Genomic DNA, 71,635 nt, shown 5'->3' with positions numbered 1-71,635 from the left:
CTCTTCAGGGCTTTCCCCCCCCCGAAAGGTTTGGTGGGAGATAGCCCGCACAGCGGACACCAGTTGAGGGATTTCTGGGCTGTTCAGATGGTCTGGGGAAAAGCCCAAAGATGGCCTTGGGCCCCCGGGTTCGAAAGGACGAGAGGAAGCTTCAGATTTGTTCTTGGTCTTGGTGTTTATTAATTGCTTATCTAAAAGATTTTCTCTTGGCCTGACAGAGTTCTGCTCAGCAGTCAGCCATGGGCACACACTGAAAGCCCCTGGGGCGGTCACCTATCTTTATACCCGGAGTTACGTATACAATATTTATCATTTTTCTCCAATACCCTCTACCCTTCTTAACCAGTGTTCCCCTAGTAAGGTCCAATCCCGGAGTGCCAACATCACCACAGAAGATGGAGGTCTAGAGGAAGAAGAAGAAGGAGAAGGGCACGCCCCAATTCCTCCATCTTACTTCTCTAGACCCCCCTGTACAGAAATCTTAAGCCCTGTATCTCACACTCCAATTAACTTGTCCCTTCACCATTCACCCCAGTGAAATCCTCCCGTCCTCATACTGATGTCATCTCCCATGTGGGATCAAAGTCCAGCCACCAGACATCTCTGGCAGCATTCCAGGACTCCCGAGCCCCCCAGGGGGGGTCTTGTTCACCCTGCACCCCAGTTCTGAGAGACTGAGATCCCACACTCAAACACACATGATGTTCAAGGCTGTGGAATGGCCGTGCACTGCAAACACAGACTCCTGACCCCGTCACTTAATATCCCTCCATGGAGGGAAGAACAACCTCTGTGACCTGGAGTGAGAGGCCACTGCTGTAGCAGTGCTGGCTTTGCAAGGGCAATGCTGGCACAGCCCCCACCCTGATCACTGCCACACTTCTGCTGATCACTGCTGGTTTCCTCTCCAGGACCCTGTGTTGGGCACATCCCTGAGAGCAAACTGAGAAGAGGATTGAACCTTTCAGGCCCTGCACTGGGGAGATGCCCTTGCACAATGGAAATGCTGCTGCAGAGCCCAGCTCTGTCCCAGCAGTGCCTGTCGCAGACATTTTTTCACAGAAATCCTTTCTTTCAGATTTCTGCATTTTCTGGGAGGCCAGAGGCCCCAGAAGATGAATGTAAACAGTTGTTATCAGCTGCTGTGGAATGTAACAGGGACACCTTGATTGGCTCATGTTTGTATGTTTATAATTGAGGGCCAATCACAAGAGCAAGCCAGGGAACCGAGTCCCTGAGCACAACTTTGTTTTAGATTTCTTTCTTTTCTATTCTTAGCTTAGCAAGCATCTGCAACTTCTCTCTTTATTCTATTTAGTACAGTTATAATGCATTTTATATCATATATCAATAAATCCAGCCTTCTGATCAAGAAACAAGATTCATCGTCTCTCTCACCAGCAGTGACCCACTCAGGCGCAGTAACATCTGGTGACCCCTCGTGTCAGAGCAAAAATTAATTTGATAAGACCAGAGGAGCAAAATTGCTGCACTGGGTAAAAATCCTGTATGTGTAGCATTTGATGGTTGCTTTGAAGTGACCACAAAAGTGGACTCAAGCCAGGAGCTGAAGAACTGAAGATCCTGATTTGGACAGAGTTCACAGCCAAGGCTGACCACAAAGAGAACCTTCTTCTGGAAAACCTTCAGGAAAGATGATGGAAAAGAGCAGCAGACCTGTGGAGCTGGCCAGAGCAAGCTGGACTCTTTCAAAAGGTACTGTGGGCTTTTCTATCCCTGATGAACCAGCCCTTCGTAGCTTGTGGCTGTTTGTATGGCAGACACATGCCTTGCCAGAAGAGATTCAATTCTCCCCTTCAGAGGAGAAACTTATAGCCCTCTGGAACCATTGGTCTAGAGAAGATGGTTGCTTTTTGTCAGAAACAGATCTCTATAAATTCTTTAGATGGGCAAAGCTTTTTGGGTTCTTTACTGATGTCCTGTACGCTTTAGATGCTTTTGTCTGGGAGTGCATGGACTCCATTTTCCAGTTCGTCTGGAGCCAGGGACGTGTCCTGCCTTCTATCTACCCAGCATTTATACAGCTTTTCCCACTTCTGAAACGCAGAGCAGCTTGTTTCCAATGGATTTCTAATTGTTATGGCCAGGCACCGTTTCCCCCCTCCTTGGCAGAAGACCCGGTGGGTGATGAATTTGGGCTTTTCCCCCCGCCCTGCTTCGCGGCGGGGGGGGCTGAAACTTCGCTGGGCGAAGAAGTTTTTTTCACTCTTGCTCCGGAGCATGCTCAGATGGAGTTTTCTCCTTCCCCCCCTTCTCTCTCTCCGGGGGGATGGGAGTGGCCGCTCAAGCCAGCGCCGGCCTCTCAGACTCCGCCTTCAGACATGGGGGCGGCACCGGTCTCTGAGGTTTCTCCGGTCCTGCCAGAGCCGTCACTCCAGGAGATCCCGTCTCCGCCTCTCCAGGCTGTCCCGCCCGCGGTTTCACCGGCCTCCCCGCCCCCTGAGCTGTTGCTAGGCAACGACGAGGATGCGTCTCTAGCTCCCGGCTCAGCGTCGGAGAAGGCAGAAGAGACAGCACTTCCTGTGATTGAGCTGTTGCTAAGCAACAGCGATGCTCCGCCGCTTCTCCCGGCTCCGCTGCTGCCTGTGCCGTGCCTGCCGCCGCTTTCAGAGCCAAGGGACGCAGCAACAGCGTGTTCCCGCGCATCCCCGCCGCCTCAAGGCGAGACAGTTCCTGTTCAGGATGGGGCTGAAAACGGCGCTGAAACTGCGGGACCCTCGGAGCAGCCCGCGGCTGATCCCACTCTCAGTGCGGTTCCCTCCCCAGTTCCGGCCCCCCCCTCGCCGCTCGGACTGGCCGCTCCAGCGGCTCTGGCGTTGTCGGAGGCTCTGTCCTCCGTGTCGGCGTCAGAGACTGCCATGGCACCGGCGGCTTGTTCGAGTCCGGACCGTCCCGGACCGGCTGCCCCAGCAGCTGCCCCGGCCGGGGGTCTCTCCTTCGGTGGAGCGGGGGCTGCCCGCCAGCTGACTCTTGCGGCAGCCCGGCTGCCGGCTTTCAAGCTCGGTGGTTTGGGGGGTGGTGTTTCGGTTGCTGTCCCATGGAGGCTGCCGCCTCTCCTGCGTCCTAGTGGCATGGGGGGGCAGGTGCATCCCGAGAGCCCTGCCTCTGATCCCCAGCCCGAAGGGGATGGGGATGGTGATGCCACGGGGCGGATGAGAGACAAACCCGATGCAGTGCAGGGGAAGATGGCACAGGTGGAGGAGACCATAGCTGGTTTGCTGTGGGAAACAAACATCTCCAGACCCCAGATGGGATTGCTGGGGAAGGCTTCTATTTCCTCACTGCTGGCATGCCTCAGTGGTTTTGGGGAAAGGAAGCATCTCACTACCCGTGCTGCCCTTGTACTGGCAGCGGGGTTCAGGCCTGCAGGAATGCAGAGCCTGCCTTATGGGTTTGGCCTGGGTCCTTGGGCTCAGGAGGTTGCTGGGCCAGGGCCAGCATTTGGCCTCTTGATGTTTCTGGGGGTTGTGGTCTATCCAACAGGCCCTGGTCCCCCTTTGTGGGCCAGTTTTGGGGTTCCTGGTCCAGCATGGGCCAGGGCCCCCAGGGCCTTTCCTTCTCTGGCACTGCTCTGCTCGGCTTCTGCTCTTTTGCTCTTCAATCAAAAAAAAAAAAAAAAAAAAAAAAAAAAAAAAAAAAAAAAATTTAAATTAAATAAAAAAGATTGAAAATAGCGGGCAGCGGCTCTGAAGCACTGAAGCACTGAAGGGCCAGAAAAGGACATTCCAAAGTTGTTCAAATTGTTTGAAATTGTGTTATGACTGTCAATGGTTTTTTGATAACTATTGATGGAACTCTTTTGCAGCAAGTTTGTTTTCAGGACCAAAAAGGACTCTCAGATGTCCAAAAGAAACAACTTCAGCTGATGGACTGTTCCTGAAACTCAGCTGCATGGACTTGAATTCTCTTTGCATTGTTTTTTGCATTTTCTTAGATTATAGGATTGTTTTAGTGATTTGTTAGTATTGTATATTTTACAGGTGAAGAAATTTCCTGTTCATTCCACATCAGCATTTTTTTTATTTTATACAATTTGGAAAGGTGAGATGTCGCAGACATTTTTTCACAGAAATCCTTTCTTTCAGATTTCTGCATTTTCTGGGAGGCCAGAGGCCCCAGAAGATGAATGTAAACAGTTGTTATCAGCTGCTGTGGAATGTAACAGGGACACCTTGATTGGCTCATGTTTGTATGTTTATAATTGAGGGCCAATCACAAGAGCAAGCCAGGGAACCGAGTCCCTGAGCACAACTTTGTTTTAGATTTCTTTCTTTTCTATTCTTAGCTTAGCAAGCATCTGCAACTTCTCTCTTTATTCTATTTAGTACAGTTATAATGCATTTTATATCATATATCAATAAATCCAGCCTTCTGATCAAGAAACAAGATTCATCGTCTCTCTCACCAGCAGTGACCCACTCAGGCGCAGTAACAAGTGCCCACGGTCTGTCCCTGCCTGCAGTCCCTGGACAGTCACACAGCAGGACAGGGACTGACCTGGAAGAGCCCTGAGGCCTAAAACCAGCACAGGGGCTCTGAAGGGGATTGTGGGAGTGAAGGAAGGGGAGGTTATGGAGGAGAAGCCTGGGGGCTCCCTGGCAGGGAGGAGAACTGGGGTTCCCTTTTCTGCTCGAGCTCTGCCCAGAGGCAGTGACCCTACAGATCCAGAGAAGCCAGGGAGGAAAGATGTCAGGCACACAGGGCAATACAGAGTTATTTATTTTGTGTAAGCACATAGGGAGTACAGAGGTAGTACAGATCCTGGTTTATACAGTCTCTTGGTGCAATACTAAAGAAAAATACTAAAATAAAAACAGTAGCTTCAAAAATTGTTGTGTGAACAAATTCACAAAAGTGTAACAGCAGTGTAAATAGCAAAAAATGCAGGACACAGAGTGAGAATTAATGAGTAAGACCATAAGAGCTATGTAGAAGAATGAGTGTTTATTGCTTCTGAAAATCATTTGTTATAATTTTCCTCAGACCATTCTAGAACTCCTGGTTCCTCAGGCTGTAGATGAGGAGATTCAGGGCTGGAGGCACCACCGAGTACAGAACTGACAGGGCCAGATCAAGGGATGGGGAGGAGATAGAGGGGGGCTTCAGGTAGGCAAAAAAGCCAGTGCTGATAAACAGGGAGACCACAACGAGATGAGGGAGGCAGGTGGAAAAGGCTTTGTGCCATCCCTGCTCAGAGGGGATCCTCAGCACAGCCCTGAAGATCTGCACATAGGAGAAAACAATGAACACAAAACAACCAAAACCTAAACAGACACCAAGCAATGAAATACAAATTTTTCTGAGTTTGGAGTGGGAGCAGGAGAGCTTGAGAATCTGGGGCACCTCACAGACGAACTGGCCAAAGACATTGCCATGGCACAGGGGCAGGGAAAATGTATTGGCTGTGTTCAGCAGAGCATTGAGAAAGCCACTGGCCCAGGCAGCTGCTGCCGTGTGGGCACAAGCTCTGCTGCCCAGGAAGGTCCTGTAGTGCAGGGGTTTGCAGATGGACACATAGCGGTCATAGCACATGATGGTCAGGAGGGAAAATTCTGCTGTGATAAAGAAAAGAAAGGAGAAAATCGGAGCAGCACATCCTGAGTAGGAGATGTCCCTGGTGTCCCAGAGGGAATTGTGCATGGCTTTGGGGACAGTGGTGCAGATGGAGCCCAGGTCAGTGAGGGCCAGGTTGAGCAGGAAGAAGAACATGGGCGTGTGCAGGTGGTGGCCGCAGGCTACGGTGCTGATGATGAGGCCGTTGCCCAGGAGAGCAGCCAGGGAGATGCCCAGCAAGAGGCAGAAGTGCAGGAGCTGCAGCTGCCGTGTGTCTGCCAATGCCAGCAGGAGGAAGTGCCTGATGGAGCTGCTGTTGGACATTTCCTGCGTCTGCACATTTCAAACTGCAGAAGGAGGAAAGACAGGGCAGTGGAGGGGAAATTTCTCACAGAATAGTCAAAGGCCTTTCTCATTTATTCTTTCCTTCCACTAAATACCTCCCCCGTCCATGTCTCAGAGACCTTCCTTCACCTTTGTTGCTGGAGCCCTGATTGCTGCTGGCCAATGCTGTGTGAGCAGCTGGACCTTGGCCTGCAGAACACCTGGGAGTCAGCCCTGACCCCCAGTCAGTGCAGGGCAACAATGAGGGAGAAGTGCAGGAGCTGCAGCTGCCACGTTTCTGCCAATGCCAGCAGGAGGAAGTGGCTGATGAGCTGCTGTTGGACATTCCTTCACTCTGGGCATTGTGAGCTGTTCAAAGACAACATTGACAATTTGGACAAAGTACCTTGACTCAATCCTATGCTAATTTTTTACACAATCTCTAAAAATTGCTTCTCTTTCTTTAAGGAAATTTCATTTCTCTTTTTTTTTTTTAATTTTTTTTTATTTGAGTGTAGGTTTGGACTGCTAAATAACTGTGTGTTTTCTGGAAGGGACAGAAGTCCTGTTCTTAGCATTGCTCTCAGGCTGAACACTGGGGAGCCGAGAGGGAAAACAGGACTCCCTGTGCCCCAGTGCAGTCAGACCTGCTGTTCCCAAACAGGTGCCATTTGCTAATTTCACCTCCCTCGAGTACAGGTAGTACAAATTTATAATTGTATTTTAAAACGACATGGCCTTTTTAAAGACTCCAGTATCAAAATCAATCTCTCCAACTCTTCTCTCTTTCCCTGTGCATCTGGACAGGATGAGATACCAAGGGTTGGTCTGTCTCTCTGCTGACTGGAGTTGTGCCTACTGGGAACTGTTTCTCTCTAACCAAGCCTTGTCCCTGCCTGTGCTGCCAGGGCCCAGCCCAGCCCTGGGGGCTCAGCTCTGCCCTGCAGACCCCTCCCAGCACAGGGCACTGCCCAGGGGCATCTCCCTGGCAGCAGGGCCTTAAGGGCAGGCCAGACAAACAGAGATGCTGCAAGCCAAGGTGCTGCTGCTGCTGGCTGTAGGGAGAGGAGGCTGAGGAGGCACTTTCTGAGGGAGATCTGAGGCCCATCTGCTGATGCCCAGGCTGACAGTGCAGGAGTCTCAGTGACACAGCCAAAGCTGACAGCCCCTTTCCCTTCCCTTGAGGAGAAAGCTGAGAGCAGCCCTGGCCATGCAGCACCATCTCCACAGCAGGAGGAATCTGCCCTGATGGGGTGGCTCCTTCCACCTCCAACTTCTCCCCTGCAGCGTCCATGGGGAGCTGCCAGGCAGGCTGAGAGCTGCCCCTGGCCTGTGGCACATGCCCTGGGCTGGCCAAGAGCCCTGAGGGCTGCAGGAGCTGCTCTGCAGGACAACCCTGGCTGCAGCCCCAGCTTCAGCCCCTGCAGCCGTCCCTGGCAGCAGGAGTCGTCCTGCCCTGTCACTCTGACAGTGCCCAGGGCAGCCCCACTCTGCAGCACATCCTCCTCCTGCTCCTGTGCCACAGAGAAACTGGGAGAGTCCTCCTGACACATCCCCCAGGCTGTGGGGTGTGCTGGCTTCAGGAGATCCCTCCAGGGGCGCAGGGGACATTGCCCTGCACCCACAGACTCACCATACACAGGGCTGTGAAGATCTCTCCTCAAGTTAAGTCTTAGCTCAATCTCTTCCCAATCCTGATTGCCTTCAGCCTGTCTCTGCCTGACTCTTGTCCTCTCAGTGCCTGCAGGCAGAGCCCTCTGCCCTGCTGGGCTGGGAGAGGAGCTGGTCCTGGGAAGAGCTGTTCCTTTAAAGCTCAGAAGCACAGACACAGCACAAGGACTTAAATAAGCCTCCTTGGGGATTTAGTGTGGTTTACATCAGACTCATTCCATAAGAGGGTCTTCAAAAAACTTCTCAACAACTCAAAATTAAATTGAAACTCCAAAGTTTCTTGAAGTTTTATTGGGTCCCACTGAGGGACACGACTGAGAAAATGTCCCCAGGTTCCAGTTAGAGCAGAACACTGGAGGCAGTGATGACAGCTGGGGACAAGCAAGGCCAAGGTGTCTGTGGTGCTGAGCAAAGCTGGATGTGTTTGAGGAATGCAAAGGGCCAAGGCCTGAGCCCCAGCCCCTGGCCAGGCAGATCCTGTCCCTCCCTCCTTGCTCAGGGCTCTTGCTGGGATGGGAACTGGCATGTGGGGATGTGCAATGCCAAGGGCAGGAGCGTGGGGCGGCCCCTGCCAGGCAGCTGAGCAGGGACAAGGAGGCAATGAGGCCCCAGCCCTGCAAGGGTCACTTGTCCCCTCGTGTCCTCAGGCCCAGGCCCAGCAGCCATGGCCAAAGTGCTGCCCAAGTTGGCTCTGGCAGGGCTGTCTTGCAGCTGCTGCCCATCCCTGTGCCCTGTGCAGCCCAGGCTGTCCCACGGTGTCCCTGCCCTGCGCCTCTGTCCCTGCAGGCTGTTGAGAACTGACCCCTCTGTACTTTTTGGACACATACGTTGGCATATTGGAATGTTGTCCACATGGATGGCAACAGAACACCAAAACAAATTCTCATCCTTTTTTTCTGAATATATAGCATCATAAGTCCCTATACTATCCTTTGGTGGCCTTTATTATAATGAAACTGTCCTTTCTCAATAGAAGGTTGTCCTTCTTTGTGTGTAATATCTAAAACAAAGGTAAAAAAAATTAGAAATTATTTTAGGCATTGGAATTCATGACTGTAGCACTCCAGGAAGGGGAAAGTTAGAATCCATGTGTTTTTTAATACAACTATTGTTCTGGAAGCTTGAAACATAACTGAAGAGGACAACAGGGAAGTGACTTTGTCCTGCAGCCTTATGGTGCTTCTTTTTTAAGAAATTAATGTGTAAAATTATAACTAACCTGATGTCACTTGTATTTTTAGAGGGAAAAATGGGGTGATTAAGGGTAACTAAGGCCTATCCATAAGATATTCTATAAATCTTTAGATTACTGAGCCCCAAAGGATGTTATCATGGTATACCATGATAAAGGTGTCAACTTTATCAACACCATATGGATCAGCCCTTATCTGGCCTTTGGACACTCAACTTTTCTGCTACCTCATACAGACATGTTCATACACACAGACAAGTGTGCAAAAAGGTTTCTCATCTGATTCCACCAGGTCCCACTGGCTCTGCAGAGCAGTCAGAAAATACATATCTTGTCAAATGAGGAAACAGGGTACTGTGGAACAGTGCAGGGACCAGGTTCAAGGCAGGGCCTTACAAGCACACTGATCAGCATTTGTCAGAATCTCTCAGCATGACTGACCCCACCTATTGTGTTATTCCTCTATTTTCCTATGTTTATTTCTCTCCAAACCACCTTGATCCCTCCCTTTTCCTTCTTTGATTTTTCCCCTAACATTCCATATTAAGCCTAGTGAAATTCAAATAAGCTACTTCCTTGCACCCCAGTATTAACCCTGTGGCACTAGGCAGTAATACCAGCCATTCTGCAAAGCCATCTGGAGTGCCATTCTGCTGACTCATGGTGATAAGTTTTCTTCCCAGACCATGAGGCTGAGGCTCTCCTGAACATCTAGGAGTGTTTTTATTTATGTATTTATAAATATATTTTATTTCATGTACTTTATTTATTTATTTTTTTAGCATCTTTTACCATGGTCCACATGTTCAATATGGTATACCACGTCCCCTGCTACAGAAGACTCCAGTATCACTGCTCTTACTTTCAAAATGAAGACAATACTGAATAAACTTCTGTCCTTCAGTGTAACCAAACTACTGACAGAGATCTGATGTAAATCTCTCCTTGTTACAGTGATTGACAAGGGTGTTGGCTAAATATCTCCCAAGGCTGCAGCCATCTTTTGGTAATGTGGAACCGGTCTTGGACCACATAAGCCGTGTTGTAAAACTCATCCCCTGGCTGCCCCACCTGGCTGGCCCCTTCCTTTGCTGACAGCTCTGCCTCCTGCCTGCCTCTGCCTGCCCACACAGAGCCTTGGGCTGGACCAGACTCCATCTGGGGAACATGTTGCACCACAGCCCTTCCCAGGGAGGAAAATTCCTTTCTCTTTGTTCCCAATCTGGGCTTCCCCAGCTGCCTTTGGCATTGATGTTTTCCTTTTTCAGGCTGTTGTCTACTGTGTCAAAAGAATCCACCATCTCTGAAACCACCCTTCAGTCCCTCCCAGGGCTCTTCTCTGCTGTCCTCAGTCTCCACCCCACTGAGCACGGAGCTCCTCTGTCCCTGTACAGTGCTCCTGTGCTTGAGGCCATGGGTGCCTGGGGAAGAAGGACAGTTCTTTTCTACAGGAAGGAAATCACAGAGCCCCAGGGTTTTGAAGGCAGATCAGAGGCAGTAACCAGAGGGCAAGGCCAGCCAGACCTGTCTGTCCTTGCAGCTTTTGTCTGAAAGCAACCCTTGGATATTTTTGGAGTTTTGGAGGTGGAATTCCATTTCAGCCATGAGTGCCTAGGCCAGAATGACAGTTCTTCTCCACAGGAAGGAAAGGGCAGAGCCCCAGTGTTTCATAGGGTGATTAGAGGCAGCCCCAAGGAGGCCAAGGCCAGCCAGACCTGTTTGTCTTGGCAGCTTTTGTCTGGGAGCAATCCTTGGATATACAGAATTTGGGAGACCAAATCCCAGTTTTGTCCATGGGCACTTGGACACGAAAGATAGTTCTTTTCCATAGGAAGGAAAGTACAGAGCCCGAGTGTTTCACAGGGAGATGAGACCTGGCCCTAAGAAAGGCAAGGGAACCTAGACAGTCCTGGCAGCTTTTGTCTGGGAGCTGTCCTTGGATATAAGGAATTTTGGAGGCAGATTCCCAATTTTGGCTATGGACATCTGGGTTTGAAAGATGTCCATGGAAAGAAAAGCTCGGCTCCCCATTGTTTTGAAGGCAGCTGAGAGGTGGCCCCCAAGATGCCAAGGCCATCCAGAGCTTTCTGTTTTTGCAGAAATGGGACAATCTTTGGATTTATTTAAATATGGAGGTAGAATCCAATGTCAGCCATGAACCCCTGAAGGAGGACAGCTCTTTCCCACAGGAAGGAAAGCACAGAACTCCAGGGCTAGATGAGAAGCAACCCCCAACATGCCAAGGTCAGTTGGACCAGTTAAGCCAAGCCAACCAGAACTTTTCCGTGTTCTTGGATCCCTGGGGCCCTGCAGCATCACAATTGCCCCTTGGTTCCACGAGGCTCCGTAGTATCGCAAGAGATCTTTGTTTCCATGAGGCCCAGCAATACCACAATGGTCTCCTTGGCTCTGCAGTGGCACAGTGGCCCCTTGCTTCCATGAGGCCTTGCAGTATTAAAATGGTTTCGTTGGTTTCATGGAACTGTGCAATGGCACAATGTCTCCTTGGTTTGATTGACTTTGGCTGTGGCACCTACCTGCAAGAGACAGCCTACACTCACGAGCTAGAGAGCAGACCTCTGAGTATTTTAGATGATGCCATTGCTTTTTCTTCTCTTCTACATAGAGAGGAAGGGTGAGTTTGGCTCACATCTCCACTGCATGGCTCACAAGGCCACAAGACCTGTAGTTACAAGAGCTTTGAAGGATTTCTTGGCCAAGAAGACACTGCCAACAAGGATATTTATGTTTTGCAGCCAATCCTTCAAAATTTCAACTTAGGGACTCATGCTACAGTGTAAGCTTCCTTAGCCAATCATGTTATGACACACAAACCTACAGCACTGCATCCTAAGCTTCTTGCTTACCATTGTAACTACTTTTATTTTTCTAGATCTTCAGCACTACAACTCTAAACTTTCTTCCACTTCAACCTTCCTCCCCGTGTCTCTGCTATAATAAACTAGAAATGCACATTCTCGCTTCTACCACCTAAGTTTGGAAGCCCTTTCCAAGGTCTTCGATCAAATCCTGTGTTTAATTCTAAGCTTTGCTGACAAGACCAACGGTCTGAGATTTCCCTGCATTTGGGTTTCCCACAACACTGATGCTGTTAGTTCCAGAGTGCCCAGGGTCCCTCTTGCAAGTCAACTCTGGCAGGAACAAGGTGGCTGCTGGGGGGCTGCTTGTGGCCTCTGACAGCCCATTGCTCAGGGCTTGCCAGCACCCCAGCCCCTCAGGGGCTGCCCCAGCCCAGCCAAGCTGCCCGGCAGCAGCGCCGCAGCCCCACAGCAGCTCCAGAGCAGCCCCATCCAGAGGCACCTGGGAGCCCTCAGCAATCCAGCCAGCAGCACACGGGCAGGAATACATGGATGGTTCTTCCTGCCTGGCACAGGGCTTGTGGCCATCTCCAGGCTCTGCTCTCACAGGGATCCCCGTAGCCCTGGCCCCTGCCCAGCCGCTCTGTCACCAGCACAAAGGCTTCAGCAGAATCACTACAGGCCAAGGGGCTTCTGGCCAGTTTTCCTTGCCCACTGTACGTCTGGGCAGGTTGCTGAGCACAAGCACCCTTTTCCCCCTTCAGGGACTCAGGACCTCTCAGCCTGCTCTGCTGCTGAGCACAAGCTGCCTTTTCACCCTTTCCTGCCTCTTGCCCTGCAGACCCTGTGCAGCAAAGAAAAGCTCCTGGCAGTCTGTGTATCATAACACATTCTATAATTTATTTATTTACAATAATCTATATTATATAATAATATATATAATTATATATGCTCTATGATTGATTTATTTACAATAAAGATAAACAATGAAAAAGAAGAAAAGAAAAATCTTAGAGAAAATTAAAATTCCCCCTGGCTCAGGTTTTCCCAGCAAAGAGAGCCTCCAGGATCAGCTCTCCTCAGAGCTCCTACAGTGTAGCCAGCGGTGCCCTGACAGACGAGGCCAAGTCCTCCATTCCCTGTGCAGCTGATCTTGCAGCCTCATGCAGTGTTTCATGTGCCAGCTGTTACACGTATGAAATACAAAGCTGTGTTTCGTGTCAGGTACATACAGGAAATGTGTGTATTTGTGATTGCAATATGTGTGGAGACCAACAGTGGGACATTTGCAAATTCTAATAATAACTGAGGAAAGTAAAGCATGGAAGAAGGCCTTTGAACTTATCCTTTGTACCTTTATAGATCTTAAGTTGATTAAGGAACATTTGAATTAAAGCGTTAAGGATATTGCTTTTTAACAGGAACTTTCTGCTTGTAGTTAAGCCTTAAAGAGTTTTGCAATATAACCTATTGAAGTATAATTTTAGAATATTGCTTGTAGTAAGGATCTTTGAAACTATAGCTCCAGAATATATAAAAAGGAAATATGCTTATCTCATGCCTTAACAAAACAGTGAAAAGCATCTTGAGAAAGGAAGATGAACGTCAATTCAATGATTAATAGTTTCAACCAAGGGAAGCTGGACATCACTGTTATGAGATTTATAGTCCTTGCAATCAAAATGTGGACCCACATCTGGAGAACTGGACCTCACCAGATGGATACTTCTTCCTACTTTCAGAAACCAGACCACCACCATCTGGGGATACTCCTTTTTCTGGGATACATCCTGAGAAAAACTAAATCACAATGGGTATAGAATTGTGACGTAAAAATTTGGAATAGAAACTACTGATGAGTAAAAATTGGAATAGAAACTGCTGAGAAAGCTTATGAGTACCCCTATAAATACCTGTAAGCCTCAACTATCGGTGTGCAGTTGGAAGGAAAACTTCCCCCACTGTACCCAGCGCTGTGTTGCTCATACTTTACCATATTAATTAATAAATTGATTGCTTCTTGAATGAAATAAACAGGGCCAGGAGACTTTCTCTCCTTTTAACGCCCTTATTAAAAGTGATCAGCTCAGGATTGGGCAGCTCGGATGGGTCTGCAGCTTCCTGTTGTCTCTCCCAAGGCGACAAGGAAAAGGAGGATATGCGCAGCTTTGTCCACTAGGGGCAGAACTGGGAGTCCAGTCTTTGTGGGAACCTTTAGGGCATGGTGACCCCTTCCGATGTTACTTTTCCCCGCTCCTTCCCGTCTGCTCCCAGCGTCGGGACGACTCCTGTGCTCAGGGTGAGAGGGGCTCCGAAGGTGTTCCACATCTCTGCAGGCTCAGCATTCCATTCCTGACTTCCAGACATCACTCCAATCTCTCAACTATTAGGTGGCTCATTGTTTTGGGGTCTTTTTAAGCAAGCTAGAAGCAGTAGCTTCTCATGGCATGCTGGTCCTTGAGTCACTTTGCATCGCCCCCCTCACCCTCTCAGGTCTCTTCACCATTCTGGGGAAAAGTACAACTTAGCCTCGAGCAAGGCTCTGCTAATACAAAAGGAGCAATTAGCCACAATGACCCGTGATTACAATAACAAAACAAGCAGAACTTTGGCAGCAACAGTGATCTGGCTGATTTTTGTAACCTTTTCTCACCAAAAAAATTAACAAAATTTTTGTTCATAACATTGAACATTGGCCTAGTCAAGTTTCTCATTTATTACACCCCGGGCTGCAAACAAACCCCGCTCGGGGCGAGCACAAGAGCCAGGCCCAGTGCTGAGCACCAGCTTGAGCCCAGCAGGGCCTTGGAGGAGGCGGGGGCGAGCCCCGGGCTGGAGAAGGGCTCGGGGCTGGGGATGATGGCGCCGAGCACCCTGCCTGTGTCCCCCTCGGCCCTGCGGTGCCACGGGACCAGAGCCCGGTTCCAGGGCTCAGTCCCTGCTGCCGCAAGGGCGCTGCCCAGGGCTCCCCGCCCAACGGGGCCGGGCCTGCGGGCTGAGGGGCGGCCGCCGCCCGCTGTGGCACCTTGTCCAGGCCAGAGAAGGGCTCGGGGCAGGGGCAGCAGCAGTGGCGGGGTCGCTCCTCCGCCCAGGGCATTTGCGCTTCAGCCGCAGCAGTGCTGGCGGCTTCCCGGAGCTGGGCGAGTGCCCGGCTTGGCAGGGGCGGCCATGGCCGAGCGGGGCCCGGGGAAACCACGGTCCCGTCTGGGCCCAAAGGGCACCCGCTCGGCCCCGGGCAGTGCTGAGGGAGCCACACCGCCATCGCTGTCGCCCTCAGGGGAGCCACCCGAGCATTCACATGCTTCAGACACTTGTGTACACAGCGGCATGAAAGCATTGCTCCTTTGCAAGGCTGCATTACAACACACGAGTAACAAAATCAGATTTAGTCCAGATTTACTCCTTCCCATGCATCATTTATCAAGAATCTACTCAAAGTGGAGTGAGTGATAGGAGACACATCAGGTGTAGTTCTTGAGAATTTATTCTTACTCCAATTTTCCAAGTCCTGACACTGGTTTGAAGTGCCCATGTCCACTGTTGGAGCCATTCACAGCGAAAAGGAGCAGCACAGCTGAACAGAAAAAGCTGGCTTTGCCCTCAGACCAGTAGGAGGGCACATGACTCTAACACACAGGAAGATCTGTTGATCTTTTCCAAGATCAACAGTATCTCAGTCATTTGTCCCTCAATCAACCAGTCCTCAAATTGTTCCAGCTCATTACTCTCAAGTACAAAGTTTGAATTAGCCTCCTCAAAACTAATTCATCTATTAAACGATTTATGCTAGGTGAACATTCCTACTAGAGTTGTCAATCCTTGTCAACAAAGACAACAAATTCCTCACAACCATGTCTTTGTGCCAGTAAAAGAAAATCAATTGCTACTCTGTTTTGAAGGGTAGCATGTCTAACACTATCAACATTGGCTAACATATCCCTAATTGCACAGGATGTGGCATTAGCTTGTTTGCTTAGCTAACATCTAACTTGATCTAATTGTTTCAATGCCACTGCTGAAGCTAAATATAATAACAATATAATAAATATACTTGCGGAAAACCTTCTTGCAGCTTTCCAAGGCATGAAATCACTCTGACAGTTCTCCTCCTAATTAGGAACAGCTCTCCTTCTCTTTTGTTTCTTTTTCATGACCGCTTTAGCCGTGGGTGCAATTGTTGTATGAATTTGTCCGATCATTCTGAATCCATTCACAAAAGCATACAAAAACTGAAAGATTTGGCAGCTCAAATTAAAGTAGATGATGGTTCCTAGTTGGATGATTTGTTCCAAGATGGAGCTTTGCGCCTTGGCTAAGGCAACTTTGCAAGATAGGTCTTTATGTATTGGGTGTTCTGATAGTGATATTAATAGTAATTTCCTGCATACTTCAGTGTGTGCGGCGAATGATGAACAAAACGGTCCGAGAAGTTTTTGTCATACAAGAGAGAGAATTAGGAAGTAGAAGCACAGAGAGTGTTGAAAATCTCACAGAAATGCCAGATAAAAGTATAAAAATGGAGGAGAGATTAGATTTAAGACCCTGGAATCGACAGGAGTTTTTTGAACAATGACTTGTAACTATTGTCAGATGTGATTCATACTTTTTCCACTGACTGGGCCTTCACAGCATTAAGTTGCTGTGCTGTAACATAGCAATGCTTAAGGTCAGCAAGAATAGGCCTCCAGCACTTAATAAGCACAAATATTATAACAGGGCTATGGAACACAAGTAGTAAATTACATGAGTATGAAGGTTTCTTTTTGGGTCAACAGAGAGGGGGAATTGTTGGAATCCATAAAATTAGAGGGTTTTGAGAAAGTTGTGGAAAAGACAGGCCCCAAACACAGCAAGGACAGTGAAATGCCAAGGCAGCAGAAAAAGTTTTCTAAGCTGTAGTGCACACGTGAGAAATAGAACAATAGGCCTGTGTGATTTGTCTTTCTAAGTTGCAAAAAAGTATATTTTAAGTATACATTTAGAAGGTTAAATATGAATGGGGCTCTGTGCTTTGTCTTTTATAAATGAGGCATTGTATTAGAGAAAAAAACTGCGATTGTTTTAACCACAGCTACATGTACTTCAGGTGATTGGATAGAACTATTGTCAATATGCTTTTGCTCTGTGTGACTGGATGAAACTTGGATTGAAACTGTCTTATGTTATGCTGTAATGTTAAGTTTCCTTGGCATTCTGTTTTATCAGTGAGCTGTTAGCATCTTTCCTCTCCATTGCCATAACAATGTAATGAGACTGATGCCAGAAAAATAAAAGCTCTAGATGCTGATTTCAAGTGTCCCGTCCTGTATGTAGGTGTATATAAACTGCCAGTGAGGCACTTCCCACACGTGTTCCTGTGGGGGCCAGGGCTTGACTCAGATGCTGTGGAGGTTCCTGTAATCCCAGTTCTCCTGCGGCAGCTCTTTGTCACTGTCACCTCCCCGAGGGGGCTGCACTGAGGCTCTGTCAGCATCCCCTTTGGACATGTCTTGGCCAGTGAAGTCATTCTCTTGGGCAAGCAATGGTAGGTTTGCAAAAGAGTTTTGTAGTGGCAGTAATGAAGGACATTTCAAAGCAAAGAAAATGAACCCAATTCCCATTATGATGGCTTGAACAAACCTACATATTTTGCTATGTCAAAATTAATACCCAAAGTAGGGAGTGTTTCTGTGTCTGCCATTGGGTGTGAGCCCCACAGGCACAACTCTGTGAGTGAAGACTTTGTGTCAGTGGCCATGGAGCAGCACCCAGAGCTGAAATCACACATAACCCTGAGCTTGCACGGCCTCTCTGTGTGGGCATCCAGACCCCTCACCAGAGGCTGGAAGGGGTTAAATGGTTCAACCATTCACATACCTGGGGGAAGCTGATCTGCACAGGAACCCTCTTGTTGCCTGTGACGAAGTGGTCAAGACATTCCAGCTGTAGGGAGCAGCACAGGTGTTCCAAGATGTGCCACAGCTGCTGCAGGAAATCCCAGCTTTGCCACCGTGACAGGGGTGTGGTGTGGAGGAGGTGCATCCCAACCCTCTTCCAAGCAGAGCTGGAGAAGCCTGTGCCCATCAGGATGCAGGGGAAGAGCTGCAGCATTCCCAGTGTGAGCTGTCAGGGGGCACTGCCTGGGATGAGTCTAGAGAATTTCTCCTCTGCCATGGGCAGGTCCCAGGCCATGCTGGTCTTGGGTGTAGTGGGGTTCTGCAGGCTGGCTGCTCACAAAGGTGTTGGAGTCACCTTGACACACCCCAAACATCACCTCAGCCATGAGGCTTTTCTTGCCTTTGCTCAGCTGGGATTTGCAGGACTGGCTGCAGGGCTGAAACACCAAATGCTAAAGGTGGGACTGAGGCAAAAGGAATCATGCTGATCTCACCAGTTGGTAGAACCAGCAGGCAGTTTTCTCCATGTCTGGGTAGGAGCCAGTGCAGAGGGTCTGTGAGACGCTGGGCTTCTGATTCCACCCCAGCTCCTCCTCAGAGTGCTGGAGGAAGGACAAGATGCTCTCACCCAGCTGCTCCCTCGTGCAGATTGTTTTGCGGAGAAAAGAAGAAACTTCACAACTTTATAAAAGTTGTAAAGTTTCTTCTTTTCTCCGCAAAACATTTTGGCGAGCCAGCCAGCCAGGAGACAGAGAAAGAAAAACAGAAAAGACCACGAGGCCAATTTGCCCCCGACCTAGGAATTCCTTTGATAAAGAAGAACTGGCGACAAATGTCACGTGGAATGAATATGTAAGAACCTATTGTGAAACTGTATGCATATGCATTTGGAAGGGGGATAAAAGGAGACTTGAGATCTTCAGGTCTTCTTCTTTTCTCTTCTTTTTCTTCTTTTCTCTGCAAAACAAGATGCTCCCCAGATCCACAGGGATGCAGAAGTTCCTTGGTAGCCTCTGCCCTGCAGTGTCCAGCTCTCGGTGCAGGGTGTGCCCGGGGGGATTCAGGGGTATCAGCACAGGCTGGAGCACACCCTGCTTGTGGGGACTCCAACCTTCAAAGGCATTGCCCACCCTGATGATGCCTCCTTGTGGTGGCACCAGGTGGGAGCTCTTGGACAGGCTGTGTCCAAGGACACGTGGAGCTGTTCCTCAGCTCAGCTGTCACTAAGCAGCCTCTGTCCAGCTCCTGAACAGCCCACTGGATGTGCTCTGCTGAAAGCATTCCTTGGTTATTTCCAGCCTGTAGCTGCTTGTTCCAGTGCCCACAGAGGGGTTCCCTCTCTGATCTGGGACAGAGAAGCATCCTTCCCATGCTCTTGACAGGGACAGGAGAACAGAACAGCACAGCCCGGGTGAAATGGATAAAGGATGTAACTCAGGCAAAGAGGAGTCATACAAAACACAAGCAGGATGCCAGCTCAGCTCTGCAAGGCTGACAAAGCAGAAGTTATAGGAAACAACCATAACGCCTTTATTCAAAGGCAGGGGTCGAGGAACAGCCACCTGAAAAGGATACTGGCTGCTGGTAAGGACTTGCCAAAAGTGGTACAAGTATGTAAAATAAAGTAATAACTATCCATTAAGTAAGGAAGAATAGCTCATGGATGTGTAATTAGTGTGTGTGATAAAACCTCTGCACAACTGACCCTTGGGGCAGTCAAATGGGGGAATGATCTTCCTAGTGACCAGCACTGCAATAATGAATGGCTGCTTTTTAATACTCAAACTCTGTTAGAAAGTATCTATTTGGGTGATTTCAGTATCAGTTCCCCAAGGCCCCGTAGTTTCACAGTGGCCCCTTGATTCTGGTGTCACAATGGCCTCAGTCCCACAAGGCCCCACAATGTCCAAAGAGTCCCCTTAATTCCATGGGGCCCTGAAGTGCTACAATGGCCCCTTGGCTCCATGAGGCCCTGCAGTTCCACCCTGGGGCAGGAGGCCAGGAGGGATTTGTTCCCCACACGCTGCAGCTCCCTGGGCCGCCTGGCACCTACACCTTCTCCCAGGTCAGCACTGCCAGGCACAGCCAGGGCCGAGCCACACTGCAGCTCCCTACAAACCACGGCAGGGGCTGCCAGGCCAAAACCTGAATCACAGACAGTTTGTCACTCTTCCTGTCTGTATCTGACCAAGAAATGTCCCATTGTGGGGTCCCCTTTCCTGCAGTCAGTGCAGCTCTGGGACCATTCCTGGAGCTCTGAGCAAGAGAAATGGCCAGCGCTGCACCTCTGCACTGACTCGGGGATGGTGGGAAATGCTCTTTGGGGTGGCTGGAACCATGGAAAAAGGACAGTTGGGAGCACAGAGGGAAACCTAGCTGGGCTGCTGGACTGGGGCAAGACATCTCTGTCTGGGGGAGAAGCTGGCTGTGCAACTCCCTCCTATAGATGCTCACGTCCCCAAGAGTTGGGCACTGAAGAGCATCACAACAACGGACACGGGGATGGGGCTGCCAGGATTAAAGTGTCTCAGGAGGGTCTGGACTGGCCACACAAGGGTGAGTTATTTCTGGACACCTCAGGTCATCAGGGAAGAGATGCAACCTCCAGATGGGCTCATGAGCAAGGGGTGGATTTAACCATGGACACCAACTCCAGGTTATCCCTGACTGTGAAATGTGGGCGGAGATCAAGCAGGGCCAGGCAGATAAAGCCCCTGTGGTGTGGGGGGGGCAATGGTGGGAATATAAATCTGGGGACACACGTGGTCTTTTAGTGGGAGTAGTAAACTGGAGAGCACCATTCCTAACCAACAACAGCCCTGTGAGAGCCAGCCCTGTCCCTGCACTGCCCCCACTCTGCTGCCCCATAGCTGCTGGATCAGGAAGGGCAGAGCCATGGGGCAGGGAAATGCACTGGGACTCCTCCTGAGAGTGATCTTCCATCCTGGAACTCAGACCCCAAGGCAGAAATCCCCATCCACAGCCAGGAGGTCATCATTGGAGTCTTTGCCATTTTCCCACTTGGTGAATCTTTTGCACTGAGATTTTGGTCCTTCCTTTCAGTTTCTTTACTTTTTGGGCTTTTAATGGTTCCTCCATAAACATGGTCATTCATGTCCCCGATATGGCAATTCTTTCCTTTTTATGGAAGTATTGGGAATTAGGCAAGATTAAAATGCTGGCATGGTATGCATAGGTACTTGCAGCCCTGTGGAGAAGCAATTGGGATATAAGTATCAAAGAACTGCAAAATTATTTGAGCTAGAAGAGACTTGAAAGAGCCTCTGGAAAAACTCCCCTTCCATTACCCAGGAACACATTAACTCGTTCAGGTTGTACAAAGCCCCTGACCTTAACCCCATCCAGGGATGGGGTTTCTATTCCAAGGTAACCTGTGCCAGTGTTCTGACATATCATCATAAAATATTTCATCCTTACAGAAAATTGAAATATGCCCTCAGTCACTTGAAAGATACAGTGTATTATTCTGTATTATACTCCCCAGTACAACCTTTGGGCAAAAAAGTACTCAGCCAGTCCTGGACTTAAATCACATCTCCAAGGCTGAACACCTTTGAGGAGGCCCAGAGATCTCCCAGGATGTGCTTTGCAGGCTCCCAGAACATGATCACTGTATGGGAGGTGGACGTTCTGAGTTCAGTTGTGTGGAGACTGAGGACAAAACAAGAATAGCCTGTGAGGACTACAAAGGTGGATTGAAATATAATGGACATCTTCTTCATAGTGGAAATGAGCCTGAGATAGAAATAATGTCACCAAGTAAAGCTGTGAGGACACAGAATGGAAACCAGGAGAGATTAATTTCCCTCCCAGGGCAGGACTGTGGCACAACACATCTCCCAGAAGGAGTCTGGGTCAGCCCAAGGCTTTGTGTGGGCAGGCAGAGGCAGGCAGGAGGCAGAGCTGTCAGCAAAGGACGGGGCCAGCAAGGTGGGGCAGCCGGGGGATGCCGACAGCCTGCAGGGACAGAGGCACAGGGCAGGGACACAGTGGGACAGCCTGGGCTGCACAGGACACAGGGATGGGCAGCAGCTGCAAGACAGCCCTGCCAGAGCCAACTTAGGCAGCACTTTGGCCATGGCTGCTGGGCCTGGGCCTGAGGCAGGAGGAGGGGACAAGTGACCCTTGCAGGCCTGGGGCCTCATTGCCTCCTTGTCCTTGCTCAGCATCCTGGCAGGGGCCGCCCCACGCTCCTGCCCTTGGCATTGCACATCCCCACATGCCAGTTCCCATCCCAGCAAGAGCCCTGAGCAAGGAGGGAGGGACAGGATCTGCCTGGCCAGGGGCTGGGGCTCAGGCCTTGGCCCTTTGCATTCCTCAAACACATCCAGCTTTGCTCAGCACCAGAGACACCTTTGCCTTGTTTGTCCCCAGCTGTCATCACTGCCTCCAGTGTTCTGCTCTAACTGGAACCTGGGGACATTTTCTCAGTCGTGTCCCTCAGTGAGACCCATTAAAACTTCAAGAAACTTTGGAGTTTCAATTTAATTTTGAGTTGTTGAGAAGTTTTTGAAGACCCTCTTAGGGAATGAGTCTGATGTAAACAACACTAAATCTCCAAGAGGCTCATTAAAGTCCTTGTGCTGTGTCTGTGCTGCTGAGCTTTAAAGGAACATCTCTTCCCAGGACCAGCTCCTCTCCCAGCCCAGCAGGGCAGAGGGCTCTGCCTGCAGGCACTGAGGAGACAGGAGCCAGGCAGAGACAGGCTGAAGGCAATCAGGATTGGGAAGAGATTGAGCTAAGACTTAACTTGGGGAAAGATCTTCACAGCCCTGTGTATGGTGAGTCTGTGGGTGCAGGGCAATGTCCCCTGCGCCCCTGGAGGGATCTCCTGAAGCCAGCACACCCCACAGCCTGGGGGATGTGTCAGGAGGACTCTCCCAGTTTCTCTGTGGCACAGGAGCAGGAGGAGGATGTGCTGCAGAGTGGGGCTGCCCTGGGCACTGTCAGAGTGACAGGGCAGGACGACTCCTGCTGCCAGGGACGGCTGCAGGGGCTGAAGCTGGGGCTGCAGCCAGGGTTGTCCTGCAGAGCAGCTCCTGCAGCCCTCAGGGCTCTTGGCCAGCCCAGGGCATGTGCCACAGGCCAGGGGCAGCTCTCAGCCTGCCTGGCAGCTCCCCATGGACGCTGCAGGGGAGAAGTTGGAGGTGGAAGGAGCCACCCCATCAGGGCAGATTCCTCCTGCTGTGGAGATGGTGCTGCATGGCCAGGGCTGCTCTCAGCTTTCTCCTCAAGGGAAGGGAAAGGGGCTGTCAGCTTTGGCTGTGTCACTGAGACTCCTGCACTGTCAGCCTGGGCATCAGCAGATGGGCCTCAGATCTCCCTCAGAAAGTGCCTCCTCAGCCTCCTCTCCCTACAGCCAGCAGCAGCAGCACCTTGGCTTGCAGCATCTCTGTTTGTCTGGCCTGCCCTTAAGGCCCTGCTGCCAGGGAGATGCCCCTGGGCAGTGCCCTGTGCTGGGAGGGGTCTGCAGGGCAGAGCTGAGCCCCCAGGGCTGGGCTGGGCCCTGGCAGCACAGGCAGGGACAAGGCTTGGTTAGAGAGAAACAGTTCCCAGTAGGCACAACTCCAGTCAGCAGAGAGACAGACCAACCCTTGGTATCTCATCCTGTCCAGATGCACAGGGAAAGAGAGAAGAGTTGGAGAGATTGATTTTGATACTGGAGTCTTTAAAAAGGCCATGTCGTTTTAAAATACAATTATAAATTTGTACTACCTGTACTCGAGGGAGGTGAAATTAGCAAATGGCACCTGTTTGGGAACAGCAGGTCTGACTGCACTGGGGCACAGGGAGTCCTGTTTTCCCTCTCGGCTCCCCAGTGTTCAGCCTGAGAGCAATGCTAAGAACAGGACTTCTGTCCCTTCCAGAAAACACACAGTTATTTAGCAGTCCAAACCTACACTCAAATAAAAAAAATTAAAAAAAAAAAAGAGAAATGAAATTTCCTTAAAGAAAGAGAAGCAATTTTTAGAGATTGTGTAAAAAATTAGCATAGGATTGAGTCAAGGTACTTTGTCCAAATTGTCAATGTTGTCTTTGAACAGCTCACAATGCCCAGAGTGAAGGAATGTCCAACAGCAGCTCATCAGCCACTTCCTCCTGCTGGCATTGGCAGAAACGTGGCAGCTGCAGCTCCTGCACTTCTCCCTCATTGTTGCCCTGCACTGACTGGGGGTCAGGGCTGACTCCCAGGTGTTCTGCAGGCCAAGGTCCAGCTGCTCACACAGCATTGGCCAGCAGCAATCAGGGCTCCAGCAACAAAGGTGAAGGAAGGTCTCTGAGACATGGACGGGGGAGGTATTTAGTGGAAGGAAAGAATAAATGAGAAAGGCCTTTGACTATTCTGTGAGAAATTTCCCCTCCACTGCCCTGTCTTTCCTCCTTCTGCAGTTTGAAATGTGCAGACGCAGGAAATGTCCAACAGCAGCTCCATCAGGTACTTCCTCCTGCTGGCATTGGCAGACACACGGCAGCTGCAGCTCCTGCACTTCTGCCTCTTGCTGGGCATCTCCCTGGCTGCTCTCCTGGGCAACGGCCTCATCATCAGCACCGTAGCCTGCAGCCACCACCTGCACACGCCCATGTTCTTCTTCCTGCTCAACCTGGCCCTCACTGACCTGGGCTCCATCTGCACCACTGTCCCCAAAGCCATGCACAATTCCCTCTGGGACACCAGGGACATCTCCTACTCAGGATGTGCTGCTCCGATTTTCTCCTTTCTTTTCTTTATCACAGCAGAATTTTCCCTCCTGACCATCATGTGCTATGACCGCTATGTGTCCATCTGCAAACCCCTGCACTACAGGACCTTCCTGGGCAGCAGAGCTTGTGCCCACACGGCAGCAGCTGCCTGGGCCAGTGGCTTTCTCAATGCTCTGCTGAACACAGCCAATACATTTTCCCTGCCCCTGTGCCATGGCAATGTCTTTGGCCAGTTCGTCTGTGAGGTGCCCCAGATTCTCAAGCTCTCCTGCTCCCACTCCAAACTCAGAAAAATTTGTATTTCATTGCTTGGTGTCTGTTTAGGTTTTGGTTGTTTTGTGTTCATTGTTTTCTCCTATGTGCAGATCTTCAGGGCTGTGCTGAGGATCCCCTCTGAGCAGGGATGGCACAAAGCCTTTTCCACCTGCCTCCCTCATCTCGTTGTGGTCTCCCTGTTTATCAGCACTGGCTTTTTTGCCTACCTGAAGCCCCCCTCTATCTCCTCCCCATCCCTTGATCTGGCCCTGTCAGTTCTGTACTCGGTGGTGCCTCCAGCCCTGAATCTCCTCATCTACAGCCTGAGGAACCAGGAGTTCTAGAATGGTCTGAGGAAAATTATAACAAATGATTTTCAGAAGCAATAAACACTCATTCTTCTACATAGCTCTTATGGTCTTACTCATTAATTCTCACTCTGTGTCCTGCATTTTTTGCTATTTACACTGCTGTTACACTTTTGTGAATTTGTTCACACAACAATTTTTGAAGCTACTGTTTTTATTTTAGTATTTTTCTTTAGTATTGCACCAAGAGACTGTATAAACCAGGATCTGTACTACCTCTGTACTCCCTATGTGCTTACACAAAATAAAGAACTCTGTATTGCCCTGTGTGCCTGACATCTTTCCTCCCTGGCTTCTCTGGATCTGTAGGGTCACTGCCTCTGGGCAGAGCTCGAGCAGAAAAGGGAACCCCAGTTCTCCTCCCTGCCAGGGAGCCCCCAGGCTTCTCCTCCATAACCTCCCCTTCCTTCACTCCCACAATCCCCTTCAGAGCCCCTGTGCTGGTTTTAGGCCTCAGGGCTCTTCCAGGTCAGTCCCTGTCCTGCTGTGTGACTGTCCAGGGACTGCAGGCAGGGACAGACCGTGGGCACTGCTGGGACAGAGCTGGGCTCTGCAGCAGCATTTCCATTGTGCAAGGGCATCTCCCCAGTGCAGGGCCTGAAAGGTTCAATCCTCTTCTCAGTTTGCTCTCAGGGATGTGCCCAACACAGGGTCCTGGAGAGGAAACCAGCAGTGATCAGCAGAAGTGTGGCAGTGATCAGGGTGGGGGCTGTGCCAGCATTGCCCTTGCAAAGCCAGCACTGCTACAGCAGTGGCCTCTCACTCCAGGTCACAGAGGTTGTTCTTCCCTCCATGGAGGGATATTAAGTGACGGGGTCAGGAGTCTGTGTTTGCAGTGCACGGCCATTCCACAGCCTTGAACATCATGTGTGTTTGAGGAGACATAAACCCAGTGAGCACAAACACCTTCAGCTGCTCCTGGAGCTTCCAGAGAGTAACATCCCCTGGGAACCCCTGAGTGCAGGGTTGGGATGAGCTCCTGAGCACAGAGCTCCCCATGTTCATCCCTTTGGCCATGGGGCACCTCAGGAAGGGCAGGGCAGTGCAGGGCAGGGCAGGGCAGGGCAGGGCAGGGCAGGGCAGGGTGACACCCGCAGGGCTGAGGTCCCTGCCAGGCTCTGGCAGTGGCAGTGGAGCCCAGGGAGCTCCTGCCCATGCTGCAATGAACTCTGTGTGAGTGTGTGCAAGGGAAGGACTCGTGTGCCTGGACAGCCCTGGGACTGTGAGCAGGGCATGAGCCCAGCTCAGGGGTGGGCACCTGACAGAGCCCTGACATTGCTGGCTGTGCCTATGTCTTTTTTTAGGGCAAATCTGTGAGAAAACCTCCAAAGGGGGCGCCTCCAGAAAGCAAACCCACACGACCCCTCCCCTCAGCCTGTTCGGGAAGGATTCCTTGGAGAGAAATGGAAAGAACCTGTTTATTTAACAGGCAAAACACTCCCAAGCACACAAAAAGAACAGTACCAGATGACAACACTCTTTCACCATTCTGAAAAAGATGACCAATTCAGAAAGTCTCTCTCGGGGGGTGGTCGCTCTGTTCTCAGTCCCTCTGGTGCTGGGGCAGCTGCTACAGTCACAAGGTGCAAACTCTTGGTGTTCCCAGGTCCCAGTCCAGAGCAGGTTTGAGTAGGTCCAAAAAAGGGAAAGGAGAAACAGTCCAGGGAAAAATTTGGACTGCTTAACTAAACTAACTAATGAGCAGAAGTAAAAAGCAAGGGCAAAGCAGGAGCAAAGCAGAAGCAAGAGCAAGAGCAAAGCAAAAAGCAAAAGCAGCACCATGTACTGCCCTGTCTCTGTGTCGCACCAGCTGTGGGGGAGCAGCTGATAGCAAAACCAAAACAAAACATTCGCTCTTCAGAGACAGACTTGAAGCACAGAACAAAATATCCAGCATAAACAGAACAGATGAATGGGGATACAAGCATCATAATGTCACCCTAGGAAATTCCACCCCTTTATCCCCATATTGTCAACATACTACCACACATCATGCATTTTATTGATGTAAAACTTCCATCTGTTCCCCCCAAAAATTACAAGCAATATTCATCATGCCCTCATTGCATCCCCACACTGGACCACAGAACCCAGGCCCCATACCACAGAGCTGCAGGATTCCCCCCTTTCACTTTACTCACTGAAAGCTCCATCTTTCACTTGCTAACACCCTCGATACTTACACATTTCCTTCTATCTCATGTCTGTACGGTTTTTAATGTACAGACAATTGCAGTAACATCCAACGAATATCATTTTTGCATTTGCATATCATTTTCACCCCACAATCAGATCTCCCTGAATTACACATCATGTTGTTCCATCTCTTTGCATTATCCACCATGTGCAACCTGAGCAAAGACAATCTCAATAATGGGTTTGTCTTTACTTGAGGCCAAATTGATCCACACAGTCTTCCCTAACAAACCTCTGATATGTACCACTGGGACTTTATCTCCAGCTAATATATTCAGGGACTCAGACTGGGCAGGACCTGCTCGGTTGGTGGAACCTCGGGTGTTAACTAACAAGGTGGCTTTTGCTAAATGCTGCTCCCAGTTTTTGAAAGATCCCCCACCCAAAGCGTTCAACTGGGTTTAGTAGTCCATTGTACCTCTCCACTTTTCCTGCAGCTGGTGCATGGTAGGGGATATGGTACACCCACTCAATGCCATGTTCCCTAGCCCAGGTGTTGATAAGGCTATTCTTGAAATGAGTCCCATTTTCTGACTCAGTCCTCTCAGGGGTACCATGCCTCCAAAGGACCTGCTTTTCAAGGCCCAGGATGGTGTTCCGGGCCAAAGCATGAGACACAGGGTAGGTTTCCTACCATCCTGTGGTGGCTTCCACCATGGTCAGCACGTAGCGCTTGCCCTGGCATGTCTGGGGCAGTGTGATGTAGTCAATCTGCCAGGCCTCCCCATACTTGTACTTGGACCACCACCCACCGTACCATAGGGGCTTCACTCGCTTGGCCTGCTTGATGGCAGCACATGTCTCACAGTCATGGATAGCCTGAGAAATACTGTCCATGGTTAGATCCACCCCTCAGTCGCATTCCCACTTATAGGTGGCATCTCTGCCCTGATGGCCTGAGGCATCATGGGCCCATCGAGCTAAGAATAACTCTCCCTTATGTTTCCAATCTAGGTCTATTTTGGACACCTCTATCTTTGCAGCTTGGTCTACCTGCTCATTGTTTTGGTGCTCCTCACTGGCTCTACTCTTGGGTACATGGGCATCTACATGGCGGACTTTCACAGGTAGCCTCCCTACCCTGGTAGCAATGTCTTTCCACTCATCAGCAGCCCAAATTGGTTTTCCTCTACGCTGCCAGTTAGCCTTTTTCCACCTCTCCAGCCATCCCCACAGAGCATTGGCTACCATCCATGAATCAGTGTAGAGGTAGAGTTTTGGCCATTTCTCTCTTTCTGCAATGTCTAGGGCCAGTTGAACAGCTTTGAGTTCAGCAAGTTGGCTAGATCCACCTTCTCCTTAGGTAGCTTGTGCAACCTGTCGTGTGGGGCTCCATACGGCTGCTTTCCACTTCCGGTTCATTCCCACAATGCAACAGGAACCGTCAGTGTAAAGAGCGTAGCATGTTTCCTCTGGTGGCATTTGGTTATAGGGAGGAGCCTCTTCAGCACGTGTCACTGGTTCTTGTTCCTCTTCATCTGTGACACCAAAATTCTCACCTTCGGGCCAATTTGTAATGACCTCCAAAATCCCAGGGCGATTCAGTTTACCTACACGGGCGCGCTGAGTGATAAGAGCAATCCACTTGCTCCATGTAGCACTGGTGGCATGGTGAGTGGAAGGAACCTTGCCTTTGAACATCCACCCCAGCACTGGTAGTCAGGGTGCCAAAAGGAGTTGTGCTTCAGTGCCTATTACCTCCGAGGCAGCCTGGACTCCTTCATAGGCAGCCAAGATTTCTTTCTCTGTTGGAGTATAGTTGGCTTCAGACCCTCTGTAGCTACAACTCCAAAATCCTAGTGGTCGGCCCCGAGTCTCCCCAGGCACCTTCTGCCAAGGCTCCAGGACAAGCTATTGTTCCTGGCTGCAGAGCAGAGCATGTTCTTTACTTCTGGTCCTGTCCTGACTGGGCCAAGGGCTATTGCATGAGCAATCTCCTGCTAGATCTGGACAAAGGCTTGTTGCTGCTCAGGGCCCCACTGGAAATTGTTCTTCTTGCCAGTGACCAGGTAAAGAGGGCTCACGATCTTACTGTACTCAGGAATATGCATCCTCCAAAAACCTATGGCGCCTAGGAAAACTTGTGTCTCTTTCTTATTGGTGGGTGGAGACATTGTTGTGATTTTGTGGTTGACATCTGTGGGAATCTGACGCCGTCCATCTTGCCACTTCACTCCCAGGAATTGAATCTCACGAGTTGGTCCCTTTGCTTTCCTCTTTTTAATGGCAAAACCAGCTCCCAGGAGGATCTGGATGATTTCCTTCCCTTTCTCAAACACTTCAGCAGCTGTGTTCCCCCACACAATGATGTCACTAATATACTGCAGATGTTCTGGAGCCTCTCCCCTTTCTAGTGCAGTCTGGATCAGTCCATGGCAGATGGTGGGGCTGTGCTTCCACCCTTGGGGCAGTCGGTTCCAGGTATACTGCACTCCCCTCCATGTGAAGGCAAACTGAGGCCTGCATTCTGCTGCCAGAGGAATGGAGAAAAATGCATTGGCAATGTCTATAGTGGCATACCACTTTGCTGCCTTGGACTCAAGCTCATTCTGGAGCTCTAATATGTCTGGCACGGCAGCACTCAATGGTGGAGTCACTTCATTCAATGCACGATAGTCCACAGTCAATCTCCATTCTCCTTCAGATTTTCACACAGGCCAAATGGGGCTGTTGAAGGGTGAGTGGGTCTTGCTGACCACCCCTTGGCTCTCCAGCTCTTGGATCATCTTATGCATGGGGATCACAGCATCTTGAGTAGTTCTATACTGCCATCGATGCACTATGGAAGTGGCAATTGGCACTCGTTGCTCTTCTCCTGTCAGGCATCCTACTGCAGATGGATTCTCAGACAACCCAGGCAAGATGTTCAATTGCTGGATGCCCTCGGTCTCTACAGCAGCTATTCCAAACACCCATCAGAGTCGTTTTGGTCTTTGAAATACCCACTTCGAAGGTAGTCTATGCCCAAAATACATAGGGCCTCTGGGCCAGTCACAATAGGATGCTTCTTCCACTCATTTCCCGTTAGGCTCACATCAGCTTCCACCAAAGAGAAATCCTGGGATCCCCCTGTCACACCAGTAATAGAAATGGACTCTGTCCCCACATGTCTTGATGGGATTAATGTCCATTGCGCACCAGTATCAACCAAAGCTTTGTACTCTTGTGGTTCTGATGTGCCAGGCCAACAAATCCACACAGACCAGAAAACACAATTTTCCCTGGCCTCTACCTGGCTAGAGGCAGGGCCCCTCTAAGCCTGGTTATCCTTCTTTCCCTGGGCATATGTTTTGGATGTTCCTTTGAGGGGATCAGACATGTCATCACCATCATACCTGGCCATTCGGCTACGGGCAACTGGAGTTGCTTTCCTTCTGGTGGCTTCCTTCAGTTCACGCACCCGTCGTGCCAGAACAGCAGTAGGTTTTCCATCCCACCTTCTCATGTTTTCCCCACAATCAGGCAGGTAGAACCACAGCTCAGCTCGTGGGGTGTACCTTCTCTCATCATCTGGGAAACATCTGCCTTGGATACCAGAACCTCTGATCTCTACTGCTTAAATTTCGAGAAGGTCTTCTCTAATCTCCTATTTAAGCTTCTTATGATTCTCCTGTATCTTATCCTCTAAGTTCTGCAGACGTGTTTCTACCGCTGCGATTCTGGCATGTGTCGGGCCATGTACAGCATCTGCAAATGCTCAGAGCTTCCTTGCCATGTCAAGCACAGTCTCATCCCTCTCATCCCTCTTCATGATGGCTAAGGCAGAAGCATATTCATGTGGTCCAAGTCGTACAAGTTTTTGCCACATCAGAGACGTGCATGGTACCAAGTCTGGGTTCCTAGTTGTTACATCATCTGAGAAGATAATCTCTGCCACTGCCATTTCTCTCAGGCATTGGATCCCTTGCTCTCTGGTCTTCCACTGAGTTTGTTGCATATAGAGATCATCTGCACACAGGTATCTTCGTGCAACACTTTCCAAGACCCATGCCCAGAGGCTGTGTGGATTAGCCCCCCTCATTGTGGAGAGTTTTGTCAAAGAGTGGCTCGAGGAGAGGGGACACAGCCGAATCAATTTGGTAAATATGTCCTAACTAGGGCAGAGGCCATTTCGCAGGCAGGGTGTCCTTGTTCACAAAGAAGATGCTGAAGTTATACAAGGACGGGGTGTGGAATGCAGAAGTTGCTATTCTTGCTAACCACAGGAATGTAGATAAAGGCTAAATTAGGCAGGGTTGACATGTAGCTGAATAGCCAACCCTGAGCTCAGCTTTTGCAATATGTATATGGCTCATTATGTACTGTATTTAGGTTGCCGAATTAATCAATAAATTAGACCTGCTGATGACCATCTGGTGTCCTGGTCTCCTTCCTTCAACACCTCATCATTTCTTGGTCGATGACAGGATCCTGTGACAGGGATCCCAAATGCCTGGCTTCAGTGCCATCCAGAACTGTAGCCTCACCTGCAGCATCCCAGAGATGGACCAGCCAACTAATTATGGATTCATCAGGTCGTCAAGTGTAATCCCTCCGCAAGCCACGAAGGTCCTTCAGGGAATAAGACTCAATATTTGCATCTGACCTTGCACCTGCTGCTTTGACTCCTGATTTTATGTCAGGAGGCATTGAGGTTCCTTCTCCTTCTTCATCATCATCATCATCCACTGGTCGATTGGTCTTGTCCGTGCATTTTCCCACTTCTAGTGCAGGTAGCAACAGCCATGGGTTTAGCTGCTGGCTTAAGCTCACTATCTGGTTGGGCTACTGGCTTCAAGCCTGGGGTGTTGGCTGCAGCCTGAGTCACCGGGACAGTTGCTGATTTATCTCCCTGCCCCCCTGTCTCTGTCTGCTGCCCCACAGTATCTAGCAGTCTGCGATAAGCACAGGCCAGGGCCCAGCTCACTGCAATGACCTTCCTCTCCTTAGGCTCATCCTGGTACTTCTCTTTCAGATATTTCCCCACCTCAGCTGGGTTCTGAATTTGTTCATGGGGAAAATCCCAGACTATAGGGTCAGAGAATTCCTTCAGGATTTGGCCCATATCCTCCCATTTCCCACACCACTTAGGATTTCCCACACCGGGGTCTATTCCTGAGTCAGGGGTCTCATCAGCCCGTCTAGAAATCTCAGCCCTCATTCTAGAGAAGCAGCAGGCTGTATAGAGGAAGGTTACCAGATTGAATACCAGAAAGATGGTTTCTTTAACATTGAGGGGAAACTGAACATCCTTCACTAGTGATGCAACTGATTCATAGGAGAAGAAAGAAAGCAGAGGCTAAAAAGCCTCATTCCCTGCTGCTCCTCCTCTAACAAACTGGGTGCATAACCATAGCCATGGACCATTCATACCTGGAGCAGATTCTAGCATGCTTATAAACTTCTTGCAAATCATTGCCACCAAGCCCAGCAGGATAGCTAGTCTGCTCACTGCCCCTCTGATGTAAAAACTACTTATTAGGGACAATACTAGAGCTATTTCTGGATAAGAAAATAAACCTAGGGACCATTGAGGTGTTAAAATCGCAAAAAACCCTAGGGACCAGAAATGCATGCAAACCTTCACCCCAATAGATATTATGGATTCAAAAAGCATGGCTATTAGCTGATTTAAACAAACACAGAGTAAGAGCAACCAAAATGCAGTCAAAACAGGGTTTTTCCACTCTGTCTTGAGCCCCACGTTGGGTGCCAAGATTTTGTTCTGGTTTAGGGCAAATTTGGTAGAGAATCTGCAAAGGAGGGCCCCTCCAGAAAGCAAACCCACACGGCCCCTCCCCCCAACTGGTTCAGCAAGAATTCCTCGGAGAGAACTGGAAAGAACCTGTTTATTTAACAGGCACAGCACCCCCCAGAACACAAAATTAACAATACCAGATGACACAGCTCTGAAAAAGGTGACAAAATCAGAAAGTCTCTTTCAGGGGTGGTTGCTCTGTTAGTCCCTCTGGCGCTGGGGCAGCTGCTGCAGCCAAACAGTGCAAACCCTTGGTGTTTCCAGGTCCCAGTCCGGAGCAGGTTCAAGATGGTCGAAGAAAAAGGGGAGGAGAAACAGTCCAGGAAGGAATTTGGACTGTTTAGCTAAACTAGCTAATAAGCAGAAGCAAAAGCAAGCAGAAGCGAGAGCAGAGAGAGAACAAGCAAAGCAGAAAGCCAAAAGCAAAAAGTGAAAGCAGCCCTATGTACTGCCAGTCTCTGTGTCCCTGATAAGAGAAACCCAAACAAAACTTTCACTCTTCAGAGACAGACTTAAAGGCACAGAACATATAAATGGGGATACAAGCATCATAACGTCACTCCAGGACAGAGTGCCTCCATCCATGTACTCCATAACCAGGGACAGTTCCTTACCCACAAGGTAGCTGAAAGAAGGAAACAAGGGCATGGAGATGAATGTACATGGCTAGGTTGCTGTTTGGAAAAGACGGGTTGATTCTTCTTTTCAGGTCCCTTTGAGACAAAGACAAAATAAAGGAAGAGACATTCCCTCTTGGCTGTGCATTGTTTGCCATCTGTGCAGTCTCAAGGAGAAACACACAGCTGCGAAAAAGAAGATGTCTTAGATGGGCAGCAAGCAAAATGCGCAGTTTAGTAACAGCCCAGATATAAAACCTGTCACGCATGGTGTTTCTGGAAAAAAGCACCTAGTCTTCCTGGCATGCATAGCAATGGAAAACAGTGGCAACAATCCAAGGGAAATCCTTGTTAGTTTACCTGGATGTAAGAAGACTCTTGAAAAAAATCAAGCTCCAAAACAAAGTGGTGGCTGTGAATATAGAGATCACAAATTTAGTAAGACACGACTCATCCGAGGTTTTGAACAATTTTCAAATACCATGTGCCAGCAAAGACTCATGCAGACAAAATGCAATCTCTTCCCATCCACTGGAGATGAAAAGAGCAATAATTATTAGCGAATAATTACAGCTCTATTTTCTGCCAGTGAGCAAAGTGGGATTTTACCTTCCATGTTTGCAATATATGAACAAACATTCATGGGACAAAAGCACAACTCACCTGTCTTAACAGTTGACCAGGTTGGGATTCCTGTTCACCTTCATGATCATGAGTTCATTGACTTTTAGTTCCTTCTTCCTCAGTCCTTGAAGCTGTATTTTCTTTATGGCCACCTAAAATGACATTGAAAATCAGTAACTTGAGAGGTTGGTGGCACGAGACCACAAAGAACGTGAAGTGAGTGATTTCGCAATGACACAGATGAGCTGTGCCAAACTGCCTTGTGATTAGGCACTGCAGTAATTAGGAACTGACATTCCAACAGCCCATTTCTCTGCTCCCTTGGGAGCCAGTTACAGGACACGTGGGGCCACTGACATTTTGCCTTGACCACTTGGTAACAGCGGTGTCTCAGTTATCACCCACAAACCTCTGACCGCACTCTCTGCTGCTTTGTTTGGGACTCAGAAGAAGTAATCCATGCCTTAATACTCTGTGGGTACATCTTGTGATATGGGCAGGGCTTAGGGCTTTCAGGGACGCCTTGCAGATCTCTCCCTATGTGCAGTTCCCAAGTGCAGCACTGCAGGTGGCTAAGGAACTACCAGTAACTTTCAGATGGATTTGCTGGCAGCCAGAAATGAGAATTCAGGACTCTGAAGCTGTAGCCCCAAAGAGCAGTGAGGTGCTCAAAGGCACCACCTTTGTTTTAGCAATGGAGAGCGAGTGAGCGCGTCCTTCTCTGAAAGGAACCGCTGCCTCCGTGCCTTCCTTCCGGCAGCTGAGGAGGACAAAGTTTCAAATGTGTTTTGTGGGCTGGCACCAGTCTGTGCTTCTTGTGCCTTTTCAGCACAGCTCTGCCCGAAGCTCCAGCCACAGCTCAAACCAGAGGGGAAAGCCCTCGAGTGCAGCAGAGTCTGCAGGTGCTGTTGACATTTACCTCTCCTCCTGTGGCAGTGTAGAGTGCTTTACAAACATCTCCAAAAGTCCTAGAAACAAAACAGAAGCAGAGAAAGGAAAAGTAATTAGATCTTGCAGTGAAAGCCAGCCCACACAGGAGATCTGTGCTGTAAATGCCTAAGACCTGCAGGACACTGGAAGCATGGAGATGTCTTTGACAAGGCCTTCTGAGCACACTTAGAAATTCTGATCAGCACTGACAATCTAAGCCCAGTGCCTGAACACATTTGCAGCTTGTCTGACTTTACACTTGATACCTATTCCACCAGCAAAACACCTGATACATAGTTTTGTAAAATTAACATTGCTTAGACTCACCCACTGCCAATATTTTCCAGTTCAATGTATTTTAGAATAGGATTTTCCATCTTCACCATTCTCCTCGAGGGAAACAAAATGCAAGATGTTCACTTTAAAGCAGAGATTTCACCTTCTAGGAGATACAAAAGGCAGCCCCACTTGTCTGGGGCTCTGAGCCCTCCCTTGGTGGACAGCTGGCTAACAACAACAGGAACAGCAACTGGAACAACAAGAAAAGAACAGCAGGCTCACAGCACAAGTGGCTGGCACAGAGACTGATTTCTAGCATCCTTTAAAGTGAGAGACCTCTTGACAGCAGACACACTGGGAAGCCCAGGGAGATACGATCAGAGGAGACTGGGACCATAAGAGAATACCTACCAAGGCAAGTAAGTTTGTCATCTAGAAACATTAAGGAGAGCTGGAACTAACAGTGCCTTTCTTTTCTTGGGAATAAACACTGTGAGATTAATAAAGTTTCCTCCTTGCTAAGATTAAATGCAGCTGGACATCTGGTATCAATTCCTCTGAACAGATGCCAAGTTCAGAACAGGAGGAATATTGCCAAGTGTTCCCATCTTTTCCACCTTGCAGCAGTTTACCAGAAGAATGCCTCTGTGTTTGTAAACCAGAGCAGCTCATGCTAGAACCAATCCCCATGGGGCTTTCAGCATCAGGACCCTCACCCTTTATGAGCAGGCTGAGCCCAAAGATGCCCTTGCCCGTGCCCCGTGTGAAGAACCGCGCCGCTTCTCTTCACCCTGACAGCGTGGATCAGTTGCTCCCATTGCACTCGCCCTCTCGGCACCGCACACATCCCCATCTTCCCAACTCGGCACGGCGGGCACGGGCACAGAGGACAGCAGTGCTCCTCAGCCGTCCCTGTGACACAGAGAGCTGCCCAGAGGAGATGCTGACCCTCTTGTGAGTCCAGGCCGTGCGAGGCAGAAGCTGGCCCAGAGAAGGGGCTGCTGCCTCAGGCAGCTCCGCGCTGCAGCAGCCGGGCAGCAGCGGGACCCTCCCAGCTAAGGAAGGCTCCAGCCTCTGCATTCCCACCAGCCCTCAGGGGCAGGGCAACGACCACAACAAGGCTGGCAAAGCCCAAGCATGAGCACTGACAGGCACCGATGGGAAGAAGCCAGAGTGAGCCTGAGCCCCGGACAAGCTGTTGTGCCCCATTCAGGACACAACAGGATGGGCTTTGAGATCAGCCACCAAGAGGCACAGATCAGTGCCCTTTTTGTCCCAACAGGTGATGGTAGACACAGAATCCACTGGGCTCTCTTCTCAACGCTACCAGATCTTATCTGAGGGCAAAGCACTGGCAGCTGTTAAGGGCAAGAAGCAGATCCATTGGGTTGTGCTGCAGAATCACAAAGGGCTTGATGTGTTCTCCTAGAGACTGATCTCAGCAGGGCTTCTGCCAGTGGCTAGGACTCAAGCAGTCTCAGCTTTCTGCTGATCCAGGAACAATCCCTGCTTCTGCCTTCAGCAGAGAGGGAAGCCCAGGCAAACTCCAGCCAGTCTAAGCTGCCCTCAGAGGCAGCAGGAACACCCAGAGCTCTCTCTTGCTGCCTCGGAGCACTGCCAGCACTTCTGTGACACTAAACTGAGCAGAACCCTTTGGTACAGCTATGCTGACACGTGCACACAACACACTGTCCCTCAGATAAGAAAGATACCAGACGTACTCTGTTGCTCCAGGGAGTCACCCGCCGTCTCCTGTTGCTGAGCAGCAGCTGGGTCAGCATGGGAGGTTAACCAAGTGCTCAGGCTCCATTTCTTCAGCTGGAGAGCAAAGGCTCCTTGGGACGGCATTGCTGCTGCTGCAGCAGCTTCAGTGTCAGAGTCGGTGTAGATCTGAGACAAGAAATGAGTTTATGTCAGGAAGGTGTGGCAGAGATTGCCCTGAAATGCAAGAGAGATTGCCATTTGAAATGCAAGCCCTCAGGAAGCTGCTGTCAGCCACATGCAGAGCTCTTCAACTGGATTGCTTTGGATGTCCACTTGTGAAACCAAATGGTCAAAAGCAAAGGCTGGTTTGACTCGAGTTCATAGCCAGTTTCTTGTTCTAAAGGACGACTGCAGCAACGACCGCTCCACTTCTCTCAAAGACTCCTTTCCCCCTCCTAGGTCTGCAGATACATTTGCAGCTCCTCATTCTAATGTTCTACCTCCTGCCATGAAATTGTCTTTTTCTGCACCTTCCTCGGGACATGCTTATCCTGCAGCATCTCTGGATGGGTCAGTTCCTGGGCCTCATGCCAGCCTCGGGGCTCTTGGTTGCCCGTCATTTGCTGGAGCTCTCTGCAGGCTGCCAGGTAGGATGGCGACACTTCCACCTCAAGTCAAACAGAACAAAGCAGTCAGAGACTACAGCTTGTGCCCATCAGCCAGGAGTCATCGACTGGGAAGAAAGTAAAGGAAAGGACAGGAGTAGATTATTCAGAAGGGATACAGACAGCTTGTAGCTCGTATTCCAAATCCATGTGAGTGACCATGTTCACCTGCAAAAACACCTCAAGAAACAAGGTGACCTGGAAGAAACCAGCAGGAGTTCATTCGGATGACTGCTGGCTAAATGGCCAAAGGAATAATGCCACTGTCTAGAGCATCAGCTGAGATCCAGCAGAGCAGGAAATGTCCTTGAGAGCAGCTCTGACAGAGGCCTCATCAGGATGGCACTCAGAGGCATCATCCACCCTGCTGCTGCTCTGCACTGGAAAGGCAAGGAGGGCAGAAAGCACCCCTTGGGTGACTGCAGTGCCTATTGTTATTTCAGTCACTTGCTTTTCTAGAGCCTATTGCTCCTGATGGAGGCGATTCATTTTCTCTTTGATGATTTTAATTTTTTCATCTAGCCTCTTCTTCTTTGCCTTGATTCTAGTCTCAGTTTCTTGCAGGTATGCCTGCATGTGTTCGTCAATTTTCTGTAAACAACAATGGAAAGGACTCTCTTTCATGAGTAGAGTGGCTGCCATTCCTTCATTCACCTGTTTTTCTTGATGGCCCCTCTGCATAGGGAGAATCTTCTCCTCTTGGATGTCTTCATTCCTCCTCTTCACTGCCATGATGGCACTCTGAGCTTCAGGCAGCTCTGCTTGTGGCTCTGCCTTGATGTTCTGTACACACAAAAGCAGAGCAAGGGACTGAGAGCTGCCATCAAGCTCAGCTTTTCCCTCTTTTAGCCTCAAAATCACATTTATTCAGCCCCTTCTTTCTGCTTCCCTACTCAGCTCTGCTTCCACTGTAACCCTCCTGTCCCAGGGCTGATCTCTGCAGATTCCAAGGCTCTGGGCTTCCAGTGCCTATGGGACTCCTGGCCTCCTCAGTCCCAGGAGCTCTGGTTTGCGCCCCTCTTCCTGCCCTTCCCTCTGTCCCCTGGCCAGTCACGCTCACCTGGCCATTCTCCTGTGGCTCTTCCACCTGCTGCCTGAGCTGCTCTTCCTGCTCTCGGGCAGGGAACAGCACTCCCTGAGTCTGGCATGGCATCTCAGATAAGGCAGTGTGCTCCTGCTCTTTCTCTAGAAGCACCTGCACAGAAAGCAAGAGAAGATGGGTTTCAACTTCCCATACGCCCTTTGTGGGCCAAGACTCACAGACTGCTGGGCTCACACGTTCCCAAAGCACTGTGCTGCTGCTCTCCTGGGTCGTTCCCTGCCCGAGGGGAGGCACAGATTCCAAAGTGACCCTGGCCCTACAATCAGGGGCCATCTGGGACTGAAGCTCCAACAGCCTCTCAGGCAGCTGACAGGGAAGGGGTGGCATTTCTCAAGGGTCTGGTGAGGGCCTCCCTCTGCTTCTGCCATGTCCTGTTTGTCTTTCAGTAGTGACTGACACCCCGCCCTGTCCCACAGCTCCATCCTGGCTCTGCAGGGGCTTCCTGGGTGAGCTCACTCCTTGTGAGAGACACTTCTGGAGTTCACCTTCTCTTCAGGCCTGCACTAGCTTTGTGACTTCCTGACATCCACATTCTTGTTAGAAAACCGGGTCATTCAGGAGATGAGGATGCGTGCAAAGATCTCTGATGGAAGGCAGAGAACCTCTATGGCCACCTCAGTATATGGAGGAGGACCAAGGTGTTTCTTCTCCCTTTTTTTGTCAACTGAGAATTCTGACCAGCAGTAACAGAGTTTCTCATAAGGCCCCATTAACGAATGCACTTACACAGCCCTGGGGATGCCAGCAAAGGAAACCATGTGTCATGTAATGCATGTATGAGCAAAGTCACCAGACCCCAGCTACAGCATGGGATAGTACCACTCCCTCAGGACATGCAGAAATTTAAAGGATAAAAAGAAGGCTTCAGGGCACAAGAAGCTGGAGGAGGAAAACAGCACTGAGGGGAAAAAACAACCATCTCTGGAGGGGGAAACATCTCTGCCTGCTCAGGATCAGTCAATGGAACTTGTCTCTACGCCTCTCCTGAAGGGATGCCTTTAGGTGAGCTTTGCATCTTCCACTGCTTTGGAGCAGAGCCAGGAAGATTCAAATAGATAGATAGATAGATCTCACTTTTATAATCTCTCTTTACTGTACTGTGGTATTTATATTCTTTGAATGGAGAGAGATATAATTCTCTCTCCTAGGTTTTTTTTAAGGGAAGGTAGTGAGAAAATCATAGAAGGAGAGAAAACAATTATTATCTCTACTTGCTGTTCTTGTTTTTTAGTACATGAAGAATGTGTTATAGTGATTGTTTACTGAAAGTGATTTGTTAATTGGATTTTAGTGATAGTTGTTTAGCTTGATTAGCTAATTAGATAAAAGCTGTGTCGTGACTGTCTGGAGACAGTCACGAGTTTTTCTTTAGCAGCTTTTTAGTAAAGTATCTCTTTACGATAGTTTTAATATAGTGCTAGTGTAATATAACATAGCTTAAGAAAGCATTTGTTTAACCTTCTAAATCATAGAGTCAAAGCACATTTTTCACCACATGCGGGTCACCCTGAATCAATACTGTCCTTTCTGTCACTACACATATCAGCACTCGGTAGCAGTGCCCTGATCAGCAGCCATCCTGAACTTGCTCTCCTGTTGCTTCAGTAACCCACACTTCTGGGTAATCTGGAGCGTGTGGGTCCTTATGGAATGCAACCAGACCCAGAGCATTGCACTGAGAACTGCACTCTTTGTGCATCTGTGCTCGGGCAAGTTCTTCTCTTGCCCTTGACCCCACTGATGGTGCTTAAGTGGCTGGAATCAAAAATGCATCCCAGCCCCTCCCAGCTCCTCTAAACTCCGAGGGCCATCTGGAATGCAAGGGCATTAATTTCCTGCTCAATTCCCAAACACAACACACACTGATTCCCTGGGCTGCCAAAAGACACAGGAGTCGTTAACTTGAAAATGATGGGCAAGCCCTACTGGCTGGTCTGGCACCAGAACAGCTCATTCTGCACCAACATCCCTGCCCCAAACTATGTGTTCTTTTGCAAAAATACTGCATTATCCAGAACTGCCTCCTTGAAAACTAAAATTCTAGCAGAATTTCTGCCAGTGCTGGAAAAGGGCAGGAAAGATTGAGAAAAAGCTCCCTTGCTCCCTGGAGAAGGAGAAATTACACAAGGCTTCTCCTTCTAGCAAACAAACAAATAAACAAAATATGAAAGTGTTACCTACTCCAGTGTCTAAAGCACTTGGATGTAGTGAATGGATGTTTGGCAGGGAAACAGCCCTTGTGCTGAGCATTGGATCTAAGGCAGGGATCTACGGAAGTCTGCCTGAAGGTCCCTCATGAGCCCCCATTGTCCAGGCTAAAGCTCCCTCAGCACCTCCTCCCTGGCCTTGTGCTGCACCCCCTTGCCCAGCTCCCCTGTCCTTCTGTGCACTCGCTGCAGCCCCTCTATGACTTTCTGCTTCCCAGGGCCCACAGCTGCACACAGCACTCCAGCTGTGGCCGCAGCGCTGCCCAGCACAGGCCACGCTCACTGCCCTGCTCCTGCTGCCCCACTGCTGCTGGCACAGCCACCATGCCCTTGGCCTTCTTGGGCCCCTGGCCCCACGCTGCCTCATCTGCAGCTGCTCACGGCCGCCAGCCCTGCGTCCTTTTGTCCGACGCAGCTCCCCAGCCACAAAGGTGCCCATTTCACTTCAGATACAGCAGGCACCATTGCAAGATGGCCTTCCTGTTCTACAATGACATCTTCTAAGTAGATATCATAAAGTGTGATAAGAATAGAATTGTAAGGCACTCTGACTAAATCAAAATGGTCTAATTCAACTGTACAGGAAATTGCTCTTCAGTAAATATTCCACCCTATCCGCCATCAGCAAGTAAGGTTCTCTCTGTAAAACTGGATTTGTAGTTCTTTAAAGCTCTGAGATGGAAATTTTAAAATATCCACTTATGCCTTTGTTATTTTCATTGCAGGCATGAAAATTTATTTTCTTTCAGCCTTCCTAGCTGGCCCTCTACACTCTATTGCTACTGGCCAAGCTCTCAGCTTCCTCTACAATTCTTAAGCACCAGGAACATGAAATGTTCCTTTCTCACTCACCTCAGGATCAGCACTGCTGAATACACACTTCAGGTGACCTGTAGTGGACAGGGAAAATGAACCAGATGGTGTGAGAAAACTGCTTGGGCTGCTGAATCCAACAGAAAAGTCAACCCAAACAGAGAAGATTTCCCATTTTGTAACATCCCTCCAGGAGACACATTTCATTCACACAGCCAGCAAGGGATCAGGACAGTATTCTTGCTTTTGCCTACACTTCAACCTGTTTAGCCAGTAAATGAATACAAACATGACCAAGAAAATCCAAATTGTTCTTTAACACTCAATGCTCCTGTTCTAGAAAACACATAAAATGGCTTTTTAAATCCACTCCTTCAGGTCTTTTTTTGGGGGTTTTTTTGTTTGTTTTTTTTTTTTTTTTAATCAGTTGCATGCACTAATTCTCTTTAATTTGCTGGAAATGCTTGCCCAGAAATGCTTCCCCAAAATCCCCCTGAGCTGTGGCAGACACTCACTGCTTTAGAGTTTGCATTTCCTTGCAAAGAGAATCACTAGTTAAGCACTTGGTAAAGGGTCAAGTTAGAGAGTTAAATCCTTTCATGACAAAATTTAAAAAGAAATAAGCTTTCCCTGAATTCTGGGAAGAACTGCAGAGTTTTTAGAAGGCCTTCCAAGAAGCTCTGCCAGTCTACATTTTCAAAGTTGTCTTGCTTGTCCCAGCAAACTGAGGAAATGACAGACTCTGCTGCCACAGACTCTCCCATGGAGGGAACAGAGCCCTGCAGGTTCCCCTGCAAATGCTGCCCCTGTGGCTACAGACACTCCCTTTTAGCTGAACCTCTTGACAGGAGCTTTACCAAACCAGAGGCATCCTAATGCTCTTTCTCTTTCAAAATCAGTAACTGAGCCACCAAGAAAGAGCAGGAAGACATACAAAAGCCAGGTTAGTTTACACCCTAACCTAAGCAGAAGGGAAACCTCTACTTACGTGCAAAGTGTGTCATATAATAAATAGAAAAGGAAATGCCATAAGCAGCAAAAGCTGCTTTGGCAAGGTGGTGAATCATGCTATTAGTGTTGTGCAAGTTTGCCCCAACATTAAAAGAACAAGCCTCTTGTCAGTGGGCAGCTTCCCACTGACAAACACTCGGACCAGGAGGGGACTCCTGCTCTCAGCAGCCCTTGGGCTGCTCTGACACTCAGGCCTTCCATGCACCAAGGCAACCTTCTGATGCCCCTATGACAACGTGGCAACCATGCCCTGACATCACAAAGGAACAGCTCCATGTTAGTCTGTGAGTTTATGCAAAGCAATAACCAAACTTCCCTGCAGCAAACACAAAAGAGCCTGGGATGTTCTTCTCTGTCACAAAGCAGCACAAACTCCCCCCATGGGCCAAACCCTGTTGTTCAGGGATCCAAGAGGAACTCCAGGAGTGCCCCAAGCACCTACAGCCTGTACCCCAGCTGAGCACTCAGATGGGACACAAGCAAAGGAAACCAGACCAAGACAATGGCCCACAGCATTGCATATGTGAGAAATTACTCTCACTTTTAACATTTTAAAGGTTTAGTAAACCTTAACAAAGGACTGAATAAGAAAAATTATGGCAATGGGAGTCTCTGTGACTAGCAGCCACCCGGTCATTTACAAAAAGGATGCTCTGCCTTTTATACCCTTAGCTCCTCCAAAAGTTTTGTCAGTCAACTCTTTCTCTGCTGTCCATTGGTGGAGATTACTTTCTTGCATCCTGACTGGAGGTCAGGTGTTGTTACACCCTGCCTGCTGGTCACAAGCCAGGCCTCCCCAAATGCCTGACTACCAAGGCTATTACAAGGGGGACAGGAAAGAGGACTATGGGAGGATATATTACAATACCATCACTATACATTTGAACATTCACATAACATCTACTTCTTTATTGTCAGAGCCAACCATTACGTTACTCATCTAGAACACACAGAACCAGGAGAGAAGCCACTGTTGGCATCACTGTTGGCATCACAGCTGAAATGTTTCCTAACAAATCTCCCCACGTATTTACACCTTTATTGGACATGCCCAGGGCCCCAGTGCGGGTACATCTCTGCCTTTCTTCCCCTTTGTCAGCAGTCAAACTGGCAGCATCTGCCTGCCAGCAGCAGCTGCTCCAAGCTGGGAACGCCGCTGGCCATGCTGATTTCCAGAGGGTTCTGTGTGCCAGGGGAAGCCAAGGCGGGAGCGGGTTGAACAGTGCTGGCGCTGCTGCTGCTCTGTGCTAGAGAGCCCCGGCTGGGCAGGGCACGGTGCCCACTGCGCTGCGGGCTCCTTCTCCTGCCACAGCTGGGCACACCTGGCAACAAGGCATGACAACTTGTGGGCAAGCCAAGGGGTGTCTGGGGCTGCACTGCTCTGCACACACCCAGCACACCTGCAGCACAGAATTTTAACCCTCAAACAGCTAAACCAAAGGGAAACAGCTGGAAAAGATTTCATTTCAACCTTTCTTTATGCTTCAATAGGAATGACCAAAATGAAAGTTTCCAAGCAGGGTCAATCCACACTGCAAGCTCAGTGTGAGAAAAGAGGCATTACTTTATTTCAGTGCTGGGTGTGTGAGGAATCACTCCCCTGAAACATGCACACCCACGTGTTAGTATCCATGGAACTAAGACATTACTTTCATTACTTTCATTCATTACTTTGCTCAAACTCACAGGCTAAACATTCTCACAAAGTATTTGACATGTTTAAATCCCTTCCCCAAAATTACTGACTTTTAGAGTAGGGGTCTCTTGAGGGTCTCTGGTAGTCATGTGGTGAACATCCCATTCCTCAAATTCTCCTCCCATGGTTAAGAGCCTTCTTCTCCTTGAATGCATTGCAGCTACCTCCTCAGTAGGCCCACTGTCTTTATTCTCAAGGCTAAGACATCCACTTGCACACGTTAACCACTGCTGTGAGGGAAGGTATGACTAAGCATTGCCTGGTAAAGCTTAACAAATTAACAATTTGTTGCAGGTCAACACTTCCCCAACGTCTCTCGTTCCTTGTCTGGGAACCAAACACAAGCATTTTGTGATCCCTGAGCCCAAGGCTGCTTCCAACCCTCCTGTCACCCAGCAGCCCTTCTCTCCTCACAAACAGCAGGCCCAGCAGTGCCTTCCCTCACTGGCTCAGTCACCAGCTGTGTCAGGAGTTCTCTGTCACACACTCCAGGAACATCCTGGACTGTTTGCTCTCCGCTGCACTCTGTTGCCAGCAGACATCCCCACCCTGTTCCATGCCCCTTGCAGAATCCTGCACCTGCTGTCCATGGGCACCTGGCAAGGGGAGGCACTCACGGCAGAGATGCACCAGCTGCCATGGGCAGGAACCAAAACCCTCTGGCGGCACAGCTGCTGGCCTGGGTCTGGCACAGCTCTGCACGCCCCACTCCTCACGGGCTTTGGGCTGGAAATGCAATTGCACTTTCTGCCTTGTGGAGAAACACCAGGGCTGCACAAACAACGGCCAGCAGGCCACATCCCAAAGGCACTGCAGCATGGAGTTGAGAAGGAAGAAGACCCTTCCCCAATTCCTAACCATACCAAAACCGCCATAATGGGGACTTTTATTCTTCTGAATGTAGAATTGATTCACAGGGTGACAAGGGAATCTTCCAATGGAGCTGAAGTTTGGTAGAGTTTTTATTCTGAGTCCTACTCAGAGTGTTGATTTGAAAATCTATTTTAAAATATATTTTAAAAGGCTGTGCAGTCATATGGTTTTGTTCTAATACCAAGATGTCTAGATGAAATGTACTGGCATTTTAATTGCATCCAAACTGATTAGTCTTAAAAGTTTTCCTGCAGAATAGCCACTAAACAGGAAATGTGAATCTGTGGACTGTTGACTTTGCAAATTTCTACTAAACTTATGAGACAATGAGGCATTTTTAGGTAGATCATAGAGCAAATTAATTCCTATGGATAACTTGATTTGGATAAACCTGTTGATTACAAATTAAAACTGCCTGCACATACTAAGTGTAAATCTGAATACTCACTTCTATGAGCTCTGAACTATTAGATAGTCATTGTTTGCCATATTAACAAAAATTAACATTCTGGCTGGTTTTTTTTTACTTACAACCAGCTCTTCAACAGTCTTTGTAACATCAGAAAGGGAGTTTGTAGCAATGTGAACCATGGGTTGGTGGGGCATTGCAGAAGGCTCCTATGCCAGCACTAAACGTTCACATTTACCATGGCATCACTTCTTGCCTTTAATTCCAAGCTACAGCTCAGTTCCTGCAGTATAGATTCACACTTGTAGTCTGCATTTGCAGCTGATTCTTACTTTCCTGTCCAGAAAAAAATCATGCTTGGATATCAAATCAAAATAAAACGAGGAGAGAGTCAGGTTCTGGATAGGTATAGCAAAAACTAAGAGATTTTTTTGCAAATATGTTGAAAAGTTGTTTGTACAGGCTGCAAAACCAGCAGATTAAAGACTTGCACTCTAACTTATAAGCTGAGCTTTGCCTGTTCTTTCTGGACTAATTTCTTGAGGCCAGACACTGAACCTAATCAGTAAGAAAATCAAAACCACAGGAGTAGTTTGGAGAGTATTGTAAATTATTCTGTCAGGATGCTTTTTGCCTAAAAGTTCTGGCCATCATTAGAGGAGATGGAAGCCATCACACTGTGCCTGTGCACACAATTCCTTCCCAGGAGTAATCCATGAAGCAACGCTGACAAATGCACACCAGCAGCTGTTGCCACACAGTCATGAAGCAGAGAATATGTATTTCTGCTACACTTGGACAGCTGAAGATGCCTCTGCTGAGCTAATTTTAGTGACTGCCCACCACAGATGAGACCTTGTGGTCAGTCTCCAACAAGTCAGGGCAGGTAATATTCTGCCTAAATGAAGTAAGTCTAGCAATACATAGACCATGGAGCCTGAGGAAAGCCAGCAGCTGTGGGAGATTTGTTTCCATATCTTTCTTTTTACTAATTTATTGCAGTCAATTATTTAAAGAATGGGAACTTTTGGCATACCATTGGCTGGAAGGTTGGTCAGTCTTCCATTCATGACTCCTCTGAAAGCATCACCCCAGTGTTTTTATCAGTAGCTCTTCCATCATCATGGCTCACACAGCATTTCCTGCAGCTCTTCCTGGAGTCAGGGAAAGGCACCAGGAGAAGGGGGAGAAAGCTGTGTGCAGAGGCTGTGTCAGCTGAAGAGATATTTGTTTCCTCTGATTTGGCTGAATGGCTGCAGGAACCTTACTGGCACTGCTGGCGGGGTGGCCTTTTGCAGGGCTGGGCAGAGTCTGGGGCCCAGGATCCCTGCTCTCGGTGGGACACCAGGGTGAGCAGCCCCTGTCCCAGGCAGGAGCAGAGGGTCTGTGGCTCTGCCCCGGGCACAGGGACCTGCCACTGCCACGAGCTCCTGCCGCGGCTCCTCTGGGGCAGCTCCTGCTCTGCAGTGATGATGGGCGCAGCTGGGGGTGGCTGCAATGGAGGGTGGCTTCCAGTGGGCTCTGCTGGTCTGCCACACTGGAGCCAGCAGAACTTCTGGAAAGAGTCTCCTCTAGTGAGCTGCTGGAGCTGGAGCTGGCACTGGCCACAGAGCCACTGTGTTCATCCCTGACAGGACCAGAGCACAGCAGCCTCTGGGCCTCCTTGCTGCACAATGGCAGTGAGGAGGCCATGGACCAGAGGTTCAGTATGAATGACTCAGTTTCCTGATAAACTGTGCTAAGAAAACCCTGCATCCCTCCTGCCAGATCTAAGACACTCCAAGAAATCTGTTGGCACTTTGGGAACTCAGAATTGTTTGAATTTTGAACAATTGTCTTATGAGCGCTTTTGATTGTTTTTGTCATTTTGTGTTGATTCAGTTGATCCTTCAGAGAAGCTTTCCCAATAATATAAAACAGGAGGATTTGTGGAGACCCTGGGGGGGCATTCCCTGGTCTAGGGAGACACAAGAAGCTACCCTCAAAAAGCTGTTAGACCCCATTGGCTCCTTCCCCTGTTCCTGTGTCTGTTCCTGTGTTCCTGAGCCACACCTTCCCTATTCCCTGATTGGCCCCCTTATCTTTGTACTGCCCCGAGATCAGGGTCAGCCCCCAGGCCCCTGTGGAGACAAAGTGAGACCCTCTGTGTGTGGGTGCTGGGACCTGAACATCTCCCTGCACAGCTGAATAAAACATCTGTGGAGATTATGCAAAGGCCCTTTTTGCTTCTTTACCCTGGACTATGCTAGCAGCAATTCAGACTGTTACAGAGGAGAAGCTGCAGTACTGGCACCAAGGTTTTGGCAGCTTGACCATAGGCACAGAGGGCGTGCAGGATGCTGCTCTATGAATTCCTTAACCAGCCATCTCTGGTGCTGGCATATTCCCTCCAGCTTCTGGTGCAGCCAGGGCCACCTTTGGTCCAGTAGATGACATTGTTATTTGAAAAATTTGGCCCACTCCTTGGGCAGGAGGCCATCCACAGGCTCTGGTCCTGCAGCCCCCTGCTCAGCTGGGGACAGTGTTCCCTGTGGGGAAGATGGAGCAGCCATCACAGGGTCTGGGGGGCTGCTTTCAGCAAGGTGGCCAGGTTCTCTCCCTGCTGGACTCTAGCAATTGTTTGGGGGAGCTGATGGCAAATTGTATGTAATCCTGTTCATCCTACTCAGAAAACCTGACAGCTTCTATCATTCTTCTGCAGAGTTGGCACGCAGGATTTCTCTTTGCCCACTGCAGGATGCAGCCCAGGCACAACTGGTGGTGACATGGCAGAGAAAAATTCACATCCTTCTTAGTGCCCTGGCAGATGGGGCAGCTCCATTCTGTCCCCATGGCCATGCCTGTCTGTCCCAGCAGGAGGGAAGAGCTGAGGACCATGAGCTGCTCTCATTTGCAATCTTGCTTGGCCAGAGCCCAAGCTCTAGCCAGAGTGCTCCAGGCTCTGTCAGTGCCCAAACATAAGCAGAAAGGGATATTGTATCACAATCCATTCCTTGGTGAAGGAGGTCCATAGCAGCCTCAAGAGGCACCTCAGACACTCAACAGTCAAGGCAGTAACATATGGACAGGACACGGATGGCAGTTCATGGCTGGGAGAGCATTCCTAGACATATCCAAGGACAAATTTCCCAGGAACTCTCCACAGCTCTGGGATCTGCCCATCAGCTCTGTCAGCAGCTTCAGCAGAACCACCAAATTCCTAAAAAGCAGCTTCCAGACACTTTTCCTACCATCCTGCCTGAGTAGCCAGGTTGCTTGTTGCAAAACACTCTTTTTCTCCTCTTCCCCAATGCCCTGTGGACACTTGCAGCCAAAATAAAAAGCTCCTGGCCCTCTGTGTGATGTGATAATACAGTTTTTATATTTCCATGCTGGGATGAAAGAAAGCTGTGCTGTGGGTCAGGAGAGGCCAGGACCCACTTGGCCTTCCTGCAGGCTGAGGTGGTCCCAGCAGACATCCTGCTGCTTTTTGGGGAATGTGTGAGGGGGAGTGGAGGGGGTGACAGAGAGGCCGAGATCACAGAGTGGAAACTCAGCTCCAGAGTGGCAGTGCAGACTCCCCCTGCTGAATGCCTGCTGGGGCTGGCAAAGAAGGAAAATGCCCCAATAACAGCCCGGTGGCACTGTGTCTCAGGGACAGGTACAGGGAGGTGACAACAAATAGCAGCATGGCCCGGTCTCACAGCTCCTAGGAAGCAGTGACAGAGGGGCCTCATGTGCCAGAGGTTTCAGAAAGGCTGTCTTCTCAAATGGCCACTCTAAAACCCCTCTCTTTGCCTCTTGGGTTTGTGAATGCTTTTGACAGCCACAGAATCCTGTGGCAACACGTTCCACGATTTCATTAAGCACTCCTTGAAAAGCACCTCCCATTGTTCAACTGAGCTGCCAGCCTGGTCATTTCAGAGGGTACTACCTTGGTGGAGAGAAAAATCAAATCTTCTGCCTTTCAGGGAGCTGAAGGAGAAGGGACTCTTCACCATCAGACACCTGGCTGGGTCCCATTCAGAGGTCCTGCTTTGTAGATTTGGTGAGGTTTGCTTGGCAGTTACCAGCGAGGTGAGAACATTGTTCTGAATTGTCCCCCATACTTCATACACAGTGTGTAGAGTAGGTATGAACTTGTTCATCTCCATGTGTGCTCAGGGTCTGCCGTCATTTCTGGTTTTAGACCTTAGATTTCTAGTGTCTGTCAGCTGTCTGTAGGATCTGTGGGTACATGCAGCTGTATTTACTGGCAGGTTGGGTATCTGACACTCATCTTTGAGTGTGGAGCCTTTATAATGCAATGTGCAAATGCAGAAACTGAGACACTAATGATGTTGTTTGCCAGAGTCCCAATCTCTGCCCAAGCTGTAATTCAACACTGCAAATTATTCTGTAGACCCGAGCCTGTGTTTTCTGTTTCCTGGCTGAGTGCTTCAGCTGCTGGTGTTGCTTTTTTGAACAGCAGCACCTGACTCTTTTATCTTTATGATTTTTGCCTTCATGATTTGAAAGCAGCTCTTTATTTATTTTCTAGTAAAAGGGCCTAAAAACAAAGATGTGGACATTTAAGAAGGGTTAAGTAGAACACTTAATGAAATTTTTATTTACGCCTGCAGTGAGCAGGTCTGAGGCCAGAAATTGGTGCCAGAGTAAGTGCCTTTCTGTGCTTGTGCTCTCTTGCTCTTCCTGAATTGTATGTTCCCCTGGACACAGTGGGATGTGTTGTCATTTCCTGGGACTTCTGTTGAAGGCAACTGGTTTTCTTTTCAAGGTGATTCTTATGTTTCCCCTCATGGCTTCCCCAGGTGACCAACCTCGGTTCCAAGGTGTCCTGCTCTGCCATTGTCACTCTGGGAGAGCTCTTTGTGACCTTGAAGAAGGACATGGACTCTGAGGTAGATGAGGTTACTCTGGTCCTTCTCCAGATGGTGTCCAACTCCCCAGAATTTGTTCAGAAAGCAGCCAGGCAGAGTCTGGGGATCATGGTGGAGAATGTGACTCCTGCACGAGCAATGACTGCTCTCATGGACATGGGAGCCAAGTAGGTTCTTCTTCTTTTAGTGATGTTCTTCACCTTTGTGTGTGGGGGAGGGAGAAGGGATGAGACAGAGAATGGGAATGCTGGGAGGGAAGGGTCCTGTATCTTGCATCTTCTGTGAACTCAGTGACTTGATTCTCCAACCAACCTCACTTCTTCCCTCTTGTCACCTATTTCTGCCCTCCTGCAGCCCATTACTTCTCAGAATCACAGAACTGCAGAATATGAGGAGTTGGAAGGGGCCCATCAGGACCATCGAGTCCAGCTCCTGGCCTTGCCCAGAACAGCCCAAGGGTCACACCAAGTGCCTGAGATGTTTGTCCAAATGCTCCTTCAACTCTGTCAGGCTTGGTGCTGTGACCACTGCCCTGGGGAGCCTGTTCCAGTGGCCAACCACCCTCTGGGTGAAAAACCCTTTTTCCTGATATCCAAACTAAAGCTCCTCTGACTCAGCTTCCTGCTGCTTCCTGGAGTTCTCCCAGTCTGTCAGATTTTCCTAGATGTGGTGATCAGTGGGGAAGGGAAAGTGCCTGCAAAGGCCAAGGATAGAGCCTCGTGCTTTTATGGGCAGAGGGACAATTGCAATTGCAGCTGTGAGCAGTGTTTGGTATTTCACAGTGCTAACCACAGAGGCCCTGGGAAAACCACGTCTCCTCATGATGCCATTAACTTGAGAAATGAGGAGGGTCCTTGCTGGGGCGTGGAGCACATGGGGGACAATCTGCTGGGTGTGGCACAGCCTGCACAGCAGCTGCAGCTCCTGCCAAAGGAATCTTGTATGACTGTCATGGCCTTAGAGCTCTACTTTCTATTCAAAGTGATGTTTCATGTTTGCCTTGAGATGATGAATCACTTTACAGGCACCTTCACAGGCTGACTGCCATGAGACAGTTGAAGCAAATGCTGCCTTAAATGTTGGTGCCGGGCCTGATAGTTCCCAAGAGACACTCTGTAGAACAGGACAGCCTGGCTAAACTGCCTGCCACCCTTTCCTCAGCTTTGCAATAGGGTAAAACATTCAGATGGATCCATTGCCAAGCCCCACAGAAGAAATCGGCTGCATTGCTGGATATTCTGCAACTTCATGGCCCACAACGTGTTTTCCCTGCATTTGTTGTTTTCCAAAGTTCTGCAGATTTGGGGATACATGGGTGAAAAGAGCCTCAATCCTGCTGCAGGTCTCTGTGGTGTGCATCTGCCCCTGCTCTCTCCATTGCCCTTCCTAGTCATGGCATGGGGGGCCTGAAGCAGCTCCAGGTTGAGGACAAGGTGAAGGGCAATCATGGCTCAGCCTCACACAGAGGTGAGGGGGGAGCTGGGCCAATCTCTGCTGGGAGGAAGGGTCTTGTGGCAGCCCAGAGAGGCTGTGCACATTGCCAGGGAACAGCTGTGCCCTGCATGTGCCCCTGCACTGAGCTGTGCTGCTGCCAGTGCCCCTGGAGCTGTACGGCTGCTGAGCTGTGGGGCAGGCAGAGGAGCAGGAGGGTGCATGTGCAGCTGAGCCATTCCTGGAGAGCACAGGGCTCTGGGCTCCCTGCTGTCCCAGGGCAGCCCAGAGGCCAGGCTGTGCCTGTGCCAGCTCTGGGCAAGTGGCTCAGGGTTTGCCCTGGCCTGCCTCAGTGTCTGCCAGCAGGAGCATGTTTCCCTGTGCAGCTGTTTGGACATTTCCAGGAAATGTGTCCCAGGAAATACGGAGCTTCAGCTGCTTTAGGTTTGCATTGTGGCCTCTGTTAAACTTTGTGTCTCCATTTTGCAGATCTGGCTGCTTACAGTCTTACCGAGAAGTTTTCTCTGGACACTTCCGATGTTCTCTCACCCACAAAGTCCTCGCCTCCCTTCCAGAAGAGCTCTCTGTCCTCCAAGCTCAGGAAGAAGCTGCTGCCCGTATGGAGAGTGTTTGAAGAATAGGATTGATGCATTAGGTGTCGGAGGAAGGAGACCCAGACACCAGTTGGTTCATCCAAGTCCAATTTATTGATCGAATACGGCGGGTTAAATATAGTTCTTAATAAGCTTCATACATATTGCAAAAGTTGAGCTCAGGATTGGTTAGTTACATATCAGCAACTACACCTACTTTTACATTCTTGTGCTTATTCTTCTGTTACATTCTGCAGATATTCAGAACTAATCTCACCTCCCTTTCCTCATGTTGCAGCAAGGCCATCCGGCATTCTTGCCTGTCAGCAGTCACTGAATCAGAGACTGCTGATCTCCCTCTTTCAGCTTAACCAGTGGCATTATGTCAGTATGGCCTTTCTCAGCTAACCAACTCTTAATAAAATCCTCCACATTTCCCCCGTTTTCTTCTTGAGCAAGAAGACTAGTCTGCATTTTTGCTATCATACGACTGACCATGTTTTGAATACAATTAAAGACACAAGGCAAAATAAGCAAAAACAGTAAAACTACACCCAGTAGTCCTATAGCATAGATCACAATGTTCCTTAGCCGTGGTCCAAGCCCTAAGCCTTTAAGACATTCGTCAATTCCTAAACCTTCTTCTTCTTTGAGATTGTGAAGTCCCTGTTGTAGTTCTTTTATCTTAGTATGAATGGACACCGAATGATCAGACAAATTCATACAACACATTCCCTCAAATTCTTCACATCTATGCCCTTGTGCTAAGAGCAAAAAGTCTACAGCAGCTCTATTTTGTAAAACAGCATGGTTAACACTTTGCACATCTGTAGTCATCATGTCCAGAATTTGGGATGTCTGGTTCAGCTCATTTCTTGTCCAGCACCCTAATTGTTTTGCTAAATTCATAGCCTTATTGGCAGATCCTCCTGGTAAGATAGTTGAAACTACTACTTGTCTGAATGTACCCCAAAACTTTGGATCTCCTATCTGGCTGCAGTCCAAGTCATGTATACTACGCCTTTTCCTGTTTGATGCTTGACTGAGCTGCATTAGCAAGGATACATTAGGGTGAAACAAGGACAATTTTCCCAAATAACAGGGTCCACCCTGTGGCTTAGCTGGTACACCATTCCACGCCCTGTCTCCACAAATTAGAAATATTCCTGTAGGTAATTTCATTGATGCCGTGATGTTTGTGCCGTTACATTGACTGTAATGCTGTGGAGAGAATTCACTCAAATTCAGGGATGAATCTAAGGTGGCCCATGTGTCTTTAGGTTGATTTAAATTCCGGGCATCTAAGGGTTTGAAACTAAACCATCCGCCAGCTGTGGTGTTAGGCATACTGGCATTTGCACTTCCAAAAAGATCTAATTCTTCAGGAGGAGAATGCAAGGAAGTGTTAAGTGATTGGATTAGTAAGCATTGACGATAGCCATCACTCTGACCTGCAGTATATCCTTGCTGTGGTGGCAATGTGATGTTTGACATGTTACGCATGCATAAGGTTCGATTACTTATTAAACTGCAAAATTCTCCAGGAGACCACACTGGAAGTCCTACCAAGCATGTTCGAAATGGATTAGTAACCCCTCCAAGACTAAGACAAAGTGATGATTGATTAATTTGATTAGCAAGTGTTACCCATAGATTTTCTCTTAGCTGACTGAAATGTGTTATTCCTACAGCTTTAATCGCTACAGCGTTAAGCAGTATAATAAAAACAAACTTCATTCTTCTTTCTGCTTTCTCTGTTTTTCCTTTCTTCGTTGTCTTTTCCCTGGTTTGTTAGAATGTCTATTGTGAGGCTGAGTCAATTTCTGAATACACTGATCTAATTCCAAATCAGCATCTTTGCTTACAGGTATAGCATCAGGTAGGTTTAAAAGCAAATCAGCTTTACAGCGAGCTGCTATGATGCGTGAGGATGTAGTAATTTCAAGCTCTCTAAGTACTTGCTGTAATTTCCACCTTATATATGCTATGGCCACTTGTTCTGCACTCTCATAAAGTTGTAATCCTGTCCTTCCTGGCAGGCCAGTACTTTGCTCAAGAGCTCTATACCAGGAAGAATATCGAATCCACTTCCCAAAACAAGGGTGACACCATAAAATTCCTACTGTCCTCTGTGAATACCAGTAAACCTTATTGCAATCAGCACAATGCAAAGCTACCCAAGCATAGCACTTATTATTATCCTTTTTGCAAACATAACAAGGAAGTGTATATAGGAAAGGATCAGTATTAAAATTTATCTGTGTGATCCAATCCAACCAGTTCAATGGTGGTGATTGCAAAGCCTCTTCAGCTTTCTTACTATATACAGCTACCAATTCAAGCTCCTTCTTTAATACAAAATGTATCTTATCTCGTAATCGCTGTTCTTGTTCTTCAACACCTATAGCATGCCACGAAGCAGGGTCCCATGGAGCTACAGCATCCCACAAGGCAGGGTCCCATAGATGTGAAATTGCCCTAATCATAGAAAACTAATTAGCAATCACTAATAGCCTTATTTAGATGAGGTTGTTCCCCATCTTACCTTCTTTTTCTTATCTGTTTTCAGTTTTGCTGCTCCTAACTTTACGGGTACTGTTACTTGCAAACTTAATTTTTGTAATTTTTCAATGCAATGATGCAATGCTCTTTCAGGATTCCCCCTGAAGGACCCTACAATCGAACGTTGTGTTAAAGGTACTAATTTTCTACACCTTACAGAGACTATACGTGATTTACTTTGAACCTCAATTCTATTTACAACACATTGTACTTCCCATTGATAATAAGCAAGAATTTTTTGTTCAGGAGACTCATAAAGATTTAAAGCTACATATGCATTTAGCCCTGTTTGTCTCCTTAATTCATCTTGCCAGCTTTTACCCCACGTGTGCTCGTGCTTACAAATGTGACACCACAAATCCCATAATAATGATTGTTCTATCCAAAAAGTTCTATCACAACCCCCACAAGGTAGGGCTATCCAGGCAGCACAATGTGGATTGTAACAGTCAAGGCAATGTTCCTTTGCTGGATTTGTTAAACGAAAAGTTGATAATGAGTCAATAAAACCAATCAACTCCTGGGCCGTCCGATAGTGACATGTCAGTGCTCTGTCCAACACTTTCGAGTGTCCCTTCAGCTGTAGCAGCAGCGGTTGTAGGACTAGAGGCAGTTTCTCCCTCAGTCGCTCCCTGTCCTCCTCCGTGAGACAGTCCACCAGAGGCTGCATCAAAAACAAGTTTAGTCCACTTAGCAGGCACCCACAAAGGTCCTGTAGGTGAGGAAACACAAAGATATCCCCAACCCCAGTATAATACTTTTTCAGGTTTTTCCCATAATCCTGTAGTCGAGTTTTAATTTCCTGACCTGACCTCGGATGATGTTTAATTGCAGGAGGGATATCGTCTTCCCCAAAAATACATAAATGATTGATCACATACAGAACCTTAGCTAAGCATGATTGTGGGTCCTTTATATCTTGATGCTTTTCAATATACTGCTTAAGGGTACCATTTGCTCTTTCCACTATTGCCTATCCAGTAGGAGAGTGTGGAATACCTGTCACATGCTTAACAGACCACTGATTCAAAAATTTCTGGACCCTAGCACTTACATAAGCTCGACCATTATCCGTTTTGATACTTCTTGGAACTCCCATAACAGCAAAGCAACTTAACAGGTGCCTAATAACATGTGTAGCTTTTTGTCCTGCCTGAGCCGTAGCCCATATGTAGTGACTATATGTATCTACAGTGACATGCACACACTTAACTTTACCAAATCTAGGTACCTGTGTAACATCCATTTGCCATTTTTCATTTATTTCCAAACCTCGAGGATTAACTCCCATGCCTAAACCTATTCCCCCATTATGATAACTACATATTGGACATGCTCTAACAATGGCTTTAGCTTCTGATAAACTCAGCTCAAAATGTTTTGCAAGCCCTCTTGCATTTTGATGATATCTGCTATGTGCTTCTCTGGCCAATGTATGCTTGTCAATGGGACAAGAGTTATCAATGGGTAAAGTAACCAATTTATCTGCACGTTCATTCCCTTCTCCTAAACCTTCAGACCATTTATGGCTCCCAATATGAATCACAGAATACGCTGCACTTCTTTCTCGTAAAGCTTTCCTTAATTGTATCAATAACTCATACAATCGTTTATTATTCACTTCCTTAATTGCTGCTTCCTCTATTCATCTGGCTACTCCGGCAACATACATAGAATCTGTGACCACATTTAAAGGCTCCTGTAAGTTGGACACTGCCCATACTACTGCCAACAATTCCAAAGTTTGTAAGCTATCTGCAGGGTCTGCTGTGAGAAGTTGATGCTTCCATTGTCCTTTTTCTTGCCAGGTGACAGCAGCACGCCTTGATTTCTTTCCTGCATCTGTAAAAGCTGTAATAGCTCCTGTATCCAATAATCCATAAAGGGTTATGCTTTGATGCCCATGGCTAATTTCCACTTTTTGTTTTGGTCTATTTTGTAAATCCACAGTTAAAAGTGTAACACCAGTAGAGCCAAAACCCTTTTCATCCCGTGTTTGTCCAGTAAATGATGGTATACCAGATGTCATTTGTGATAGTGGTATTAATTGTGCGATGCGTTTTCCTTTTGTTATTTTAATAGGAGGATAAAGGGTGTAAACCATGATTTGTATTTCCCCTGTATAATCCACATCGATAACACCAGGCAATACAAATAATCCCAGCATAGTTATTGAAGAACGCCCTAATAACAATGCTCCACATCTTTATCCATTTAATATAAGAGGACCCTTTACTCCAGTTTGTATCCTCTCAGGCCGGTTCGTCATTAGTGTGACGTCTACTGCTGCTGATAAATCCAAACCGAGGCTCTCTGCTGTTGCGGTTGCAGACAGGAGGTGACAGTGATGTCACGGCAGCAGCTGATGTCTCCGATGTCACGGCGGTTCTTGTGTCTGGGCGCGTATGTCCCTCATTGCCGCATCAGTAACACTTGATGAATGGTCTCGAGCTCTGCGTGTCCACCAGTGAGCCGCTTCGGAGAGGAGCAAGAGCAGCTAACACCTGATTCTGAGCAGCTAACACCTGATTTTGAGTAGACTCTGCTTGCTTTTGTAACCCTAATCCTAATTCCTTTAAAGTTTCTGCTATAAATGCCTGTGAAGCTGTTGGCATTAATGCCATTCGCTCTAAAGCTTCCTCAATAGTCCAATTTGCCCCTAAAGTAGCTAACACTCTTGCATTTGCCTAACAGGTTCACTTTTTACTCCAAACTAACCGTAGAACGTAATTGAGCTAACATCTTCCAATCTAAGGGATTATATTCCGCTATATTATGCGTAAGGTTCCCCTGTGCATCATACTGTGGTGTGTATGTAACCGGACATGCAAGATTAGAAACTATTTCCACCGCCTCGCCATCCCCCATTTGCATTACTTCTTTTGCCACAGCAGCCCAAGCTTCCCTCCTCTGTTTAGCCATCTCCCCCCATAGATCACGGTGTGCCCCTGGGATGGGATCTGGCCCTTTAAGGGTGCTATGCTGCTGGCACTTCGGTACCGAGACCGAGCTCTCGTACGGGGAAGGCGGTGGGGCAGGAGCCGACTCGCGCGGGGGAAGCGGCCCCCCCCGCTGCTGGAGCTGACAGTGAAACCGGAGACGACTCGCGCGGGGGAAGTGGCCCCCCGGGAGCCGGCCCGCTCGGGGGAAGCGGCGGAGGCAAAGGTGGCGGCGGCGGCGAAGCTGGCTTGCTCCCACCCCCACCATCCGACCCGCCTGAAGCTGGCGGCAGAGGCAAAGCTGGCTTGCTCTTACCTCCACCATCCAACTCGCCTGAAGCTGGCGGCGGAGGCAAAGCTGGCTTGCTCCCACCCCCACCATCCAACTCGCCCTCCCCCTCTGACAGGAAGGGTGCAGATGGTTCCACTGTATCTAAGGGAAAATTTTCCACACCATTTTGCTGGGGACCCTTAAGCATAAGTATCTGAGTTACAGAAGGTGCTAAGGGATCATCCTCACGACCATACCCTATATTCCTCTTATGAGCTTCTGTCGCCCTTTCTGCTGCCTTTCTCTCAGAGACCTGCTGAAGTAACGTATTGTACACCACCCGCCATAACTTGCCAAATTTCTTTGCTGACTTATCATCATCTAACACTGTATCCCACAGGATATCCCCAAACTTTTTCCACTCTACTATCTCATGAACTGTATATGAATTAGCAAAAATTGCTTTAGAATAACCATAAGCTAATAACCCTGGTAATTCCTTTTTTAAATCTATCCCTTTTACTCCTCGTCTTTCTAAATATGAGGAGAAGGGACCGTATGTCGCTTGCCTATCCATACCTATATATCAGCGCGCACTGTTGCAGCCTTCCAGGCTCTCGGCGACACGTAGAGACTTGAGATACCTTTTGTAATCCTCAAGGGTGCTTTTAAAATCCGGCACCGTCCCGGCTGCAAGGACTCTCACCCAACTTCCCCGACTGTGGCGAATTTATAATCCAAGAGAGCGAACGTTCAGAGTGCTGCCTTTGCCCGCATTCTCCACCATTTGTCGGAGGAAGGAGACCCAGACACCAGTTGGTTCATCCAAGTCCAATTTATTGATCGAATACGGTGGGTTAAATATAGTTCTTAATAAGCTTCATACATATTGCAAAAGTTGAGCTCAGGATTGGTTAGTTACATATCAGCAACTACACCTACTTTTACATTCTTGTGCTTATTCTTCTGTTACATTCTGCAGATATTCAGAACTAATCTCACCTCCCTTTCCTCATGTTGCAGCAAGGCCATCCGGCATTCTTGCCTGTCAGCAGTCACTGAATCAGAGACTGCTGATCTCCCTCTTTCAGCTTAACCAGTGGCATTATGTCAGTATGGCCTTTCTCAGCTAACCAACTCTTAATAAAATCCTCCACAATTAGGCTTGATAGTTACAGATGTACATATGTTCTGATCTTTAGATGTAGTTTTGAATTAATGTGTTTTGATTCTGTCTTTAAGTTTTGATGGCATGTTTTTAATTCTAAATATTTCATTTTGATGATGAAAAAAAGTAAATAAATAAACAAAATTGAAAAAACCAAGAGGAGAATGTGAGACCAGGACCTGCCAGCCTACAGATTATGGGAGTGCAGCTCACTCAATGTGCCAGTGTCTCACCACATCCTTTCCTCATTGGGCCTCTCCTCTTCCTCTTTGGCCATCTTTTCTTTGTGTCATTTGGCTGCTCTTTGTTACTTGGCATTACAACAGAGTCACCTGTTGACCTGTTTGAGGGACAATGGATCCAGAAGATCCTGTCTAGTCAAAGGTTTTCTACCTAGGTGTGTTCTGTGCTCACCAAAGGCCTGAGCAAAGAAACCAAGAGAAGTATGCCCAAATCCCAAAGCTTTGCTCCTTTGCAATCTCCCACAGATCTGGCTCACAGGTGTCTTCAATCACAATTCCATAGGTAAGAAGAGGTCGTGTATTTCACTGGGAAAAGATGCACTGCTTTGGCAAAGTCACCTGTATGTATATTTACCAGGGACAGCACTCCAGCTGTGTTGTTTGCACCTTGTTTGCCGAAGGATGAGCGCACTGGGAGGCCAATAACAAGTGACAAGGGTTCCTCAAATCTGCACTGCAGCCTGGGTGCCATTCAGCCCAGAGCTAGGGGATCATTTGTTCCCATGGACCAGTGCTTGCCAGTGGAATGAATTCCTGCACAGCTGGAAGAAGCAATTCTGGATTCAGCTCCAGCTGTTGGTGGGCGGCATGATCATTGACAATGCTGCCCTTCCAGAAATTATTCTGCAGTTTCCTTTCATAGTCATTTGAAGCTTTGAAACTTCACATTGCAATTTGCTTTGCCTTAGGGAAAAACACTTCTGGGCCCAGTGCAAACTGTAACCTTTTGACAGCAAAGTCCTCATGGTTGCCAGCTTCTGATGTTACACAATGTCACCTGGATGCATGTGCTTGCTTAGCTCTGGGTCTAGTCCCGGCCGAGTAAAGCCCAGGCAGGGTGGCACGTTGCAGGGAAAATTGGTCCATGAGCTTATGGGGTTGCCATCAGCAGCTGAGTGAATGTGCCCTTTGGGGATTCCTCTGGAGACAAAATTAGGGACCTACCCCATGCCACAATATTCTCTTAGATCTTTCTAAAATATCCTAGAAAAGGCCGTGAAACTTCACATCTACTTGCACAGCCACTGTTTGGAGAGGGGCATTTTGGTCCCTCCTCAGAGTCATTGCTCTTGCACATCAGAAACATGAACATCCACCAACGGGAATGATGCATGGTCCTGCTGCTGCTGCTGCTGCAGAGTACTGGGCAGTGCAGGCCTGGGTACTACCAATATGAGCACTTAATTAGCATCTCATGCTCCTTCAAAGAGCTCTTTGTTTCAAAGCAGCCACTGCACCATCTCTAGGGAAGAACAGGAAATGGGAAACAGCGACTGCCAGCCTTGCAGGGGTGTGGGGGAAAACCTGAAGTGTCTGCATCAAAAGATGTACGGGAAGAGTGTAATTGCCAAAGCAAACGCTTCGTTAGGATAGCAGGAGCAGTTCTTTACTGCATGCTTGCATGAAGATCATTTGGGATCTCCTTTTTGTGTCTCATGCAGAAAAGGAGCTCTTAATAATACCACGCCACTTAAACCAGATTGGGATGCAGCTCTGTAGTGGTTCACAATGAAGCAGACTGCCTGCTTTGTCACTGCCAGCCTGGTGAGACTGCGAGGGACTGTAGTGTATCCCATACCTGTTTTACCTCCAAGCAGAGCTTGGTTTTCCTCATTAGTGTGGAGTAAATACAAGAGTAATAAAATGGGCAATTAGACTGGCCACTTTGGAGGATATGCTCATACTTTCGCATGTCAGTCCTGCACCTCATGCTCCCAAGGCTTGTTACTCATCAAGAAATATTTTAACAAAAAAACCTCAGCTCTCATGTTACATCTGAATAAAATTGCACAAGATCATCAAGAATTCTGCTGTCAGGAACAAAACAAGAGCCTTCCAACACTCACTTGCAGCTGTCCTGGATTGCTGCAGCCCTTTGTGAAAAGCTGCTGCAGACAGAGTGTTTGGAGTCGGTTTGGGCCTTTATGAAAGATCTGTAGAGCAGTGTGCAGGGCTCTCCTGGCAGGAAACTGTTTGTCCAAGCCCAGGGACACGGTGCCGGCAGGAGCGGAGCGGCCCCACTCCCAGCCCGAGAGTCTGTGAGCTGAGCCATGCCGGGGAGAAAAGGCAGCGAGGGGCTCCAGCCCAGCTGCTTCCCTGCCCTGCCCGCTCCATGGAGCTCTGCCATGGGAGAAAGCCAACGCCGGACAAGCCACCGAGCTTCCATCAGCTGCTGGAACTGCTCCGTGACAGCTCCTGTTCTTCCGAGAGAGACCCCGGCGCCTTCTTGTAACGCGTGTCATGTGGGGATTCCGTTTGTTAATAAACTGTTGGGGGTTTTCCACTTTCATCTATCAGTTATAATTTCCTATTGCTGGAAAGGGGTTGTTGGAACACTTTGGAGGAGACGACTTATTGCACAATATCCTGTTTGAAGTTGTCTCAAACTGTGTGAGACACATGGCTTCACACAGGAGCATCCTCAAGGCTGCTGAGGGGAAGGCATAGAGGAAGACAAACCCAGTATTTCTGAGGGAAACTCCTTGACACCAAACCAACCTGAGCTGTCAAGCAGCAGACCTGATGTTTTGAGACATGGGCCAAAGGGGAAACCTTTCAGTGTGTTCGGTCCAGGCTGGATTATGCTCGAGACAAAGCTGTGTCAGTGTGTTGGATAATACTCTTTTCTTGACCTAGAGATGGGGACACTGAGAGGTGTTTTAAAAACTTTTATTCCATTTTCAGTCTCATGAGAAGGGTGAGACAATACACATAATTCACGCCATTACAATCAGAAGCCAACTATTTCCTAATTACAGTATTTCTTGGTCTATCAGCTTTTTGCCATGCCATGTTGTAGATGCCTTAAAGCCAATTATTTAAAATGACCCCTTGTGGGTCCCACTCCAATGCATCTTTCATAGCTCTATTTTTCCAAAGTCTTATTTGCAAGGCCATCTTTTGAAACTTTTTTCTAGCTCCATTTCTCTCTCAACAATATCTGTCCTATTCCATGGCATTTTTAAGAGGTAGCATTTCTTGTCTCAAGATTTATATACAGACTCATACTGTGTGGGCCTTCTATTAGGCTCTAAAAACTTTCTACAAAACCATTTCCCACATCAGTGCACTTGGCTCCTTCTCTCCTCATTGTGTCTGGCAAGCACAGGAGCCCAGAACTCCTGCAGAACCCATCACAGCACTCAGTGGGAGCAAACTTGTGTCCAGTCCTCACCTGGAGCTGTGGTGCCCAGCATTCCACCACATTGGAATGAGGAAATGTTCCTGCTCTTTCAGAAGGAGCTAAGGAGCTTTGGCCTTCAGATCAATTGTCTGCAGGCTCCTGCAGTGCCTGATGCTGCTCCCTTGCCAGAGGCACCCCAGGCCAGGGGGGCACATCTGGGCTGCTGTGTCTGGCTCTGAGGCTCCCTGTTCTGGGCAGTAAGGAGGAGTTGCAGAGGCTCTGCAGGACTGACAGGATGGGCTTTGGGGCTGGCAGGAGAAGCTGAGGGACCTGGGCTGCTGGAGCTCCTGAAGAGGAGGCCCAGGGCTCCTCCTGCAACTGCTCCAAGGGTGGTTTCAGAGAATCCCAGAATCAGCAAGAGTGGAACAGGCCATGGAGATCATCAAGTCCACCCTGTGCCCTGACACCGCCTTGTGTCCCCTGAGCCTCCTCCAGGATAAACAACTGCAGGTCCCTCAGCCACTCCTGACAGGACTTGTGTTGTTCCAGACCCCCCCCCCCCCAAGCCTTGTTGCCCTTCTCTGGACATGCTCCAGCCCCTCCATGTCCTTCCTAAATTGGGGGCACCAGAACTACAAACAGCACTTGAGGTGCTGCCCAAGCAGTGCTGAGCACAGGGGAAGAATCCCTGCCCTGCTCCTTCTGGCTACACCATTCCTGATCCAGGCCAGGAGCCATTGGCCTTCTTGGCCACCTGTGCACACTGCTGGCTCATGTCCAGCCTGCTGTCCATCACTCGCTGCAGGTCCCTTTCTGCCTGGCTGCTATCCAGCCCCTCTGGCACCTTGTTGAGGGAGGGATGCAGGGAGGGAACGGGTCCAGATCCAGTCCTTCCTGAAATGTGATGTTTGCTAGCACTGCCAGGTCCCAGATTTTGATATTTCCCTATTCTGGCACAGCCCAAGTGCAGCAACTTGCTGGCAAAGAAGGTCAAAACCAAGCAAAGACCTGGTACCTACAGCAACCTGATCTTGGGTTTGCTGACACTGCCAGTACCCAGATCGGGAATGTTTCAGATGCCTGCACAGCCTAATTCCAGCAGTTTGCTGGCACAGAAAATTAGCATCTGGCATTTTCTCAGTGCCAGCAAAACCTGGCTGCAAAAAATGCAGCAATTTTCTGGAAAGAAGGCCAGAACCGAGCAGCTTCCCGGCACTGCCACCAGCACCGCCCAGGTCTGGTGTTTGCTGGGCAAGTGCCCAGATCTGGAAATTTCCCAGTGCTGGCACAGCCCAAGTCCAGCAATTTGCTGGCACAGAAAGCCAAAATCTGGCAATTTCCTGATGCCAATACAGGTGTCCAGACCTGGTGTTTGCTGCCACTGCCAGTGCCCAGATCTGGAAATGTCCCTGTTCTGACACAGCCCAAGTGCAGCAATTTGCTGGCACAGAAATCCCAAATCTCTAGCAGCTTCCTGCTACTGGGTCTGGCACCACCCCCACATCTTGTGTTTCATGTAACCAGAACCCAGATTTGGAAATTTCTCAGTGCCAGCAGAGCCCAAATCTGGCACATTTCTGTCGCTGGCAATGACACCACCCAGATCTGGTGTTGGCTAGCAGTGCCAGCGCCCAGATCTGAAAACTTCCTGGTGCTGGCACAGCCCAAGTCCAGTGATTTGCTGGCACAGAAAGCCAAAATTTGGAAATCTGCAGGTTCTGGCACCAGCATCATCCTGCTCTGGTGTTTGCTGGGACCGCCAGTGCCCAGATTTGGAAATTTTCCAATGCCTTCACAGCCCAAGTCTAGCAATTTGGTTTTAGCTAGCTTAGGAAGCGAAGTTCCTCGGACTGTGGCTTTCCTTTTTCTTGGAACTGTTTAAACCTGCTCTGGACTGAAAACCCAGAAAAAAAACGGCAGCAGCTCACACCTGTGGCCCACCAAGCTCTGGGACGCTGCATTCCAGCACCAGAGGGACTTAGAAGAGACCGAGTGAGCCAACTACAACCCACAAAAAGGACTTTCCGAATTTGCCATCTCCTCACCACTGTCAGAGGTTTGATTTAATATTATTCATTTTTCATGCTTGTGAATACTTTACTGGTTAAATAAACTGGGGTTTTTTTCACTTTTCTAGAGGGAAGTCTTTTCCTGAACTAGTAGGGGGAGGGGCTGCTTGAACTTGCTTTCTAGACGGACCCCTTTTGGAGATTTCCTCCCAAAATTTGCCCTAAGCCAGCACAAACAGTCATCATGAAAATTTCACCAGTGGCGTAATTTCCCGGTGGCAAATCTTGTGACAGAAGCTTGACCTTGTTCTCCATGAGAGATTCTTGGGAAGAGCAGACAGGAGAAGATTCCTGGAAAACTCAAACAGCTTTACAGAAGTGAAATGAAAATGAAAGAAACAATCCAAGATCTTTTCCTCTATTTATTTCTATGCTCCCCTTTTCTATGTTGCATCCCAGTAATTCCAGATGCACCTCACTTCGACGATTGGTGACTTAGTGATTTTTAGACACTAAAATACCATGAGCCACACACAGTTTTCCTTCCCCTGTTTTTACAGGAAAGCAACACTGGAGATGTAAGTGCAGTGCTCGGGTCAGGTAGAAATCCTACCCCAAGGGAAGGTGGCCCGACAGTATTTGACCCTCAGCAAGAACAATGCACAGCAGCGAGCGAGGGGCTCGCTGTGCCAGTGCGCAGGAGTCAGGGCTCTGCATCTGGGCTCAGCACTGCAAAGTTCACGTGTTTGGACAGACGGAGGGGCTGTCCCTGGGGCGCGCGGGGCTCGAACGTGGGGCTCGTGGGGTGAGCGGGGAACGGACACGGGGACGAACGGCCCCGGTGCTTCAGTTGCAGCGGCGGCAGCGGCGGCAGCAGCAGCGGCGGCAGCAGCAGCGGCGGCAGTAGCAGAAGCGGCGGCATCAAAGAGATATTTTGAATACTCTTTCTTTCTCTTCTCTCTTTCTTCCTCTCTGTCTCCCTTTCCCGCTGTCGAGCACCCTTCTCTCGGGGTGCCTTGCCCGGCGTCCCTCTCCTCTCCCCGCCTCCCTCTCCCCTGCCGGGCCGGGCCATGCCCGCGGCCCGCCCCCGGCTCCGGGCGGGGCTGCCCCGTGCCCGGCCCCGGCCGTCCCGCCGCGGTCTCGCCTCCGCCCGGCTCTGGCTGTACTGGCGGTGGCGCTGCTGGGCGGGCATCAGTGCCTGGGGCGGGGGCGGCATCGCCGCCCTTTGGCTCCGCCTGGCCCGAGCCCGGCCCCAGACCCGACGCAGGGTCCAGTCCCGACCGCGGCCCCGGCCCCAGCCCCGGCCCCGGCTCCTCCCGGGGCCCGGGAAGGACACAGGCGGTGCGGCCGCTCCCGCCGCCTCCGCTGCGGCTTCCCCGGCCCGAACTCCGCCGCTCGGCAGCGCGGCCGCCGGCCCCGAGCCTCCCGTGCCGCGTTCCCGGGAGCGAACACCTGGGCATGGCCGGCCCGGGGCGGGTGAGGGGCGCTCGGGGGCCGTTGCTGGCCCCGGGCCGAGCGCTGACAGCCGCGTCCCGCCCGCAGGGACGGCGCAGGAGGCCCTGCAGGAGCGGTACAGGCTGGGATCGCTGCTGGGGCGCGGTGGCTTCGGCAGAGTCTTCGCGGCCACGAGGCTCTCAGACGGCGCCCCGGTGAGCGGCGGGGCCGGCGGCGGGCGCAGGAGGAGGGGATGGAGGAGGAGGAGGGCGGAGGGCGGAGGATGGGGCTCGCAGTGCGGGCAGCGAGCTCACCCCGCTGCTGCCCTTGGCTTGCAGGTGGCCATCAAAAGGGTGCCACGGAACCGCGTCCGGCACTGGGGCGAGCTGGTGAGTGAGCGGGGCCAGCAGCCGGGGCTGCCGGCCAGGGATGAGCCGGGGCCCGGCACGGTAGAAGCCGCCAGGACGCCCCGAGGGAGAGCGGGTGTGGGGCCAGCGCAGGGCGCAGAGCATCCCGGGCTGGCTGAGGGCTTCCCCAGGCCTGGCACGGCATCGGCCCCACTGACGGCATCGTGCTCCTCCCGCAGCCCGACGGCACCAGCGCACCCCTGGAGATCGTGCTGCTGGCCAAGGTGTCCACTGGCTTCCCCGGTGTGGTCCAACTGCTGGAATGGCTCGAGCTCCCCAGCTGCATCGTGATGGTGCTGGAGCGGCCAGAGCAGTGTCAGGACCTGCATCGTTTCATTCGGGCACGGCCGTTCCTGCCCGAGGACGTGGCACGGGAGCTGTTCCGCCAGGTGCTGGAGGCCGTGCGGCACTGCACCAGCTGCGGGGTCCTGCACAGGGACATCAAGCCAGAGAACATCCTGGTTGACCTGGACACCGGGCAGGCCAAACTGATTGACTTTGGCTGTGGCACCTACCTGCAGGACACAGTCTACACTCACTTTGCAGGTGAGCCTACCCAGGGCTGTGCTCCCGCTGCTGACATCTCATGGCCCAACATCTCACAGCCCAAGCTGGCTGTGGCAGTGGGGATTCTCCCTTTTGCTGCCAGTCAGGGCACTGAATCTTCAGCTGAGTTGCTTTAGAGTGGGGCTGGGTGGGCAGCCATCTTCCAGCCCTGCTGGCAGCCTTTGCCAGCCACTCTGCCCAGGACTAGGGCTGGGCTGGGGCAGCCAGCCCGACCAAAACCCCCATGGGTGGGGGTAGCAGAGATGGAGGGCGGAACCTGTGCCCCAGCCACTTTGGTGTGCAGATGAGAGGAAGGGCTTGGGCTGCTCCACTCGCCCTGTTTGTCTTGGCTTCATAATATTTTTGGGGCAATGCAGGCAGGGAGGATAAGGGCAGGTTTTTTCCCCAGCATGGAGTGGGTTTTTCCTTTGCATGTCATGGTCGGGCCTAGCCAGGGCTTCCCTCTTCCAGCACCAGAGGCTTCTTTTCCAACCCTAACTTTGTGCACAAGTCCCAGGTGCTGGCGAGAGGGCAGTGGTCACCCTGTGTGCCCCTGATGCAGCCCCCGCACACCCAGGGATGCTGGGGCCAGGCTCTGGGACCAGCGGCATCCCCCTGATGAACTCCATCTGTATTCCATAGGAACACTGTCCTACAGCCCCCCAGAATGGAACGACTTTGGCTGGTACCATGGCGAGGCAGCAACGGTCTGGTCCCTAGGCATCCTGCTGCACCAGATGGTCTGCGGGGAGCACCCTTTCAGGAGGGGCCAGAACCTCAGCTGGGGCCAGCTCCCACTGCCACAAAGGCTCTCTCAAGGTGGATCCTCTTCTCTGGGCACGGGGGGAATCCCAGTGCTGGGAGCCAGCAGCGGGGTCGTGGGCATCCCACTCTGGCAGCTGCTGAGGAGGTGGCACATGTCCTGCTCTCCTCCAAAACAGGGAATTGATGGGAAAGTTTAGGCCCAGCTCTGAGCACATCCAGCATGGCCGGGCAATGGGAATAGTGGGACAGAGCAGACAGGAGCCTTCTCTGGCTGACCGGCAGTTTCTGCTTTCTCTCCCCAGAGTGCAAAGACCTGATCAGGTGGTGTTTATCTGTGAACTCCTTGGACAGACCCACACTGGAAGACCTGTTCTGTCATCCTTGGATGTGGGATATTCCCCTGCCATAGAAGAAGGGAGAGAGCCACAGGCACACTTTGATCCAGAGCCCTGGTAAGTTCCTGCTCCACATATGCCTTGGCAATGAGAAGCAAAGGAACCCAGCCCTTTTTGTGCTGCCTGTGTCACTGCCCGGGGTCATGGGATGGGAACACACAGCCCTTGTGCTGGAGCTGAGCTGCTCTGCCCAGCACTGGTGGCCGCCATCCCAGCTGGTTTTGCTTGTCCTGGTTCCCTGACAGCTGGGGCCCTGGGCAGAGCCCCGAGAGCCTGGTCTGCCCCCAAGGAAGGAGAAGGAGCCCCTGAAGAAGCTGTACTGGGTGGGAATGCTGCTGCTGCTGCTGCTGCTGCTGCTGCTGCTGCTGGAGACAGCGAGGGTGACATCAAGGATGACAAGCTCTTCCTCAGCCTGGCCACGGGAGGCTGAAGGTGATGCACTTTGATTCTGGCACCTTCTTCAAAGCCAAACTCCACAGGGAATTTGCAGATGAGTCCCCATCTGGGGAAATTCTGCCAGATTTGGGCATGACCCAGCGTGGCGGGGAACCAAAGGCTCCCCCTTTGCTGGGGCAGATGCAGCTCATTCTTCAGTCGCTGCCCAGCTGCTTTTGGCAGGGCTGGGAGGATGGGCTGGGGTGGGTACGAAATGGGAGTGGGCTCCTGGCCCGGCCAACAGCCCCCAGCACCCACGGTGCCCCAGGCTGGGGCTGGGGCAGCCAGCCCAACACAAACAAACCCCCATGGTGGGAGCAGAGGTGGGACTCCAGAACCTGTGCAGGGGCTGCTTTGCTGTGCAGACAAGGAAGGGCTGGGCTGCTCCACTGCCCTTGTTTGCTTTGGGGTCACCGTGATTTTGGGGGGCAGTGCAGGGGGGAAGAAAGAAAGTGTGGGCTTCCCTCACCAGTGGGTGGGTTTTCCCTTGGCATGCAGGGGTTGGGCCTTCCTCAAGGCCCTGACAGAGATAAGAGTTTTTAGCGTTTTTATTGTTTTCCCTTTTTGCATCTATTCTCTTTTCAAGAATGTGTTGTTTGTTTTTCCAGAGGAAGCATTCGAGGTGGTCCAGTGTGGATGGGGAAGTGCTTGGGAGCAGCTGTGGCATGGATGGGCTGTGCCCTTGGAGAAGGCTGAGGCCATGGTTTGGGAGCAGCTTATCTTGCAGTCATGGCTGGTGTGAGGTGGGTCCCTGCGTTCTTGGCAGGGTGGGATCAGAGCTTTTGGGAGCTGGCAGGGAGCACAGGAGCATCCTGCTCTGGGCAGCTGCTGAGGGCTGGATGTGCCGTGGCTGGCTGCAGGCTGGGCACATGTCCTGCCCTCCTGCTCTGCTGCCAAAGGCAGCAGGGATGGGCAGCTCTGGGCACAGCTCTGGGCTCAGCCAGCATGGCCTGGGCACCGCAGGCCTTGGCACAAGGGCACAGGAGCCCTCAGCTGATGGGCGGTTTCTGCTTTCTCTCCTTGCAGCCGGGCTCTGCGGGTGCTGAGGCTGCTCTGGGCTCTGCCAGGGCTCTGCTGGGCTCAGCCCTGGGCCCAGCTGGGCTGGCTCTGCCCTCACATTGCTCTGACAGCTCTGCATCAGACGAGCCCGTTGCGAGCACAGCGCCTGAGCTTTCTGCTTTGGCAGGTGAGTGAGACTCTGCTGCAGGCCCAGAGATTGCAGCTGGGGACACACATCCAACTGGCAAGGACCCAAACTCTCCACAGTCCCAGCTGAACGCCTGGATCTGTACAGGGTGTTTTGTCTGTCCCATTCTTCCTTCTTGATTGGCTGGAATTGTGCAATTGCACTTTGTTCCTCCTCTGGCAGTGCCACAAGTGCACCAAAGCTGGCGAGTGGGCCGTGTTCCTGAGGCAGTGCAGTCTGGAGCTTATGGACGGAGAATTGCCCTTCTGCACTGCCAAACCAGAGCAAAAAGTTGTCAGTGGGACTTTATATCTCTAAGAAATCCCTGAGAGTTTCAAAGGGAATGTGCAGCTCATTTGCAGGCTGAGAAGGAAGGTCATCTTCTAAAGGATTTGGGCTTTGACAGAGTTTCCATTCCCAGTCCTGCTTGGAGCTGGAAGGGCACAAAGCAATTTCCTCTTGCTTCAAGCACAATTTCAAATACCAATGATGGAAACAAAGCCCAAAATCTTTTAAAAGGCTGCTGAGGTCAGTAAGATGGATCCATGCCATCAGCACATTTACAATGTAAATGACTGAGTTCTCTTTTTAAAAAGATCATTGACCTGTTAATGCAAAGAATGTACCTTTGCATTTATGTTTTGGTTTTTTCACTGACATGTTTTGTTTTTTCACTAACACTTGGATTTTATTCTTATCTTTTACAATTTACCTAGGGTTTTTTTTTTCATTTTCTTTTTTTTCCCTTTCAGTAGAAAACATGTCCTACAAAAAGAATGTCCTTTGCTCCTGGTTCCTGTGTGGAGTAGCTCCCTTCCTGCTGGCAGAGCTGCTCAGGCAGAGCCTGGCAGCTCCTGGCCCAGCAGGGCTGAGGCTTTTCCCCATTGCTGGGCACAGACTGATGGAGCAGCACTGCTGAACTAGGGCACACAGAGGGACCAGCAGCAGCTGCCTTTGACCATCTGAGGCTCCAAGGCCCAAACTCTGAGCAGCCAGGGCTGGAAGAGACTGGCAGGATCTGATCCCTGACTCTGGGCCAGGGCCGCACAAATGACCCCACAGCAGCAGCAGCAGCAGCAGCAGGAGCAGCAGCAGCAGATGGAGCTGACTTTGAGCACAGCCCCTGCCCCTCTTCCCTCCCGTGTGCAGCAGTGTCACAGCAGCCTGAGGCACCTGGGAGCCCCCAGTGCCAGCAGGGACTGGAGATGGCAGCCCTGGGCTCCTGGAGGCTGTGCAGGGAATGGAGCTGGGCACTCCCTGTCCATGGGGAGCTTCCAGATGGAAAAGGCTGCTGTGCCCAGGCAGCTCCAAGGGCACAGAAAGGAAGGTCTGGAGCACTGGATCTGTGCTAGTGCCACAGTCCTGGGCAGCAGCCAGCGAGCCCTGGAGAACAGAGGGAACAGCAAGAGGGACAGAAGCAGGCAAGGGCAGAGACTGGAGAGAGCCAGGCCCGGGAGCAGGGACAGCTGCTCCATTGCACTCTTGGAGAAAGCTCTTGGCTGGTTCAAAGTGCTGAAAGGCATGAAGGGCAGAGAGGAGGCCCCACCAAACAATGCTCCTGTTTGCACAGCCTCCCCTCTCCATGTCCCAGAAGGAATTGCATG

Source organism: Melozone crissalis, unplaced genomic scaffold (assembly GCF_028551555.1).
Source record: "Melozone crissalis strain CALT ecotype California unplaced genomic scaffold, PUWL_Pcris_2 ptg000010l_1, whole genome shotgun sequence".
Lineage (NCBI taxonomy): Eukaryota > Metazoa > Chordata > Aves > Passeriformes > Passerellidae > Melozone > Melozone crissalis.
Note: the sequence above shows the minus strand (reverse complement) of the source record.